Here is a 72,089-nt window from a genome sequence, read left to right as displayed (position 1 = left end):
TCTCGTACCGATCTTTTGAGTTAATTTGCTGATTTGTGCAGGTTGTTATTTTATTGTACTCTTACACCACTGTCCCAGCTTCGGGAAGGGTTGCTCACAAACGTGGTGTTGTACTGTTACACCGTTGTCCCAGATTAGGGGGAGGATTAGGATCCCGCTAACATGTTTAACCCCGCCACATTCTGTATGTATGTGCTTGTCCCAAGTCAGGAGCCTGTAATTCAGTAGTTGCCGTTTGTTGCTTTGTTATACATATTTGTGTTTCGTTCAATTTTTTGTACATTAATTCGGCCGTTAGTTTTCTCGACTAAATTGTTTTACATTTTTGATTTCTGGGCCTTTTATAGCTGACTATGCCTGTAGTTTAGAGGTTGTCGTTGGTTCCTGTCTCGACTCATATTTGATATTTTGTAAATTGTTTTGTTATGTATAATTAGGCTGTTAGTTTTTTCGTTTGAATTGTTCACACTTTTTATGTCGGTTTTATAGACGACTTTACAGTATCAGGTTTTTGTCATTGTTGAAGGCATTACGATTGTCTACAAAAAGCATTTGTCTACATGACGGTAAAAAGCTCTACAGAGCTTATGTTTGTAGTATTTCATGTAACCCGACTTAATATAATTTTTCTTATCTTATCTTATCTATAATTGCTTACATCCACTTCATATTTGAACTCCGGTGGATAGTTGCCTTATTAGCAATCATATTCCATCTGTTCATTTTTATATTATATACTAGTACGTGTCTTCTAAACTCGTGTTTAAACTGGGCGTTAAAATTAGCAACAGACAATCAATCAATTTAAACTTGTGTTAAATAAGAGGAAAACCATTTGATATTTATCCATTTGTTGGGGTGGGGGACAGAAGGATTTCATATATGAATATGATTGCCTGGTAAGAGCTGAAAAATAGGCATGATTAGCGACAGATTGAAATGAATAATAATGCTCCAATCTAATTAAAATATAGAACTCGGATTTCGTTATACTGCATATGCAGTATAACGAAATCCGAGTTCTATATTTTAATTAGATTGGAGCATTATCGTTTTGCATATGCAGTATAACGAAACCCGAGTTCTATATTTTAATTAGATTGAATAATGCTCTCTCTTCCCTTCCCCGTCCTTCATCTATAAATTTAAACTGACCACCACGGAATAGCCAAATAGTGTTGAAAGTAGAGTTAAATACCAATCAATCAAAATCCCTTCCCTAGAATATCAAATAATCGTCCCTTAACTGTTATTGTCCGTGTAGTTATATTTATCCAGCTTATCGTCCTACAGTGATGTTCTACTAAGGCTGTCATACCATAAAAACGTTTATAAAACAGCTCACATTCTAATATATCTGCATTCATAAATTTATTAATTTCATTTAGACTAAACAACGCCATGTTTGTTATGTGCCTCTGCCGTCAACCTATCAATAAAGAAGAGTTGGAAGAGAGCCAGAAGATCTTCCCAATGCAAAAAATAAACCAGAAATGGACTTCTTCTGGCTCACTTCCGAAGAACAAAAAAAAAAAACGCGCCCCATTGATATGTTTTAAAAACGCCTTGCCCCTACCCTTTTTTCCCAAAAAATGGCATTATTGAATATGTAAACATATATATAATCATCAAAATTAAAATGCTATTGTATTTTTATAAGACCTACTTTATTACATTGATTGATTGATTGTTGGTTGCTTAACGTCCATACTTTCTAACATGACCTGGGACTAATGACATCTATCTATAAGTCCTAGCATACATTAATTATTATAATATAAATATGTTTCTTGTTTTAATAACCACATATGATGCTATGCATGAGTCACCATTTATCAGCACATGAATTGGGTTTACATAGAGAGGATAAGGGACGACACCAGAAAATCAATGAAGGATAAAAAACTTAATTTAAATAGTTTTTTTTTTTTGGGAGAGGGGGGGGGGTCAAAATTGCTGCAAGTTTTGTTTAATTAACATCGATTTTATATGTATCCTTATTGGTCAATCAATTTTTTCCAAATTAAGTTAAGAGGGGGGGGGTAGGTGTCAGTGAATCTGAAACCCCTACCCTCACACACACACACCATAACCATTACTGCCAATACTCGCATATATACATCTCTATACAAATATCTAAATTTGAACCTACTCCCCCCCCCCCTCCCCTCCTCTAGACACCGAGGTTTTGGATCCGCCCCTGTTAAATGTGTCTAATTATATACATTTTGTACGGGTCTAGATAATAGCTAAACTTACAATCATATAATTTGTTGGATACCTAATTATATTATATAATGTGTCACAAAATAAACTTGTATACCCCCCTTCCCAATGCAGTATTGAAAAGTAAATCATTTAAAAGTCCTGAAGATAAAATATGTTTTGAAATATGCCCTGCATACTTATTTATGCAAAGACATATAGTAATTATTGAACTACTGTGGGGCTTGAAAAAAAAGTCTATTTAAGAGATTCGGAGACGAGAACAGAAAAAAAAAGCTCAGCAATGAATCCTAAATGTAAAATGATTTGCAGCATAAGACATGAGAGCACATATTATAGATAGTATTAAATATGAAGTTCACGCCTCATATAGTGAAGTCATATGTCATAGGACTATTGTTGTAACATGGGTTAGTAACTGGTTCCAATTTATCCTGAATTGTCTTTATTAAAGAATTAGTTCCGGAGTATAACAGCTTATGTCTATACTTGTGGGTTTCTGGTTCTGCTGTCGTAATTAGGTGATTTTTTTTCTACATGTAGTAAAAAAAAGGGGGCTTAGTCCAAATAATTGTAACGTCCTGCATGCTTTTTATTCTTTTTTCATGTGTGCCTTCCTGCAACGTCTCTGAGGATCAAGAAAAGTAAAAAATGATATAGCACTAAAGAACGTCATGATTACATGTATCTGGACTTAGAAGGGGGAGGGGGGCTAGCTATGTATTTTTTTTTATTTCAATGTGTAGACTGTAGGAGAGTTTCTTCAGAAAAGGTTTTCATTGGAGGTGTTTTTGCCATGCACCCATGAACAAGTTGTGCCGGTCAAATTAATTATTATTACTTGTCACTTGCATTTTTTGCTCGTCCTGGCCATTATTGGCATTAGCAGCCAGTGCACGAACGCCAAATTTAGTTAGAGGGGCGATATTCTGACGCGTTTTTTAATTCTTGGTCACTCAAGTTTAGAAAGAAAGGGGAGAAATCCAAACAATTACCGACCAATCACAAACGTTGTTGCAAATTTGACCTTATGACGTCAAAGAATTTCCCATAATGCAATTATTGCATATAAATAAAAAAAACTACTATACCAATTGAATAAAAAATATTGCATTCAAATGACATTTTATACCAATTGAATAAAAAATATTGCATTTGAACGAAAATTATACCATTTGAATGAAAAATTATACCATTTGAATGAAAAATTATACCATCCGAATAAAAAATATTGCATTTAAATGAAAAAATATACCATTCAAATAAAAAAATATTGCATTTAAATGAAGAAATATACCAATTAAATAAGAAATATTGCATTTTAATGAAAAATATCAAATTTTTGCAACCAATACCATGCCATATTGAAATATGAAGTCAAATGATGATTATCGACACAACTAAATCAAGAAAACTCACAACAGACAAAATTTAAACAAAACATGGACGAGACAACTATGAAAGAGTCAAATAACAACTGACAATTCAAACAGACAAATTCATACAATACAGCAACAAGACAATTTCCAACAGACAAAATTCAGACAATACAGCAACAAGACAATTTCCAACAGACAAAATTCAGACAATACAGCAACAAGACAATAAACAACAGTCAAAATTCAGACAATACAGCAACAAGACAATTTCCAACAGACAAAATTCAGACAATACAGCAACTAGACAATTTCCAACAGACAAAATTCAGACAATACAGCAACAAGACAATTTCCAACAGACAAAATTCAGACAATACAGCAACAAGACAATTTCCAACAGACAAAATTCAGACAATACAGCAACAAAACAATAAACAACAGTCAAAATTCAGACAATACAGCAACAAGACAATATACAATAGTCAAAATTCAGACAATACAGCAACAAGACAATTTTCAACAGACAAAATTCAGACAAAACAGCAACAAGACAATAAACAACAGTCAAAATTCAGACAATACAGCAACAAGACAATTTCCAACAAGACAAAATTCAGACAATACATCAACAAGACAATTTCTAACAGACAAAATTCAGACAATACAGCAACAAGACAATAAACAATAGTCAATAGAACACAGACACAATTCAAAACAGACAATACAACTATGCGACAATTTACAAAAGACAAAATTCAGACAATACAACAACCAGATAATTAAAAACAGATGAAAAGGACAACAAATTTATGTCTTGCGTGAATTATTTCGATTCGGGACAAGTACGGTTAAAAAAACCTCAGGGAAGATACTTTAGTTCTGAGGTCGTCCGTTTTTTTTTCTTGTTCGATTTCATTTGACACACACAAATCACGCCATAACGTCAGAAATCTACGTAGTGCTAGATTCAATACAACATCGTGTGCTGGAAACATCTACTTATTAGTGTACGTTATGGTAGGTTTTCATCAGGGCTAAGAAGCCAAATTGAAGAGTGTGGTCGAAGTTTTAAAGCGGGAATCTATTTAAATCATTATATAACTCCATTCACTTGTGTGAAACACTAGACATGTGCATAGAAAAATGTCACATGATAGGACTTTTTCAACCTCCAAATTGAAAAAAGAACTACTCTCCAAGTCCATTTGCAGAATTTTATTTTATTGTATTTAAAACATTGTTTCAAGCTTTAATGCATTTTGTTTTAATTTCAATCTTTTTGGAACCCATAGGATCCCATACATGTGTATCGCGCATGAATAGATCACAGTGTAATGTTTTCATAGGTAACGATACATCGTAATTTATAATTTATAACAGCGGCAAATAAGATATATTGAGAATTTTTGCATTTTTTTTCAAAGCGAAAGCAACACGTCATATGAGTATGTACGAATTTGTTTCGTATAAAACTATCTAAAACAAATTTATCAACAGTACTGATACTTTTAAAACTTATTGTATTTGCAGGAAGACTAAAGGTAAAAATAAGTGAACAGGGACAACATCTTTTGCCAGAATTAAATGATACAGAATGTCCTATGAGAAACGGAAGCGGATATTGTCAAAAAACAGGTATAAAGAAAGAACAAACCTTACTATTAATGTTAACTACCGACCGTTGTTATTTCTACAACCAGGATAATCTCAGGTGCTCCAGAAATGTAAGCAGATCCTACTCCACATGTGGTACCCGTCGTATTGGTCTGGCTTTTCCTTTATTCGATAATGGTACGATCAAAGCCGAATGAAAAATAAATCATCCGTCAAAAAATATTATAACGGTAGATAAATGATTTATTTAATTTTTATTGTGATGAAAACTAAAATTATTATTTTCAGGTGACAGTAGGGTTGACATTATTAACTATCTAAGGGCAACTCATTTGTTAATGGTTAGAGCACACAACTGGATTGCAGACAGTCTAGGTGAAATCAATCCTCATTGGGACGACGAAAAACTATATCAAGAGGCCAGAAAAATTCTTATTGCATTGTTTCAAAACTCTGTTTATAAAAAGTACCTGCCAGAAGTTTTAGGCCCTTACCTTTACAGCAATAACAAGCTAAGTATAAATGATACTGGTTATCAAGATGATAATTACGCCGTATCAATCTGATGAGCTAAGACTTTTTCAACTGATTTTTATAGTTTGTTCTTATGTTGTGATGTCACACCATTGTCCCATTTTACGGGGAGGATTGAGCGCTCACAAAATGTTAAACCGCGCCACATTCTTTATGTGCCTGTCCCAAGTCAGGAGCATGTAGTTCAGTGGTTGTCGTTGGTTCATGTCTGTCTTATTTTTTTTTTCGTTAATTGTTTTGTTATAAATTAGTCCGTTAGTTTTCTCAATTAAATTGTTTTATATTTTTCATGTCCGGGCCTTTTCTAGCCGACTATACGGTATGGGTTTTTCTCATTGTTGAAGGCCATACGGTTGCCTTTAATTGCTTACATCCACTTTATTTGAACCTTGGTGGATAGATGTCTAATTGGCAATCATGCATACCTCATCTCTTTAAATTTATATAAAAAAATCATTAACAAAAATACCGAAATCCTAGGTAAATTCAAAAAGGGGAATGCCATAAAAACTGACGAAACCGAACGATCGACTATATCAACCAACGGAACGACTCGAATAAAACTCGGTTAAACCTCCAACTTTTATATATTAAGGCACCAAACAGTAAATTCATTATTTGTTACACAAGTTAAGCTTTTACTTATCATAGACATGGTAATCAGTTATAACTATTAATATTTATAAACACGATGTAATTACAGAAAGAATTAGTCAGCTGTTTCATATGATTTATTATTGCTTGGTTGGTTCAAAATATATACTCTTAAATTCATATGTAGCAACACGTGTATATTGTTGTTTGTTGCCCTATCTGCTTCATTGACGCATTCTTCACATCCTTGAATTCATAGAAAATTATGATTAAAATATATACCATCGATTTTTTATTTAATTTATTTGCTTTTTTTAAAATTTTTAATTTTTATTTTTCCGTTGTCATTTGTACAAAACGAAAAAAAATTTAACGATATAATTCAATATTATTTAAATAAATGACTTTGATTGAAACATCATCCCATGAAATGAAGGAATGATAAAAAAATTCTTGCTCATAAGAAATAAATGCAAATAATCAAGAACCCTTTTTATGGTAATGTTTTTATTTTGAAGTTTCTACTCAAAACAAGCATCATTTTATCATCCTGAAATCGTTTTATCATGAGACAATTCATTGGTAAAAACATTGAAAATATTGTATCTAAGTATCTTCATTTACATATTTATTGAAGACGAATACCGTAATTGGCTCTTTGGGGGTGAAGACCTGGCTGCCCGTAACATACAGAGAGGACGAGACCATGGTCTATCTACTTACAATAATTTCCGAACGTTTTGTGGTTTAAAACCGGTGTCCTTTGATGATTATATCATGGAGGATCATGACTTGGAATCTTCAGAAAGACTCAGCGCTCTTTACAGGTTACAACAGTAGAAACATGTTGCAAATTGCCTCTTTTATTTTATTTTATCTTATATGTATTTTTCCTAAAGAACTACTGATTCATTGTTTGTTGCATAGAAATAGACGAAAATACAGTTACAATCATTTCGAAAAGAAAATTAGCTAGAAGATAGTTAAGTAGGTTCCGATAAACGCTTTATATTTTTTACCAATTCCCCTTTTTAAAGCATACAGAACAATTAAGGCCAACCGAAAATCGTGAAAGATGTTGACTTTTAATTTCTTACAAGACAGCATCTTAACCTTTAAAAGCTAAGGGGTAGAACATCAAATTACCTAGCGTTATATAGTTGTATCTTTATTGTAATACTTGCAAACCAAATATCATAATTTACATGACTTTTATTTCAAATCTAACAAAAGAAAAAGCATAAATATTTCAGATTTTCCCATTTCAAGAGAAAATGCCCCCATAACAGTTCAGCCTAAATAGTGAACAACGAAAGTAAAATGTATTTTATGAACTTTTGCAAAGAAGAATTACAGTAAATATGTCAAACAGGGTTAATCCATTGCAAATACCTTACAAATAACTTAAAATATTTGCAATAAACATTGGTTTTTATATTAGTTTAATGTTTTAATCTATCTTTTACCTAAACTTTTCACTGAATATTCTGCTTTTGAAGGGACAAAGATAAAGGTGACAAAACAAATTATTGCGTGGTTTATTTGTATGGCGGATAATCTAATTTACCATATATATATGCAATATGATTTATTGCAGCCGTTGTGTACATGTTTTTAAGAAAATTCTAAACTAAATAATGCATTTGATATATTTATGTAACCATACTAGTAAATTAGATAAAAGAAACATAATTTGAATATCTAAACAGCTGGTTTGTTCTATTTGTGCAATCTGTTGTCAGTAATAAACGTTTTGAAATTTTTCCAAGCACCAATGACATCAACATTAATATATCACACTCTAGAGGAGGTTTACTTAAGGGGGTAAACAACACATAGGGGAGTTAACTCTTTACAAAATCACCTAAACGTTTTAATATATGTTGTAAGTAAAGAGAAATCAAGCTTCTCAATGATTAAAGTTAGTGTTTGTCAAACTGCTATATATCCAATGAAATTATTACAAAGTGAACATTTTGTCAAAATATTATGAAAATTAAACAAGCCATATCTAATTTAGTTTAAGTGTTGGATACCCCCTTAAATTTTCCATTCCAATTATAGTAAAGATTTGCTTTTCATCAAAAACACTTTCAAATGAGCATGTGTACCTGTCCTTAGTCAGGAGCCTGTTGTCCAGTGGTTGTTGTTTGTTGGTGTGGTTCATAAGTGTTTCTCGTTTGTCGTTTTTTATATAGATTAGACCGTTAGTTTTCCTGTTTGGATTGTTTTACACTAGTCTTTTTGGGGCCCTTTATAGCTTGCTGTTCGGTGTGATCCAAGGCTCCGTGTTGAAGGCCGTACTATGACCTATAATTGTTTACTTTTTACACATTGTGACTTGGATGGATAGTTGTCTCATTAGCACTCATACCACTTCTTATTATTTATATGTAGGAGATTTAACAGCTATAGATGAAATTTCGTTACATGGCCCTTTACGTTTGTACCTTAAGTAGTATTGTCCGGTTTGTCCTTACTATTAAAATATAGCTGCGGCATGTAACAGATATCCCTACTGATGACAAACGCCCTCCTCATGTACTTACGTTTCACGAACATAATGATGACATTCGAAACATTCTCTAGCACAACTTCAAAGGAGTTAGGCCAATTTCCCCTGATTTATTTCACTCCAGAGTTATTTTCAAAACGTTTTCTAACCTTCACTTAAATTCAAAATATTCTGACTGACAAATGTGTGTACTTAAAGGTTCTAACAATAATTATTAACTCCGGAAGAATGCCCAAAACCGCAATTTTGAGAGGTTTTGGCAAATGTTCAGTAGTTATCCCTAAAATGTATGAGAAGGACATTACAGAACTAACCTTATGTTTGAAGTAAAGCTATATATTGTCTTTCGGATACAAATTAATTACATGATGTTGAGTCATGTACTTCGATTCAGAATTAAACAAAAAAATATAAAATAGAAAATTTTGTATCAAATGAATATGCCTTCAACAGCAACATATTATATGTAAAATTGTGATACAGTATTTTTAAGTATATGATATAGATATCAACTTTTCAGTAGGATTTGACAACATTTTGACATTGAACCTGCAAGTGAAACAAGTACAGGGAAAATGACCCTACTCCTTGATTGTTTTGGAAAATATTAAAATCACTCATGTGTTCAATGCACTTCCAGCATGTTAAATAGACTATATACACAAAAGGACGTTTTGAAATTTTTCATAATACATCACTTCCCTCTAAGTGCCAATTTAGTATGATTTGCTATTTTTAGACATCCTGAAGACATTGACCTGTTTGTAGGGAGTATGACAGAGCTGTCAGCTGGAGGAAGTATCCTTGGACCTACATTTACATGCCTTTTCATCAAACAATTCTGGTTAATAAGAATAAGTGATAGATATTGGTATGAATGACCAAACATGTTTACACTGGATTAGAAGTTCAAATTAGTGATCAATATTGGTATGAAAGACCAAACATGTTAACACTGGGTTAGAAGTTCAAATTAGTGATCAATATTGGTATGAAAGACCAAACATGTTAACACTGGGTTAGAAGTTCAAATTAGTGATCAATATTGGTATGAAAGACCAAACATGTTAACACTGGGTTAGAAGTTCAAATTAGTGATCAATATTGGTATGAAAGACCAAACATGTTAACACGGGGTAAGAAGTTCAAATGAGTGATCAATATTGGTATGAAAGACCAAACATGTTAACACTGGGTTAGAAGTTCAAATTAGTGATCAATATTGGTATGAAAGACCAAACATGTTAACACGGGGTAAGAAGTTCAAATGAGTGATCAATATTGGAATGAAAGACCAAACATGTTAACACTGGGTTAGAAGTTCAAATTAGTGATCAATATTGGTATGAAAGACCAAACATGTTAACACTGGGTTAGAAGTTCAAATTAGTGATCAATATTGGTATGAAAGACCAAACATGTTAACACTTGGTTAGAAGTTCAAATTAGTGATCAATATTGGTATGAAAGACCAAACATGTTAACACTGGGTTAGAAGTTCAAATTAGTGATCAATATTGGTATGAAAGACCAAACATGTTTACACTGGGTTAGAAGTTCAAATTAGTAATCGATATTGGCATGAAAGACCAAACATGTTTACACTGGGTAAGAAGTTCAAATGAGTGATCAATATTGGTATGAAAGACCAAACATGTTTACACTGGGTTAGAAGTTCAAATTAGTAATCGATATTGGCATGAAAGACCAAACATGTTTACACGGGGTAAGAAGTTCAAATTAGTGATCGATATTGGTATGAAAGACCAAGCATGTTTACACTGGGTAAGAAGTTCAAATTAGTGATCAATATTGGTATGAAAGACTAAACATGTTTACACTGGGTATCAAAGAAGTTTAAAGTATTGATCGATATTCGTATGAAGGACCAAACATAAAATTGAGAATGGAAATGGGGAATGTGTCAAAGAGACAACAACCCGACCGAAGAGCAGAAAAACAGCAAAAGGCCACTGGGTTAGAAGTTCAAATTAGTGACGGATTTTGGTATGATAGACCAAAAATGTTTACAATGGGTAAGAAGGTCCAAACAACAAATGGGAGAGTCACGCATTCCGCGGCTGTATATGCTTTTAGTTTTGATATATATAAAAAAGAGTAACACGCTATTTTTAACATTTAGGTAAATCACTTATTTAGTCTAGGCATTACCTCTTTTCATGTCAGCATGACATTTCTGTATGCTTATACATATCGTTCACTTTTTTTATAAATTTTCTGCAGTTTTTAAATTGAGTTCATGAAATTGATTAGTCTCTACAAAATGTTTATTACTTAAAAATATAAATATATAACAAACTCGTTTTGATATGGAGTTTTTGGGAGTTGCAAATGTATTCATATTATTTGCTGAGAAATTTCATATGATTTTCTTGTTAAATTCGTCTTTGCGACACTTGTCTGTTATCTTAGGGTTTTTTTCCAGACCAACTGAACTCTATTAAACAGATGAAACTATCAAAGTTGACATGTCACGTATACAACATGCCAACGATACAAGAAAATGTGTTTCAGCTTGGTAATTATAAAAAGTAAGTAGAACAGAAATTCCACTATTTAGGTTGTGTAATTGATAAAAAACTAAAATTAAATTAAAGGAAATACTAGATGAAAAAAAAAGGTAATTCCGACAGCTAGTGAACAATACAAGTTCCCTTAAATAAACATCTGGTCTTCGTGATCACTAAACGATCTTGAAAGGTATTAGTACTGATTTGTTATGAGGAATTAGATACAGACAAGCAAAGATCTGATACCGCGTCAAACTATCACAATTAGACCCACATTAGATAAGGCAAACATTTGGTGCGGCCACTCAGCAGTTAAACTGTAATTAATCAGCAGTCAAACTGTAATTACTGAGCGGTTAAACTGTAATCACTCAGCAGTTAAACTGTATTTACTCAGAGGTTAAAATGTAATCACTCAGCAGTTAAACTGTATTTACTCAGCGGTTAAACTGTAATCACTCAGCAGTTAAACTGTATTTACTCAGCGGTTAAACTGTAATTACTCGGCGGTAAAAAAATGTAGTTTTCACTGTAACTTTGATTCTGGTATTGAGACGACAACATAAAAACACACCGTAACTAAATAATATCCTGTAGAATATCATTTTCAATGAGGCCATTATTGAAAATGATGAAAAATATAACTTTTAAAGTTTTAATCTCAATATTTTCCACTTATTTCTTAAATCATTTTGTAGTGCCAATCCTTTGGTTAACTGTTCGACCTTGCCTGACCTGGATTTCAGTTTATGGCAGGAAATAATGTAAACGGAAATTATATCTGTAGTGTATGCAGGTGTGTTTCTTACGTAATAAAGAATATAGAGACTAAAGTCTATTTTGTTATAATATGATTTAATTAAGTATTAGATATTCTGCTGGAACTTTTTTTCATAATATGGTCAAAGATACCTGGCTGATAATTTTGTACGCCAGATGTGCGTTTCGTCTACAAAAGAATCATCAGTGACGCTTGAGTCAAAAAGTTAATTAAAGGCCGCATAATGTCCGAAGTTGAAGAGAATTGAGGAGACAAAATTCCAAAGGTTTTGTCTAATACAGCTATGGTTATCTTTTCCTGGGATAGAGAAATACATAGTTATTCTAACTTGCAGTATCCAAAGTTGTTTTCTAAACAGTCAATTTATAAATATGACCATATCAATGATGAATCATGTCAAAACAGAATTGCTGACTACTAGCCCGGTAATATCCTCCGGAAGGTAACCTCCACCAGCAATGGCAAAAACTGATCAAAGATACCAGGCTAATAATTTTGTAAGCCAGAACCGCGTCTTGTCCACAAAAGACTTAGCAGTGACACTCGAGTCAAAAAGGTTAAAATTTAAAGAACATACTGGAATGGTATATTCCATTAAAATCAAGTATTAGTGTGAACGAAGAAAAAATAAGATAAATACCAAAAATTGTCACCGAAGTCACATGATATCTAATTTGCTATCTTACCAATGGAGTGGTATTTACCATTGACCTTGAGCGCAAGATTGTCTTTTAAAGAAGGTTGAACAATGGAAAACGTGTATTCAAAATAATACTATTATGGTTAAATAAAAACAACAGTAGTATACCGCTGTTCAATAGTCATAAATCGATTTAACTGAAACAAATCCGGGTCACAAACCAAAACCGACGGAAAAACACAAACACAAACGTCAACACACATAGAAACAGTCTATTTGATAACAACTGTCATATTCCTGACTTGGTACAGGTTAAAATATTGGTCGAAAAAAGATAGAGATAATATTGTTTAAATAATACTTCAAAGGTGAAACTGTTGGTCTAAACAAGAGTGCACACGCTGAAATGTCTCGCCTTCTTTACTAATCATTGATATTATGTTGATAGTCCTAAATATAAAGCTTTATTACAACTGTTACATAAACTTAACATTAACCAAGTAAACTAAACATTGACCAATGAACCATGAAAATGTGGTCAAGGTCAGATGAACCATGCTAGGCAGGCATGTACAGCTAACAATTCTTCCATACAACAAATATAGTTGGCCTATTGCTTATAGTTTAAGAAAAATAGACCAAAACACAAAAACTTAACACTGAGCAATGAACCTTGAAAATGAGGTCAAGGTAAAAAAAAACCTGCGTGAGTGACAAATAGATCATAAAATATTTCCATACACCAAATATAGTTGAACTATTGCATATAGTATTACAAAAATGACCAAAACTCAAAAACTTAACTTTGACCACTGAACCATGAAAATGAGGTCAAGGTCAGATGACACCTGCCAGCTAGACATGTACACCTTACAATCATTCCATACACCAAATATAGTAGACCTATTGCATACAGTATAAGAAAAACAGACCAAAACACAAAAACTAAACTATAACCACTGAACCATGAAAATGACGTCAAGGTCAGAAGACACCTGCCAGTTGGACATGTACACCTTACATTCCTTCCATACACCGAATATACTAGACCTATTGCTTATAGTATCTGAGATATGGACTTGACCACCAAAACCTAACCTTGTTCACTGATCCATGAAATGAGGTCGAGGTCAAGTGAAAACTGTCTGACGGGCATGAGGACCTTGCAAGGAACGCACATACCAAATATAGTTATCCTTTTACTTATAATAAGAGAGAATTTAACATTACAAAACATCTTAACTTTTTTTCAAGTAGTCACTGAACCATGAAAATGAGGTCAAGGACATTAGACATGTAACTGACGGAAACTTCGTAACATGATGCATCCATATACAAAGTATGAAGCATCCAGACCTTCCACCTTCTAAAATATAAAGCTTTTAAGAAAATAGCTAACGCCGCCGCCGCCGCCGCCGGATCACAATCCCTATGTCGAGCTTTCTGCGACAAAAGTCGCAGGCTCGACAAAAACATAGACATAATGTTGTCATAATAATACTTCAAAAGTGAAACTGTTGGTCTAATAACTCTGAGAACTACTTCTGAAAAGACAAGTTGCTAAATGACCTTGTTCTATGGTTAAGGCAGAATTTGCCAAACATAGAAGTTACAACATTAAAGTTGTAAACCCCTCATGAGAAAGGTGACTATATAACATTTTGAAAAATATGCAAATTCTGAATGGATGAAAAGAAAAAGCGTAAATAATGTCCGAAAAGCTTTATTCAGAAAATTTGCTATTATGATATAAACAGAGATCTCATTACATAAACTGTCATACCGAATCTTAAAATTTAGCCTTCAAAATTGCCCTATAGCAGCATGTCCTTTAGAAATAAGAACACATAACCAATTAAATGCCTAATCAAGAGCAACCCAACAGGACCTGCAAAACGAAAATTTACATCTGAAGCTCAGAAAAGGAAACAATACGTATACTGAACTCCACATGAGTACCGTAAAATCTATAAAATACTGACAAAAAAGCTACGTGTAACTAAATATGTAAAAGGCAAATATGCTTTTCTCTTGTGTGAATTGTTGGCTTGTTGAAAAGCTGATCTGTAAGTACAATGCGTATAAGCAGTAGGTTACTGTTTAAAGGGAAACTATAGTTATTCAGCTTTGAAATCATACAATTCGTAATTCGAATATGTGCTAAATTATATAGTCTATGAAAAGGTTTATATTATGAAATGAAGTGCTCTAGGCAAGCCACTCACTCTAAATTTCATAGTATATACCTTTCCATAGACTAACCTTTACTTGGTTATGAGATTTAGAGCGAGGGGCTTTGCCTCGAGCACTGATTTCATAGAATCCAATTTTATAGTATTTACCTTTCCATTGGCTATCCAATTTAGACATATTTACAATTCGAGTAATCTAATAATTGGTCTGTTGATAGTTTACTTTGATGACTATTTGTTTCAAATGTGTTTGTAAAACGGGGATCATTTACTAAGTCTTAAATTTACTCACTAGTATCATAGCTATCATATTTGTTAAATTTTTAACAATGATCTACCATATCATGAGTTTATACATGCAGCAAACAAGGACTGGCAAAAATAGTGGTTTATAAGTCAATCTCACATTAACAAATGTGATTTTAAAAGGCCCTTGACTCCAGAATGAAAAATGGTAGCTGGTGGTGTAAGTATTTTTGTTGGTATAAAGCGGTGTCTACTCCGTTACATGGTGAGATGACAAAATATATTTAACAAAATCAAGCATAGATAATTTAGTAGTAATGAGCGTTCTACATGTTTTAAAAACATTTTTCAATTCACAGTAAAACTAAAGCTATGTTAATTTAGAAAAAAATATAGATATATGTGGTTCGAAGATAGTTTTTGACTAGTGATAGGCATTACAAATGCAGCTAGCTATCATTTTTTTAGTAAAACTGAAGCTATGTCAGAACAGATATAGATGGCACATTGCCGTCAGACATTATCGGGCTTCATGTTCAAGGGGATTAAGTTTCTTAAGGCCGTTTAAACTGCCATCATAATAACTTCATGTGTCATTTTTATCCCCCCTCACAAATTTATATTACAAATCCTGAAGCAATTAAGCATAGTACATACTTTTTGGTGTACAAAATAACTGCGTGCATTTTAAGTGATTACATTTTAAGATTGCGTTATACTTTGATCAAGGTATTAAACACTATATTTCTATTCTTTTTTTTTAAATGATAATAACTTTTCTTTAAAAAAAAAGAAATTGTAGACCAATGATTTTAATAGCAAGATATATAAAAAAAATAATTAGAAAACTATTTACATATATTTCTTCAATGTGGGACTTTTTTAAAATAACCAGTGGCTTTTTTTCAAAATATCTTGATTACAATACAATGAAATCTTACCCTTGTGGTCATTCATGCATGGCTACTTAGTAAACGAAAAAAGTACGTACTATGAAACTTGAAAAAGGCAAATTAAAGCAATTTGATTGGCCGAGATGTAAACATGTGCTAATGACACCTAGAAGCCATTGTTTTTGACGATGACCTTGATTAAATACATTATATTCTTATAATTTCTAAGATGATAACTTGTCTCAATTTTTTTTAGATACAAAGGTTTAAACTCTTCTTGGTAAAGGTGACATTAGATTATCTATTCAAAGATAGAGGAGCAGCTCTCCTCTGCCCTATCTGTGTACCCCTCTGCCCTTATAGTTCTGTCACATCATTTGTTTGTTTTCTGATGGAAATTGTTTGTTTTGTTTAATCGCGGCAAAAATCAAAATAACAATAATACCGAACTCTAAGGAAAATTCAAAACGGAAAGTCCCTTATCAAATGGCAAAATCAAAAGCTCAAACACTTCAAACGAATGGAAAACAACTGTCATATTCCGGACTCAGTGGTCGTCTTTGCTTCATGTCTGTCATATTTGTTTTTCGTAAATTGTTTTGTTATAAATCAGGCCGTTAGTTTTCTCAATTGAATGGTTTCATATTTTTCATGTCGGGGCCTTTTACAACCGACTATACAGTATGGGTTTTTCTTATTGTAGATGGCCGTGCGGTTGCCTATAATTGCTTACATCCACTTCATTTGAATTTTGGTGGTTAGTTGTCTTATTGGCAATCATACCATATCTTCTTACTTTTACATTGGTACAGCATATCCTTATGTTGAAAATGGTGGATTAAACCTGGTTTTATAGCTAGCTAAGCATCTCACTTGTGTGAAAGTCGCATAGAATTCCATTATATTGACAACAATGTATGAGGAATACAAACAGACATAATAGGTAAAAATGTATAAAAAACTGGGGTAAAGCATTTAATTACACGAAAAAGACTGAAACACCGGCAAAACTTATTAATTTGTTTAACTATTGAAAATTCTAATTAAAAATAATGTCCTGTTCCAGACAAGAGTTACAATGTCCTTCGTCTAAAAACTGTGCTCCTCTGTTCTTACCGGATTTGTAATAACATGCGACATGTGGAGCAGGATCTGCTTACCCTTCCGGAGCACCTAAGATCACCCCCAGTTTTTGGTGGGGTTGGTGTTGCTTAGTCTTTAGTTTTCTATGTTGTGTCATCTGTACTATTATTTGTCTTTTTGTCTTTTTATTTTTGGCCATTGCGTTGTCAGTTTGTTTTCGATTTATGAGTTTGACTGTCCCTCTGGTATCTTTCGTCCCTCTCTTAAACTCTGTCTAAAACAATGATCATGCATTTAACTATCTTTGTTTGGATTATTTGTTTGAAGGTTATGAGCGTGTCATTCGAGAAGAGCGTGTCATTCGAGAAGAGCGTATCCACAAGCCTACCCTGAACCTTGAAAAAAATAAATCGTTTTGATTTGACATAATACTTAGTTAGAGACGTTTGGGCAAATGACCAAATGGTTGACGAAAATTGTAGTTTTAAACACATTTAAGGCTAAATAAAAGCGAATTAGACACGTCTGGAGTAAGGACACATTGGTTACACATAAACTTTTTTACTGAATACTTCTAATTTTCTTAACTTTGTTATTGTATATTCTAACACACAACATGCCTATATATCCCTATACATGTTGTCTATAAATAGATACTGATATTGTAATATTCGTGTAGCTGTACGCAATGATAGAACAACATGAAAATCTTAGGTTCGTGATTGCAGTGATATAAATCTTCCATAAAGGAATCATATGAAAATTTAAACCCCCACAGAAAGACTTATAAACATTTCAGTTATGTCAGTTTTCTTCATTTAAACCTATTTAGTTTAAAAATTTGTATTGTATTCAGAAAAAAATCGGGTTTGTACAGTCATTTTTGACGAATCTTAATTCAAACACCTTCTGTCTTCTGGAATATTGTTCTCTTAATAAAAAAAAACCCAAATGGATAAGATGTGAACGATAACAGGTACGGCCTTCCAAAATGAGCAAAAGCAATGTTATGTTTAATTTTACTTAACATACCATTGATGTTTGATATCAAAGTCTTAAATAGAGTGGAAGATGAACAGAAAAAAGTTATTATTGCATAGCACTAAATACATTATACAGAATATTGTCCTATTTCACTAATTTTCGCGCCATAGCTGTAGGTTGATATCGGGTAAATCTGTACAAAGTTCTAGTCCGTTCCTAGAATTAAAAAAAATAATAATAACATATATTTATTATATATACTATTGTAGATAATAGTTATAAGATATTCACTTGATAATATGTAAGGATGTATAAAAACCTTGGCAAAAAGCGAAAGTAATTATTTGTGATATTTATCATCAATAACAACCATGTAGTAATTTGCGATATCATAACTCGTTTATATAAATCTGGACTTAATTAGATCTTGGGTTTCTCTCTCTCTGTAAATACATATACAAACTTCCATGCGCATGCGAATTGTTTCTTGAATAAAAGGGCATCGTTAACAAGAAGGTAACCAAAAACCCAAAACAACAAAAGAATGTAGAGTGCAACAAGACAAGTGTAAAATTGAGAATGGAAATGGGGAATGTGACAAAGAGACAACAACCCGACCATAGAGCAGACAACAGCCGAAGGCCACCAATGGGTCTTCAATGCAGCGAGAAACTCCCGCACCCGGAGGCGTCCTTCAGCTGGCTCCTAAACAAATATGTATACTAGTTCAGTGATAATGGACGTCATACTAAACTCCAAATTATACACAGGAAACTAAAATTAAAAATGATACAAGACTAACAAAGGCCAGAGGCTCCTGACTTGGGACAGGCGCAAAAATGCGGCGGGGTTAAACATGTTTTTTGAGATCTCAACCCTCCCCCTATACCTCTAGCCAATGTAGAAAAAACAAACGTACAACAGTACGCACAGTAAAACTCAGTTTAAGAGAAGTCCGAGTCCGATGTCAGAATAGTAAACAAAAATGACAATAATACATAAATAACAACAGACTACTAGCAGTTACTGACATGCCAGCTCCAGACCTCAATTAAACTGATTGAAAGATTATGTCGTCATCATATGAATATCAGGCATAATCCCTCCTGTTAGGGGTTTAGTATTATACCATCATAAAATATATGAGAAGAACATAACCCGTGTCATGCCAACAACTGGTTTTAGAATAAATATGTTTAATTCCGATGCAAAGATCCTATAAGTGAATCAATATTAAAGCCAAAATATGCAATCTTTAATGACCTGACAACAGTACCGTAACTATATCCCTTCTTAATAAGTCTGTTTAAAGGTTTTGTTAGCTTTTGAGGTGAATACTGACATTTTTGTGCTTTGTAAAGAATATTACCATAAAAGATTGGATGTGAAATACCCGAACGCATAAGATGTCTGCATGTTGAGTTATATTTACGAATGATGTCCTTATACCGATGATAAAATTTAGTAAATGTTTTGTTGTTGATAGTTTATGATATCGAAAACCCTGGTGTAATAATTTTTCAGTAATACATAAATTTCTTTCGCTAAAATCTAATACGTTGTTACATACACGAGCGAATCGTACAAGTTGAGATATATAAACACCATAAGATGGTGACAAGGGAACGTCACCATCTAAAAATGGATAATTAAAGATAGGAAATGAAAAATCATCTCTTTTATCATAAATTTTTGTATTAAGCTTCCCGTTAATGATAAAGATATCAAGATCGAGGAAAGGACAGTGGTCATTGTTAGTATTAGCTTTATTTAAAGTAAGTTCAACAGGATAAATTTCTTTAGTATACATACTGAAGTCGTCATTATTGAGAGCCAATATATCATCCAAATATCTAAAAGTATTGTTAATTTTTTTGTATCAGATGTTGTTTCGATGGGTCTTTGCTGATTTTAGTCATAAATTGTAACTCATAACAATACAAAAACAGGTCCGCAATTAGTGGTGCACAGTTTGTCCCCATTGGATTTCCAATAACTTGACGATATACGGAATCTCCAAAGCGAACAAAAATGTTATCAAGTAAAAATTAAAGGGCAGATATAGTATCAAAGCATGTCCAATTGACATAGATCTTTTGTTTGTTGCTACTAAAAAATGACCTAAAAGAGTTTGAACATATGTATTCGCATTCCGACTTTATAAATGCCCATTTAATTAGGTGTGTGAATTTTTTCTTAATAAGAATATGAGGCAAAGTGGTATATAGGGTAGAAAAATCAAAAGTTTGAACAGATTCAAAATCACCAATATATGCATGCAATTTATCAAGTACTTCCAACGAGTTTTTGACACTCCAAAAATAGTTAATTCCACTATTTTCAAAGGCCTTATTTGAACAATTTATTATCAGGTTTTTGATTGTACCAAGTGTACTAGTAAGTAGAATAGACAATTTAGTAGTGGAACAATAACTTGAAGACGAAATAAATCTATATTTGTAAGGTGATTTGTGTAGCTTCGGAAGCCAGTACATAGTTAGGACTTTCATTGTATTTGGTTCTGCTTGTAAAGAAGTAGCTAATAGTTTATGTTTGTTACAGATATCGTTTTCTGAAAATGAAGTCAGTTGGAATGTTGGTGAATTCGTGATTTCCTTTTGCAGAACCTCAATGTAAAATTTACGTCAAACTATAATGATATTATTAGCAGCTTTATCAGCCGGGACAAAAACAAATTCCTTGGCTAGTTCTTTTAGTTTATGTTTGATACGAGAAATAGGATTTTTATGGTTGTTGTTAAGAGTAAAATGTTCTTCAAAATGTTGTATACGTATATCAACTATCTTCATTACTGAATTAAAAAAAGAGTCCAAAGATTTTTTGTCAGCTTTTTCCCGTTTTATCCATTTCAAACAGTAAGCACGAAGTGAGTCGTGGATGATATTACGACACTCATTCCAATCAATAATTGACGGGGGACGATGTTTAGGTCCTTTACTGAGGAATGAATTTAACTCTCGGTCGCGAACGATGTTAAGGTCTCCTGTTTTAACATGGGAAATGGGGCCATAAGTGTATTCGGAATTACTACAATTACATGACGGAGGTGTATTTTCACTGATATTTACATCTTTACAGACTTGGCTATAATTAAACACAAATTTTCGGGTAGATTTCTTGTAAATATAACAAATAAGATGGAGTTCAGTATTATCAAAATATCCCGGAATTTGTTCTTTAACAGAATGGTCGTTAAAAATACCGGCAATATTTACAAAATTAAAACCTTTATTGACATACTTTATTTTAATAAAATGTTTTTTATGATCTTCAGGGCGATCAATTTTGGGAAACAGTTTAGAATACCAATATGCCATTATAATTTGAACGATTTCATACTTAGGACTGCAATATGAAATTGTGTTGCAATCCTCTAAAATTTTATTTAATTTATCTATAGGTAAAGAACAGAACTTGGTTAATAGATAATGTCTGCCGTTGTTTTTTGAAATAGAAATTAGGTCCGAAATATTTGTATGGTTGGTCCGAAATTTTTCTTTGATTGCGATGTTTTCTATGCCCATGAGAACGGTTTTTACGAACAGTTTTAGAAATTATATCCAAAATGTTAACAGAATCCGTTCTTGATATATTACCAATTCCCATGATATTATCATTAAGACCGAGAGGGTAGACTGTCTGTAATTTTTTAATCCAATTTAATTCAATTATTTTCCGTGATCGTACAAACTTTGAATGAGATTCACCAGGCTGCTTATTTACTACTTCTAAAGGTTGAACTGTTAAATATTTAATAGGATGATTGTGCTTTTTAAGATGTTGATCAATGATACTTTTGATTTTATTGGGTCTTTTAAAACGATACAGGTGTTCTTGCGTGCGTTTAGATAAGTATCGTCCAGTTTCACCTACGTACTGAATACCGCATCCCGGTTTGTTTCATGTGAGTAAATAAATAATACTGTTTGTTTTTCAAGTTATATCAGTTTCAAAATTTAAAGAAAATGTGCGACCATTAAACGTAGACCTTACCGTATTGTTGGTGGAAAGACGGGGACATGTAAGTTATTTTTTGGCATGACACTTATCGATAGAAGGGTAACCACGATTTTTATTGTTAAAAATGTTAGCGATGGTTGTATTTAAGATAAGCGATTTTGAAGATTGAGACGTGTAGATACCCTTTGAACGAGTTTTGTATTTAATATTTTTCCATTTCTAAGCTTCATATTTGTTTTTTGTTATGTGGATTTTATTAGAAAGGAGCAAAGACTGGCGTCCAGAATATGAACCAGCACACAATAAATTGAATTATGTGGATATGATAAAACTGTTCAGCTAAAGACGTCAAACACTATCCGTCATAAATTACCCGAAAAATAAAACAAAAGATAGGGTATATCAGGGTAGCGACTGACGTCTGACTGAATAGAAGAATGGAGCTGAATGTGAAATACTACTTTTTGATAAATATTCCTAAAGTAATGAACATAGAGAAGTTCTCGCTCGGACACGCACTCCATAATCTAGTATATTATAAGAGCATAAAGCTGAAGCACGGTGTCAAGATCTATTTTACCCCGAGTCAAGTAAATTGTAAATAAATTAAACAGAGACTATAAAAGATATGCAGACAACATCCAATTCCCTTCAAAGAAAAAAAAACCGTTAAGATATAACCAATGACAACCACTGACGAGGTACCCGGACAGGCACACAAACAGGTGGCGGGTTAAATCAAGTTATTTGATTGGCCAATCCTCTGTCCTTTAATATTGACTTGGACTTAAAAAAAAACGGTTCAGAAAAACACATTTTATTTTATAATATTGCACTAATACTTACCAGTAAAAGTCTGAAATGGACACTTTTGGTACTTGACTGTATTGATTTTTACTCGACCATTCTGAATTGGTCTGAATTTTACTCGATAGTACTAGATTGTAGTCGAAACCATACTTAACAGTCTTAACTTTAACTCCACCCTTATCTTCACAATACTAGAAAGTCTAAACTCGACCCGACTTGATTCATACTCGACCAGGCTGAAACAGTCTTACTCATTCTCAGTACTTAACCACATCTTGGCCTGTTTTCTGAACCATACTCGGCAAAAGTCTGAACATTACTTGACCTCTTAATTCAACAGTAAACCACTTATTTTTTACATTTATTTCTTTTAATCTCACAAATTACTTTCTTTTATATAATACCTCTTCGTCCAATTTCTACCCAAGGGAAACAAATCTTGTAGAAATATACTCTAAATAGAGGATTGTTAAGACTTGGTCTAGTATGGTTCAAACTTGGTCTAGTATGGTTCATACTTGGTCGAGTATGGTTAAGACTTGGTCTAGTATGGTTCGGACGTTGTCGAGTATATTTCAGACTTGGGTCGAGTATGATTCAGACTTTCTAAAATGGTTAAGAACTGGTCGAGTACAGGTTGAGTACAAAATCAGACTGATTAGTATGATTCAGACTAGAGTCTAATAGTATCGAGTAAAATTCAGACCAATTCAGAATGATACTGCCCTTTTCAGAATTTTACTGATTTGTAGTGAATCAGGTATATTTCATATCAAAAATCGGATCACTTGTACGTCATTTGGTCTCTGGTAGAAAATTGTCTCACTGACAATCATACCACATTCTCTAATTTTTAAATTATAATTATGTATATAATCGACAGTGAAATCTGAATGATTGTCTTTATAATGAACTATATACAAAAATACAGGATATATAGATACACAGCCACGTCAGATTGGACGTGTTAACACCAAATTTCAAACTTGCATCCAATAGGAGCCTGAGTGACTGTCATACAAGGTGGAGACTTATTCCACTGTGAAAGCCTCCATGCAATTTCGTTTGAAAGTGGTTGCATCAGGTCAGGACTTTGACTTGCAGTTGTTCTCATGAGGATGATATTTTTAGTTGATTTCCCCAAATCTAGCCATAATATATGGACATTGATTTCTTACAATATGCTGTAGTGTGGTATATTTGGTATTACCTATTCATTGACTTTTTATTTGTCTACTTGACCCAATTCCTATTTTTAACTTCGTTTTTGGTTTACTTGTTTACAAAATCATTGTCATCGATATTTTTGTCTCTCTGATTTTCTTACATCATATATACCTACCATTCTGATACCACATTGAAAATTCGTCTTTGAATTTGGTGCAATCCAAAGTTCTCACAGAATAGCTTTGATAGCTTCATTCTCTTTATTGAATGCAACTGATCTGAAATATAAAATATCAAACTTAGAAATTGTAATTTTGTTTTCTATTTTCCATAAGAATTATTGAATAGAAAATAATGCGTAGTACATAAAGTTTTGCATTTGTTTACCGGAAAGAAACCTTGCACATAATTTTCTGATTTATTCAAATAGCTAATTTTCCGACTCGTCATAACATGTATACAAATATCCATAGAGTTCACCATTACTTTTAGTTATATCATTCAAAACTGCGTTGAGGTCACCATTACTTTTACTTGTATCATTCGTTCGCTTATCTTTACTGGAAAATAAACTTTCTACGTTCATCAAATCTCATTTATTAAAATCAATAGTTTAAACATAACTATTAAAACAACTTTAACTGAAAAGTAAAACGTACTTAGAAACATGTAAAGTAACATTGAAAGACAGCAAATGTATAAATCAACACCCCAGCCTGTAAAAACAAAGTAACATTGAAAGACAGCCAATGTATAAATCAACACCCCAGCCTGTAAAAACAAAGTAACATTGAAAGACAGCAAATGTATAAATCAACACCCCAGTCTGTAAAAACAAAGTAACATTGAAAGACAGCAAATGTATAAATCAACACCCCAGCCTGTAAAAACAAAGTAACATTGAAAGACAGCAAATGTATAAATCAACACCCCAGCCTGTAAAAACAAAGTAACATTGAAAGACAGCAAATGTATAAATCAACACCCCAGCCTGGAAAAACAAAGTAACATTGAAAGACAGCCAATGTATAAATCAACACCCCAGCCTGTAAAAACAAAGTAACATTGAAAGACAGCAAATGTATAAATCAACACCCCAGCCTGTAAAAACAAAGTAACATTGAAAGACAGCAAATGTATAAATCAACACCCCAGCCTGTAAAAACAAAGTAACATTGAAAGACAGCAAATGTATAAATCAACACCCCAACCTGTAAAAAAACAAAGTAACATAGAAAGACAGCAAATGTATAAATCAATACCCCAGCCTGTAAAAACAAAGTAACATTGAAAGACAGCCAATGTATAAATCAACACCCAAACCTGTAAAAACAAAGTAACATTGAAAGACAGCAAATGTATAAATCAATACCCCAGTCTGTAAAAACAAAGTAACATTGAAAGACAGCAAATGTATAAATCAACACCCCAGCCTGTAAAAACAAAGTAACATTGAAAGACAGCAAATGTATAAATCAACACCCCAGCCTGTAAAAACAAAGTAACATTGAAAGACAGCAAATGTATAAATCAACACCCCAACCTGTAAAAAAACAAAGTAACATAGAAAGACAGCAAATGTATAAATCAATACCCCAGCCTGTAAAAACAAAGTAACATTGAAAGACAGCCAATGTATAAATCAACACCCAAACCTGTAAAAACAAAGTAACATTGAAAGACAGCAAATGTATAAATCAATACCCCAGTCTGTAAAAACAAAGTAACATTGAAAGACAGCCAATGTATAAATCAACACCCCAGCCTGTAAAAACAAAGTAACATTGAAAGACAGCCAATGTATAAATCAACACCCCAGTCTGTAAAAACAAAGTAACATTGAAAGACAGCCAATGTATAAATCAACACCCCAGCCTGTAAAAACAAAGTAACATTGAAAGACAGCCAATGTATAAATCAACACCCCAGCCTGTAAAAACAAAGTAACATTGAAAGACAGCAAATGTATAAATCAACACCCCAGCCTGTAAAAACAAAGTAACATTGAAAGACAGCAAATGTATAAATCAACACCCCAGTCTGTAAAAACAAAGTAACATTGAAAGACAGCAAATGTATAAATCAACACCCCAGCCTGTAAAAACAAAGTAACATTGAAAGACAGCAAATGTATAAATCAACACCCCAGCCTGTAAAAACAAAGTAACATTGAAAGACAGCCAATGTATAAATCAATACCCAAGTCTGTAAAAACAAAGTAACATTGAAAGACAGCCAATGTAATCAACACCCCAGCCTGTAAAAACAAAGTAACATTGAAAGACAGCAAATGTATAAATCAACACCCCAGCCTGTAAAAACAAAGTAACATTGAAAGACAGCAAATGTATAAATCAACACCCCAGCCTGTAAAAACAAAGTAACATTGAAAGACAGCAAATGTATAAATCAATACCCCAGCCTGTAAAAACAAAGTAACATTGAAAGACAGCAAATGTATAAATCAACACCCCAGCCTGTAAAAACAAATACTTCAGTAACATGAGATATGGGTGATACACCACCACATGTTCTTAAATAATGGACAATGCAAATCTATGCATACAGTATATGTAATGATTGCACTGGACACTAGAATAGTCCTGAACAATAAAGAATATGGAAAAGGAGATGTGGTATGATTGCCAACGAGACAAATATCCAACAGAGACAAAACTTACCTGCATAGGTCATAGTACGGCTTTCAAAGATGAGGAAACCTATACCGTTTAAAAGAGGGACGAAAGATACCAGAGGGACAGTCAAACTCATAGATCGAAAACAAATGACAACGCCATGGTCAACAATAAAAAGACAAACAGACAAATAATAGTACAGATGCATGCTATAAAAGGCCACAACATGATAAAGTTTGAAGAAATCAAAAATTAAAAGAGAAAACTAACTGTATGATTCTGCCAAAACAATAAACGAAAAAAACAAACATGACAGACAGCAACCAACGACATTTGTCTTCACCTAATGAATTTGAATATTCCTTTAGTATCTACCATCTCTCGTTAAGTATACGGAAATTCGATAGTTCACAATAGTTCTATGATATAATATTCTGACAGTTTTGATGAGCGATGAGAATTGATCACAACAGCAGTTATAACAAACATTTCCAACAAACCTTCAGTGAATCCAATTTCTGAATCTGATGTCTCGTACCAGAATCGATCACCCTTTTTCAATGTTTCAAATTGCTCTCCAATTAGACAAGCAAATGTAGGTCCCACAAGTCCACCTGGAACTTTATTTTCTGTGATCGCTCCTGCAAACAAATCAATGTCCGCCACATTCCTGTAAAACATCGAAATAATGTATAAACAATATGAAAACAACGGGAAATATACGTGAATACTGAAAACATCGGGAAATACACGTGAATACTAAAAACAGCGGGAAATATACGGGAATACTGATACAAAAGAAACAAGGTAAACGCTAGTGAGATAAAAACAACATTAAAGTTATAAAGTACATTGTAACCATAATATATAACCAAATTTCTTCAATGAGACGTCAGTGATGGACATTACTGTTCCTATAAATAACTAAATGTTATTACTGGAAATCAATTAAAAAGGTCGAATACCGATGTCCAAAGTGTAAACAGACAAACATGAGTGTAAATAACAAGATACACTCTATTACCTTACATTGGCTATATCATGATTCATTGATGTTTATGAATACATATTACCGCAGTCTAGATACAAACAACTTCTGCTTAAATACTTAACACAGGGATTAAACTATCAACTTGGGATACTCTTGATATTTTTTTATCAAAACAACTATACATTTATATTTGGTTTGGAGAAAAAATATATGCTCTACGTCCCTTAATTAAACACTATCCCAAGTTAGGGGAAGGGTGGTTGAGCGCTCACAAACATGTTTAACCCCGTCACATTCTTTATGTGCTTGTCCCAAGTCAGGAGCCTGTAGAACAGTGGTTGTTATTGGTTCATGTCAGTCATATTTGATTTTCGTAAATTGTTTTGTTATAAATTAGGCCGTTACTTTTCTCAATTGAATTGTTTCATATTTTTTTTATTTCGAGACCTTTTATAGTCTGTATGGGTTTTTCTTATTGTTGAATGCCGTACGGTGGCCTATAATTGCGTACTATCACTTCGTTTTTAATCGAGTGGGTAGTTGTCTCATTGGCAATCATACCACATCTCCTCATTTGTATATAATCAGTATACTCACTGGTAGAGATCTTTCAATATCCGGGTAACACTCCATCTATGATCCGCCAAACCCTCGTCCGCATTCGGATTCCATCGTGTAACAGTTGATAGACCACAATGTTCTCTAAAAGCATTATATGCTGGAAGGCCATGATCTCTTCCTCTCTGAATATTTATCGCTGGAAGATCGGAACTCTTGCCATTTTTCAGAAACAGAAGATCTCTTATTTCTTTTACGAAAAATCTTAAAACGAAAGATGTTTTTGTTTATAAGTTTGGCAACAATATAAAAACTTTTAAAACGTTTAAATATATCTGAATAATAACACTACAATAACGAAAAATGCTTGTACGTTTTTCGATTTTTCTATCAGACTTTGTCCAATACTGTGATTACGTTGTCCAAACATTCATTTCTATCAACAGTTAAGGTAGATTCATGGTATACCGCCATCTTGGATTGTACAATCTCATTACAAAATTGGTCTAGTTATTTGCCCAAATCTGCAAATTTGGAGACAGATTTGCAATTTTATGGTTAGATTGTTTATTTATATAAAGAAAACTTGGTGATTTATTGTATTATTCAAAATATTTAAACAATGATCAAATTTTGTGTTTTTAGAATCATTTTTTTTTAAAATAAGCCATTCAAGGGGAGATAACTCTTTTAGTAAAAATATACACTGGACTGATAGAGAAATTTTAAATTCTTACTTGTAGCAAGAAAACAAGCTCGGTGACACGATTTTTTTTTTTTTATCTTTTCAAAACATATTATAAAACCTATCTTCTTACAATTTATTTCAAAATTCTATCTCATAGAATATTTTTATTCACACAAATGTGTTTTTTCATGAACAATCTAAATTTAGGCAATTTTCAACGACTCGTAGCTTGGAGAATAGCACGGTGACCCATACTTTTTATTATATTTTTGAAAAAAGCATAGTAAAATCTTCCTTCTGGCAAAGTATAAGAAAATTCTATCTCAAAAAGTATATACTTATGATCAACCTTAATCTGAACCTGTGTTAACTATCATAGCTATTTTTTCAAACCAAAAGTTAAAACTTGTCAAAAGTGCAAAAAGATGTGGTTGTTTCAAATATTCCTTTAAAGGTGTATTTGTTATCAACATTCTTTTTTTTAAATTTTAATTAATTTTGGGTTCATGAACGTAAACTGGAAGCTTATTTAGGCTTTCGAAACGTTAACCTTACGTGCTGGGTTGGTCTCATTGTAATATTTCATATGATAAGTTGTTTACCAATTCGTAAACCATCAGTATATAACATTCTACAGTACCAAAGTAAGAAACTTAAAGACGATTTTTGTCGAGCCTTCGACTTTAGTCGAAAAAGCGAGACATAGCGATCCTACATTCCGTCGGGGTCGGCGTCGTCGTCGTCGTCGTCGGCGGCGTCCACAAATATTCACTCTGTGGTTAAAGTTTTTGAAATTTTAATAACTTTCTTAAACTATCCTGGATTTCTACCAAACTTGGACAGAAGCTTGTTTATGATCATAAGATAGTATCCAGAAGTAAATTTTGTTAAAATAAAATTCCTGTTTTTCCGTATTTTACTTGTAAATGGACTTAGTTTTTCTGCCAGGATACATAACATTCACTCTGTGGTTAAAGTTTTTAAAATTTTAATAACTTTCTTAAATTATCCTGGATTTCTTCCAAACTTGGACAGAAGCTTGTTTATGATCATAAGATAGTATCCAGAAGTAAATTTGTTAAAAAAAAAATTTCATTTTTTCCGTATTTTACTTATAAATGGACTTAGTTTTTCTGCCAGGAAACAATACATTCACTCTGTGGTTAAAGTTTTTTAAAATTTTAATAACTTTCTTAAACTATCCTGTACCAAATTTGGACAGAAGCTTGTTTATGATCAAAAGCTAGTATCTAGAAGGAAATTTTGTTAAAAGGAGTAGGTCCGGTAAGGGCCGATTTTGGCCTCAAAATTCAAGTTCATCTGATGAAAGATTTTGGACACATTTTAAACACTTAAGTGTCTACTCCAGTCGATTCAATCAGTTAATGTGAAAGGTTTGAACCGATTTAGTCATTAAAGACGCTCAAATTCAAGCTTAAATATGAAAAATCTATCAAATATGCCATAATATGTCACTTTTCAGATGGTTTTTGTCAAAAATGAAAGTGGCCGCATCCGTGTTCATTCTCAACCTTTATATATGTTATGTATTATCATCAAATACAACTTACATTTAAATATTAAGAATGAACACAAATGCGGCCACTTCCATTTCAGACGGAAACCGTCTAAAAATTAACCAAAATGCTAAAATTTCGAAGATTTCAGTTATTTAGCATGACTTCATGATGCTAGTACCCGATACATGTGCATTGTATTATCAAAAACAGCCCATATGTATGTAACAGAAGTGTTCTTCTTTCCAATGAATAGTTAAAAGTTTACATTTTAACAATTTTGTAAAACTGCTATATTTTGGGGCCAAAAAGGGGTCTTACTGAACCTACTCCTTTGTACCTGTTTATCTGTATTTTACTTATAAATGGACTTAGTTTTTCTTCCAGTTATCATTAAATACAGTCTGCAGTTAAAGTTTTTAAAACATTTATTAGATTCATAAACTATCCTGGATTTATACCAAACTTTGACAGAAGCTTCTTACAATCAAAAGATAGTATCTAAAGGAATATTTTTATTGATTTGTTTTCCTCTTTTTTGTTGAGCCTGCGATTACCAGCAAAAGTAGGCGAGACACTGGGTTCCGCGGAACCCTTACGATTTTTTTCTCAATACAGAGGATAACCAAGACCGAAGGAAAGAACACAGACAACAGTTAAAATATCTGTAAATGCAGACAATATATTTAGTACATGAAGTGACTGTTAAAGAAACGTAAAATGTAATCATAAAGCAAAACCAGGAGAGCAAAACGAAATGTAAAGATCAATGAAACCAAAGGTTCGCTAAACTATATATTGTAAAAGTACCAATTTACTGGTCATTCTAGCATTTATTGTAAGGAACATATATACCTATCAGTATCCATGGCTTTATCGTATGACAACCATCTCATCAAGGCTGGTACTTGTTTTCCTTTATTTTTTTGTATCATGTGTGTATTCATAAACTCTTTTTCCAGTGGATAGTGTTCAAACGAGACATAATCATGGAACAGGTAAGCTTGTTCTGGCATGACTTGAGAATGTCCAAACCGGAACGCAGCAGCTGCAAATGCATTTCGAACTGATGGATTTAGATCTGGATCGTAAGGGTCGTCATATCCCCATGGTGATAACTCAAGGTCGTAATAAGTCATAGCATCAGGACCAATTACACCAGGTAAATATTCATTATAAGATATGTGTTGTATCATTGCACCTACAATTTTTCGTGTTTCTTGAAAAACTCTTTCATCATCCCAATGGGGATTTACTACTACAAGTTCATCTGCTATCCTGTTATGTTCTCGCATCAATAAAATATGGTTTCCTCCAAGATTTGGCACGACATCTACTCTGCTATCGCCTGTAAATAATAGTGTTTAAATGTAGCATATTTTATATGAAAACGATTGGTTTAAAATATCATAAAAATGTGTAATAGTGAAAATAAAATAATTGAAAATAAAAGACTCTTTCGTTTTTATTTTTACATATTTTCTATTTGTTAAGTTTCCTAAACGATTATCTTTTTCGCTTGACTTTTGCTTAAAATATATATTTTTAGTAACATCTGAATGATTACTAACGAAGGATGAAATGGGTGTCAACACAGACACATCGTATCCGTCAATCGATATGTAATTGTCGGTTATAAAGTTCCAAAACCAAGTAATATTACAAAGGAGTAGGCCCGGTAAGACCCCTTTTTGGCCCCAAAATATAGCATTTCAAAAATTTGTTAAAAATGTATTCTTTTAGCTATATATTGGAAAGTAGAATACTTTTGTTACATTAATATGGGCTGTTTTGACATTACACCGCACATTCATCAGGTACTATTTTCACAATTTTAGCATTTGTGCTAATTTTAAGACGGTTTTTGTCTAAAATGGATGTGGCCGCACTTGTGTTCAGTCTTAATATTTAAACATATGTTGTATTTGATGATGATACATAACATATATAAAGGTTGAGACTGAACACGAATGCGGCCACTTCCAGTTTAGACAAAAACTATCTGATACGTGATGTTTAGTGGCATATTTGATAGTATTTCATGTTTAAGCTTGAATTTAGGCGTCTTTAATGACCAAATCAGTTCAAATCTTTTACATAAACTAATTGAATCGACTGAAGAAGACACTTTATGGTTTAAAAAATGTCAAAAATCTTTCATCAGATGTACTTTAAATTTTAGGCCAAAATAAGCCCTTACTTGACCTTCTCCTTTCAAACATTCTCTTTGCTGACTCTGCCAAATGATCCACCAAAAACTCAAACCGGGCTTCAGAATAACTAAATCTACCTCTTTGGATATGGAATCGTTTTTTTACCTTAAGGATATGATACAGTATACACATAAAGCAAAGCCCCGATCCTTGTGCAATGTATTAAACATTTGACTACATCGTTCTCATAACTTTAGAAACAACTAAAAACTCATGGTCAACATAAACACAATTATATAGTTTTATTGAGGTTCAAATCATTCTTTGACAAAAAGTCACTCTCATTCTAACAACAACCGAAATATCTGTAATGCTTGATTTATTTTACTAAACGTATGTATGGTAGACGTGCTTTGCTCCGTGTTATCTTCTTTTCCAAAGGGACCAGTACACCCAAGAATGTTTGAAAGAGACATGGGCACTCTTCATATGAGGTGTGTCGGAACAAAACGGACACGTTTATTATGGTCAACGCCTTACCTTGCAGACAAAACTAAGTTATCAACAACCAAAGAAACACCGGAACGTTGAGATGTGTTGCCTTAATATCCAATTAACAACAGCATTTTGATCACCGAAACTTCAAACGGATTAATATCCATTTGGCAACAGCGTGTTGGCCACCGAAACTTCAAAAGGATTAATATCCAATTAGCAACCGCGTGTTGACCACCGAAACTTCAAAAGGATTATTATCCAATTAGCAATAGCGTCTTGGCCAGCGAAACTTCAAAATGATTAACATCCAATTAGCAACAGCGTGTTGACCACCGAAACTTTAAAGGGATTAATATCCAATTAGCAACAGCGTGTTTACCACCGATAACTCAAAAGGATTTATATCCAATTACCAACAGCGTGTTGACCACCGAAACTTCAAAAGGATTATTATCCAATTAGCAACAGCGTGTTGATCACCAAAACTTCAAAAGGATTATTATCCAATTACCAACAGCGTGTTGAAGACCGAAACTTCAAAAGGATTATTATCCAATTACCAACAGCGTGTTGAAGACCGAAACTTCAAAAGGATTATTATCCAATTACCAACAGCGTGTATACCACCGAAAACTCAAAATAAAATATTATCCAACTAGCAACAGCATGTTGATCACTGAAACTTCAAAAGAATTATTATTTAATAAGCAAAAGCGTGTTGACCACCGAAACTTCAAAAGGATTATTATCCAATGAGCAAAAGCGTGTTAACCACCGAAACTTCAAAAGGATTATTATCCAATTAGCAACAGCGTGTTGATCACCGAAACTTCAAAAGGATTATTATCCAATTACCAACAGCGTGTTGAAGACCGAAACTTCAAAAGGATTATTATCCAATTAGCAACAGCGTCTTGGCCACCGAAACTTCAAAAGGATTATTATCCAATTACCAACAGCGTGTTGAAGACCGAAACTTCAAAAGGATTATTATCCAATTACCAACAGCGTGTTGAAGACCGAAACTTCAAAAGGATTATTATCCAATTACCAACAGCGTGTTTTCCTTCGATAACTCAAAAGGAATATTATCCAATTAACAACAGAATGTTGATCACTGAAACTTCAAAAGAATTATTATTTAATTAGCAAAAGCGTGTTGACCACCGAAACTTCAAAAGGATTATTATCCAATCAGCAAAAGCGTGTTGACCACCGAAACTTCAAAAGGATTATTATCCAATTAGCAACAGCGTGTTGATCACCGAAACCTGAAAAGGATTATTATCCAATTACCAACAGCGTGTTGAAGACCGAAACTTCAAAAGGATTATCATCCAATTAGCAACAGCGTCTTGGCCACCGAAACTTCAAATTGATAAACATCCAATTACCAACAGCGTGTTGAAGACCGAAACTTCAAAAGGATTATTATACAATTACCAACAGCATACACCGATAACTCAAAAGGATTATTATCCAATTAGCAACAGCATGTTGATCACTGAAACTTCAAAAGGATTATTATCCAATTAGCAAAAGCGTGTTGATCACCGAAACTTTAAAAGGATTATTATCCAATCAGCAAAAGCGTGTTGACCACCAAAACTTCAAGAGGGTTATTAATAAATTAGCAACAGCGTGTTGATCACCGAAACTCCAAAAGGATTATTATCCAATTACCAACAGCGTGTTGAAGACCGAAACTTCAAAAGGATTATTATCCAATTACCAACAGCGTCTTGGCCACCGAAACTTCAAAATGATTAACATCCAATTAGCAACAGCGTGTTGATCACCGAAACTTCAAAAGGATTATTATCCAATTACCAACAGCGTGTTGAACACCGAAACTTCAAAATAATTAGCATCCAATTAGCAACAGCGTGTTGACCACCGAAACTTTAAAGGGATTAATATCCAATTAGCAACAGCGTGTTTACCACCGAAAACTCAAAAGGAATAATATCCAATTAGCAACAGCATGTTGGCCACCGAAACTTCAAAATGATTAACATCCAATTAGTAACATCGTGTTGACTACCGCAACTTCAATGGGAGTTTTGCACGATTATCACAAAGGTTTGACGAATAATACGGATCGACATCAACAGTGGAAACTATAAAGTTTTGTTTCGGAATATTTTTTTTAAGCAGACCGACTATTCTGTAGAACTATATTTACCAGCAGCTTGACAGATATCATTCTTATTCAACTTCAGACACATTCCAGCAGAATTTTCAGGTAACAGATTCGTATCTGTACACCTCATTCGACCTTCAAAACAAAAATAATACTTGAAACATTGAGTCAACTGGTGATTTTTTTTTCACACACGGGTGTTTCTGTATTGATAGAAAACAATGTATTTTACAAAACAGACAAAATAAGTTAAATGGTAAACAAATTAATATATTACATTAACCGTAGGCTTTGAAGAAATACCTTTACATATGAAGAGCTTATAATCTAATCACAATCAAAAGGAAAGTAACTATCTACCAGTCTACAAATCAGCTTAACTTCCCGCTCCAAGGCTAAAAACAAACATATAAAAATGCTACACAAAAGCCTTAAGCGAAAATGCTAGAAATTCAAAATACTCATTGAGACCTAATATATAGATAAATAAAGAATATATAGAAATTATTTTAAAGATATCGACAAACCCTGGCTAAATTATTATTACATTTAAATATAAATAGATGTCCTTTTTGTGAAATATAAACACCATTAATTTAAATAAAACCAAACCTCCAGAAAACTCTCGTAGACTATCCATCTCTTTCTTGGTTGATCCGTACAGCATAGAACCATCAATATACGAGGTTAATTCATTTACTTGTTCCCTATGTGCTTCAAAAGAAACAAGTTATTTCATATGAGCTTATGTTAAATTTATGGCGAAAAAAAGATCTGATGAGTGTGTTTAACGACCTTGACTGGCTATAAAGCCCTCGAACGGTCGGTTTGAAATGAAGTTACGGAGTCAAGTTGTCTTCTGCCATCTTGGATTTTTAATAGCAGAATACAATCGGTCTAGATGAGAGAGGAATGCAACTCATTTTATAAGACTTTTCATTTAGATGAAGAAAATCTTATCATTACGACTGGTTTTTGTTAAAATACAGAATATCTTTTGTTCGATTCAATTTTTATCCAAATTATTCATATAAAGGTAAATAACTCAGATAAACTTATTCTATGAAGGAATGTACAATAAATATACCTTTATTTTGTTTTGCAGCATAAAAAAGAGTTCTGTGATCTCAATTTTTATTTTTATTTTTGAAAACGCGATGAGAGCTTTCTTTTTTTTTTTTAAAAAAGCATAATGTAAACTACATTTTTGCAAAGTTTAAAACAATTCTAACGTTTTTTTTATACCCCTAATTTATCTTAATGTTTTGTAATCCATTCTTCCTGTTATCTCTATATGTTCCGTTGTCGACGTCTGTATAAAGACTTTGATTCGTTTCTGTATAACTTCGACCATTTCTATTGCCTTTCAAATTATACCAAAACCAGAATCATATACGACCTGTCTTGTATGTGATCTACCTGATGGATACGAGCCGGGAAAATGTTCACACCGTTTAGTTCTGAACAAACGGATAAAACGGTCAATCTGTATTATAATAATTTGATTCACAGTAATCAACCCGTTTGATTAATCGCAAATAATTTGAATGATTTGTCTACACCAATAACCATTTTTTTTCTGGTCACATTTCTGTAATGCTTGAAAACTGTTTAATGGGTATGTTTTACATGAGTGGGATTGTCTGTTTCAGTCTTAAAGTATGGATTTACCTGGAACACATCCTATCGTAGCTGGAGACGACCGTACAAAGTTCATACAGGTAGACGAGAAATGTGCATCATCCTCTGGTACCTCAATGGGGAAACAAGCAGGACTATAAATTATAATAACGCACAAATTAGATAAAAGTGTAACAATAATATTAGAGATTGACAAACTACATCAAAACAAGATTGACCATTTGTGTGGGAAAACTGGTGACAAAAAACATCTCCCTTCCAAATATAACTTCACTTTGTTTTACAAGTTCTGCGCAACCGGCTCATATAAACCCTTAGCAGAGAAGGTCAAGGGAATATAAACCCTCAGCCGGGAATGTCACATTTTAAACCCTGTCTGAGACCTGAATAACATAAAATATATGCGTATACAATATTTCAAATAAACACAAATTGATAGATTTATATACTTCATATGTCTTATCTTTTGATTATAGGGTGGTACGGAAACTATATCATCTTACTTATTGTTGAAGATTACCATGCATTTCGTCCTTTCTTTTTTCTTGTATTATATTTCGCTTTGTTCTTCTATAGCCCATAACGGCGCTCTTTTAGTCTTTGTCTTGAAGTACTCAATTCGTTTATGTAAAGTACATACTGAACCACATAAAAAAACAATATTGAATTGAAGAACTAACTCATCACACACTTTTTGCCATATTTATGAAATGGACTTAATGATAAAGATTCATATCGTACACGTCTGTTTATCTAACTTACTTGTCTTCATTTGCTTCATCACAACAGTCCACTTTTGCTACAAATAAATGTATTTCAATTGTTTGAAAATTCCATAACAAATACATAGCATATGCATTTCAAAGAAGGATTTAGGTAACACTGATAACTTATAATACTGCCTCGTAATATTCAATTATCTTAACTTATATTTTTTGTCTATCGACATCTATCGACAATCTCAACTGTACATTTTCAGTTTATATATTGAAAAATTGTACCAAAACTAAGGTTCACAATTAGGAAAGACTACCTTTACAGTTATGAAATTGTTGCTGTTCTATTAGGCCCTTTTGTTGATGAGGAATGTTCCGAACATATGTGTTGTACGTAATCTACTATGATTATTATCATTTGCTAACTCGATGCCCAGCCACACCTAGTTTATATATAAGTTTAAAATCTATAGCACTTTTTTCAAAGAAAATACATGTCCATACATTTATTTCACTTTATCATACTGATACTACTGAGGATTAACAAATCTAAACATAACCTTAATGTTTGAAGGTTAAAAATACAGAAAATTCGTATCAATTTGGTTTGTTAATGCACAGATCGCTGAAAATTACTCCAGGTGGCATATTAGGGCTAAACACAGAATCAACAAGAAATGATTGTAACAGGATGCTGTTACGAAGTCTCCCAAACAAAGCTCCCATAATTATGGACCCCCTAGGACTCCCCCTATTATTCATTTTATTCAACTTACAGAAAGTATATGGTATAGGTATGGGATCTGAACCACTTTCACTTGCTTTTAAAGGATTGTATGGCAATGCAAGGATTGTGGTTTCTAATAAAGTCTTTTTTTTTTATTTTGCTGAATCTTGTTGTAAATTGAGATAAATGTCATTGCTGAAAACCATAATATGAAAATCATTGGTATGATTAAATCTTTTCACTTTTATATTTGGAACTGTCTCATTTGCACTTTTATAAATATAAGTTTAAATAAATGTTGAAAATAAATGTTACCATTTTATGTCAAAAATTTCACTTTAATGAAAGTAAATCTGTACAACATCATGAAAACTGTAATATATAGGAATGACTCTACATGTTGGAAATTTGCTAAAATTCTTCACAAAGCTTAAGTCAAGACAGCTGCCAGACTCTGTAGTCATCTGTTGCACTATCTGTATGTATCCATAGTTTGTCAAGAGTTCAAGAATTTGTGAATTTAACTGAAATGCATTGTCATTGAAATCTCCAATAATTGCAACTGGCAAATGTTCTTTACTATCTACTTCATCTAGTAGACGAATAAGGTTACGACAGAACAGTTGTAATGGATAGACTGGAGGTCTATAAATATTAATGAGAACAAGTTTGGTTGGCTTTTCAATCTGGATAGCAACATATTCTATGTTTACAGCTGAGTAATTTTTTTTGGAAAATTGAACATCCTTGTGAATAAGCGTAGCAACTCCTCCTCTTTCAGCTGCAGCTAGCGTGCTGTATGGTGATGTTGCTGAGGTATATGCTTCTGATCTTGATTTAGAACATGGTATAAAGTTTGGTAATAATGATGGTGGTAAATACATATTCTTCTTTAACCATGTTTCATTAAAGCAAATAATATCAGAATTTTTAATACATGTTGCTTGTGGTATGTCTTCTTTGTGTGGTAGAAGTCCCTCTGTATTGTGGAAGGTAACAGTCAATGAGTGTTTAACTGAAGGTTCTGTTGAAGGTTTAGATAGATGGAATGATTCCATTGAATCAAGAGCTTTTGTTATATCATTTGAAGCGTATATTACTTTGGGATCAAAGTCTATTATGTGCATACCTTTTAGTGATGATACCCTGCTAAGGGCTACGTATGCCATTCCTGGTGCAAAAGTTTTTTTAAGAGATACAACGATTTCTTTAACTGTCATTCCCTGCACCTTGTGGATAGTTGCTGCCCATCCCAGTCTGAGTGGCAGTTGTCTTCTTGTAACATTCCTACCATGTAAAACTTCTTCAACTGGAGTTATTCTTACAGAATCTTGGTAAAGACTTTGTTAGTGCCAACTTCGAAATATGTTTCTTACCACTTTGAGGATGGTCAAACTTAACATAAACTGATCTTATTTCATCATTTTGACTTTTCTCTATGCCGTTTATGCTTCCAAATGCACCGTTTACTAAACCATCGTCAGTGTCTATGTTACGAATCAACATGATTCTAGCACCAAGTCCAAGTTCAATGACATCCTGTAAGTCTTCTGATGTACATGTAGAATATGGTTCATCTTTTTGTGATAATTGTCCTGTTACAGAGTTTTTGAAAAAATCTTTAGCTTTTGACTTTACAGTTTGCTGACAGACATCTTTGATCATGTGTTCATTATGTAAATTTACTTCTTTGTTTGTTGGGAAGATATGTAAAACATTTGCTGAACTTTCTGGAATTTTTGAAACAGATATAGATGATAAAACAGTCAAATCATCTTCAGAAAAAGGTTGGCCCTTAATGTGTGTTCTAATTCTGTTAAGTAATAGTGCAAATTGCTGATCATCTTTTTGTCGCATGATTTCCGTCAGGTTAACGATTTTGAAGACAGGATTCCAAAGATCAAGGAAAATAGAACTGATGTTTCTATACAATGGCGAAGATCGGACAGGAGGTAGCTGGTAAAAGTCTCCAACAGCAAGTATAGCTATGTTTCCAAAGTGTTTTTTTGTCTGCTTGATTTGGGATAATCTGCCATGAATGTATGACAGGAGTTTATGGTCAACCATTGAAATTTCATCAATAACAAGTATTCGAACACTTTCATATTTAGTGCGGAGACTATTCACGAGACTCTCTCCTAAAGGTTTGTAAGGTAGTTTGATAGCTTTGTTTATTGCAAAGGCAGAGTGGATTGTAAATCCTTCTATGTTGAATGCAGCCGTCCCTGTGGGTGCAGTAAGTAGGACTGATGTTGCATCTGGAGTACAAGCTGTTTTTGAAAGTATTCTGTTAGCCTCGTGGTATATACAACGAACCAAATGTGTCTTTCCAGTACCTGCTCCTCCAGTAAGAAAAAGATGGAATGGTTCAGGATTAATGTTAAGGGTAACATCAATACACCACTTCCTGATTTCATAATAAATTTCTTGCTGTTTTTCATTTAGTTGTCTAACAGAACTTCTTATTTGATTTGCAGTTGTTTTAGGTTTTTGGAGCTCAATTAGTTGGCTGAAATTAGTAGTATTTGACTTTTCGCTTACAAATATGTCAAACTCTGGAAGATCTTCATCTTCCTCAGGGATTTTAACACGTTTTTCCATTTCTATCTCTAATCTTTCTGCTTCTGCTTCTGGTGCTATTTGTGCCCAAGCATCTTGATGAATGTTTCCCTGCTGCAAATCTTCCCAAGCCTTTTCTAATTCTTCGGGATCAGTTTCATACCTTTTTCTGTTTGAATTTATTATATCTAGCACTTTAGACCCATCCTGTAAAACTCCAATTTTTACGAAGTCCTCATATTTCAAAAATTGTTGTGGTTTAATGTCTGCACTTCTATGAGGTAAATATAACTGAAGTAAAGAGAAATAAAACTCTTCTGGTGCTTTTTTCCTGTTGAATCTTGGATATCTGTTTATATTTTCTTTTCCCTTACATTTTGGTTTTACAAATCCTAAATGTTTTTGCATTTCATAGACTGGATTGGTTTTTGAAGATTTAGGCTTTTGTGAAATTGGATAAATATTGTACAATGAACAAAAATCTGCTAAACAAAGGTTGTCAAATTCTGACAAACAAGGACGTTCATAGCATTTTTCAAATATTGTCGTCATCCAAATATTTTCATCCTCATCCTTTCTAGATCTAATAATGTTAATAGGTAGACTCATTTTCAAAGGGTTACTACCTGTAGGTATAAATATGACATTTCTAGAACAATCCTTCAATTTGAAGCTGCATACTCTATACACTGCTTCTTGAGCGGAAACTTCTCTATTGTTCATGTAAACTTGTCCAATTTTCTTCATTGTGCCTGCTGAATCCTGGTTACCTTCAACAGCCTCTTTCTTAGCATTAAGAAGAAGTTCACTCATCTCCCCTTCTGACTTGCTGATGTAAGACAAGATGTAGGCGACACATGAGTATACATCAGTAACATATTGGATATCAATATTCGCATTCCATGCTGTTAAAAGATAATGATTGTAATTGTTCACCCATAGATCAGAAAGGTTTCTCTTATGGTGTATCACATTTTTGGTTGTCACTGTTTGTAGACATTGTTTGTATTCTAAATATGTTGTTTTTGCCTTTGTGAAAATAGCATTTAATGTGATATCAGATAGAGAATCATATGCAGTGATTACAGCCCATACATCTTTAAGTATCTGCTTGGCAGATCTTGTTGGCTTACAAATTTTGTCTAGTTGTTCAAGTGTTGTAGGTGTTTTCAGTCTAGTGCTATCTTCCTTTTTAAGTTCGTCTGTTTCAATTCTTGCAATGAATGTATTACATATGGGAGGTCTAGGGAAGTTAAACCTGCATGTTGTTGAATGTTTCTTGCAAGATTTTGTATGACTTTGACTATGCATTTGTACTGATGTAACAATTTCATAAAGTTTAGGATTTTTGTCTTTATCAGGTAACTGACAGGTTATGTGTTGATCAACAAATCTGCAAATATCTTTATCACTATCCTGATTAAGTCTAGGTGCATTGTCAATCCATACTAAACAATGGATATGGGTAGACCCTCGTTGTTGGAACTCTGTTCTAAAGAAGAAATCCACAATCTTTCCTATTGGCTGTGCTGGTGACATCAAAATATTAGTAAACAATGCTTTCACTCTGTGGTCAAATAATCTGGCACACATAACTGGGTTATCTTTAATAAGTTTGCATTTATCTGTCCATTGCAGATCACAAATATTTCTCCTGTCATGACTTACTTGGAGTAAAGTATTTAAAACATCATCCCACCGTGTTTCACCAGCAGAAAATGTTAGAAAAAATGTAGGTATTCCTATTTGCCGAATCATTGCATATAGATCCTTCATTGTTCTTTCCCAGTATGGGGGAGTGCCACGAACTGGCTGCAGGAATCGGAAGCCAATATCTGATTTCAATATCATTTTTAAATTGTCCGGTTTTGTAAACATGGAAGCATTAAGTTTCTGTCCATCTTCAGTTTTTTGCTTACCTTTACGAAGAGCTATGGATATGTTCGATGTAACATTCATTATTTCGGTCACATACTGGGCAAAAAATATATACTGACTGTCTGTGGCAAATCTAGTGTCTGCTGACAAAAGCCGTGCATTAAAGTATTTTGAAGGTGTTAATCTAACGTGTCTATCCATAGAATATCCAAATTCCCCACCAGGATGTAAATGTGGAAATGCCATTGCATCTATACCTTCCTCTTTGAATATGCTTTTTGGTATCTGGTTTTCTCCTGGAGCTAGGCAAAATACCTTCCCGTCAGTATCAAGGATATCTTGTCCAAGGTCTATAGGCTGTAAGCATGTCTCTACAGGATAAGCAGCATTATCATTATCTCCATGGTCTTTGGATTTCTCATTTTCAACTGCATCATCACTAACCTTTCCAGAATAATTATTCTTGTTTTCTTTGTTAATATCTTTATTGCTACTTTCCCCATCATCAACGTCCATCTTTTCTGAATTATTACAAAGAACAAGATCGGAATCATCTTCAGTGTACCACAAATTCTTAAGTTTCACATCTGTGTACCATTTATTTTTTTTTTATAAGGAACTGAACTGCTTCCTGCACATTAGATGGATTAATCCATTCGAACTTGTGGTAGCCTTTATATTCAATTTTACGTTTTAGTTTTACTTTTATCAACTGTGCATCATTTATTGGTCTAGGCAACGTTGCCGTTACACTGTTTAAGTCACATGGTACATTGATACAAGGTCCTTTCACTCCACTTTGACCGCCTTTTGGTAAACAAAGAACCTTCATGAATGGAATACGTAATGCAACAAGTTGCTTTTCAAGATCATTTAATTTCTTCAGTTTAGGGGGAATAGGTTCTAGATTAAGGCCATTTGCTTGTGCCTGTGGTGGCATATTGTTTGAAGATAAATGTCGGTCGCATGTAAAGCATATCCATTCCTTTGCCTTTTCACATTTTGCTTTACAATGTTCATCACAAGTATGAACAAATTTTCCAGTTAAACATTCGTTTGCTTTTTCATTTAAATACTTCGATCTGTTACATTTCTTTACCTGACTTTTGTACAAAGATCTTATGCACACTGTGCAGACATATACTGGAAGGTCTTGTATGCTTTTTTTAAATTGCTCAATTGCTTTCTGAATAGACTTTCTATTTGATATCTTTTTTTCTCTCAAAGATATGTCACTGTGATATTTGATTTTTAAAAATGTTTTTAGTTTACTTCTAAACAGTGGGTCTGATGAATATCTCTTTATAGATGAAGCCTTCAACTTGTTTCTTAAAGATTCATACCGCTGATAATTGGTCTTTGAAGCAGATTTGACTTTCTGTCTGAATACTGCATTGTTCTTGTACTTCTTGGAAGATTGTGATTTAAGTCTGATTTGAAAATCAGTATTAGTTCTGTACTTTGTCTTAGAAAATACTTTCACCTTGCTTCTAAACACCGAGTTGTTTGCATATTTCATTATGGAAGACACCTGTTTAAATTGTTTGTAATTCAAATTTGTCTTGTATCTTATTCTGTGACACTTCTTTTTGTTTTCTCTGTACACTTTGTCTGTGTTATATCTTAAATTATCACTCTTCTTTTTTTGTTCTCTATACACTTTGTTTGTTTTGTAACTTATTCTGTGACACTCTTTTTTGTTTTCCATGTAGGCTTTGTCAGTGTTATATCTTAAATTATCACTCTTCTTTTTTCGTTCTCTATACACTTTGTTTGTTTTGTAACTTATTCTGTGACACTCTTTTTAGTTTTCCATGTAGGCTTTGTCTGTGTCATATCTTAAATTATCACTCTTCTATTTTTGTTCTCTATACACTTTGTTTGTTTTGTAACTTATTCTGTGACACTCTTTTTTGTTTTCCATGTAGGCTTTGTCTGTGTTATATCTTAAATTATCACTCTTCTTTTTTTGTTCTCTATACACTTTGTTTGTTTTGTAACTTATTCTGTGACACTCTTTTTTGTTTTCCATGTAGGCTTTGTCTGTGTTATATCTTAAATTATCACTCTTCTTTTTTTGTTCTCTATACACTTTGTTTGTTTTGTAACTTATTCTGTGACACTCTTTTTTGTTTTCCATGTAGGCTTTGTCTGTGTTATATCTTAAATTATCACTCTTCTTTTTATTTTCCATATACACTTTGTCTATGCTATATCTTAATCTCTCATTCCTGTTTTTCTTTTCCTTGTGTAGTTTGTTCTTAATTGCTTTGATTTTCTTATTTTCCATATTCTGTTGGTTTGTGGTGCATTTTTTTCTAGCTTTCTCCTTGTCTTCAACATCTCTCATCTTTTGAGTTCCTTTCTTCAGCTGATCACACAAATATGTTTGTAAACTTGATGAAAAATTCTGCAAAACAGGTTGAGTAGTGGTGGTAAGAACAACATCATAATGATTTTGATTTTTGTGATAAAGATATATTCCTCTATTGTCAGATAAAGTTATTGTTTTGTGCTTGAGCCAAACCCAATGTACTCCAGACTTTGTATAGGTGTAAATATCCGTTTGAAGTAAATGGCTGGCTGTAAAAATTTCAACCTCTGTTGCCCAGGTTCCATTTTCTCTCATTCCAGTTTTTAGTAAATAGGTATTAGCATTTCCTTTATACTCTGGAGGTAAATAACATTTTAAGTCGTTTTGATTTTGTATAAAATGATTACAAATTTTATGTCTAATTATATCATGAAATGTCTGATGACCACAAATTATATATGACAATGCTGCAAAGAAGCAGTTGCCATCACCAGTAATGGTTTGATATGTAGCTGGTCTAGATAGTTGTAAAGATAAAACATCTGTTGTTTGATTATTATTCTGTGTTTTTGTAGGTTTTAGGTTTAATAGTAGCTGTACACGTTCCTTCCATACTGTATTTACAGGAAAGTAGACATAAGATGAAGAAATCTGTAAAGTATAAAATAGTGAATTATATATTAATAAACATAATATTCTTCTGAAAATATCAAGAATACAAAGTTTCAGAACTTATCATGTTATTGTGCATTAATACTCTGTTTAAACACATTTCTGGCATAACATTTATCAGGTATGCTTGTGGGAAAAATGTTGAAATAAATTAAATACTTGAAAGCAAACTCAAAGGTCTTTGTAAACAGATATTGAGTAGCTACAGCACTATAATCATTTTGAGGTGAGTATGTTTGTAAATTTTGTAAAACAAAACCCCTTTCTTTTAATAAGGCTTCTTTACCTTTTAATATCAAAACAACTAGGAACAACCCAGTTGTAGTCTTCCAGTTAATTTCGTTTTACTTTTGTGTATATTTCATTGAAGTTTTAAATAGTTAATTTTGATCTTTTTACTTTTTTGTTTTTGTTTCTTTTCAATCAATAGATGAGAATCAAACATTGGTAAACTACTGTTGCTTATATTTTAAACTTACATACCTTCTCTCTAAATTGCTGCTTCCGTTTTTTGTCTTGTGTTCTTTTTGCTCTATTTTTCCTTGCCATGTTGATATATTTCTGAAATATATACAATAAATTCTACACAGATGTCTATAATTATAATTATGACATTGGTTGCAACGAATCCCAATGATTTTTGATTGAAATTAAAACGGATAATTTTACTCCTCTGACATTATACAACAGTGCCTGTGCATCAAAACAATTGAGAATGTGTAGAAAAGATATAACTCCTTTCATTTTCGACTCAATTTCCAATAAAAAGTGATAATAATAAAAAGAATAACTAATCCAAGAATTGAAATATTGAAAAATATTCAACGAGTGACCGAACAACACTGATAATTAACTGATGTGCTATGCATAGGTTGTGCTTTACCTGCTGTTTATATCATTTGTTGTTTCTGTAATATTGAAAATACATACATTTGATTAAATAAAAAAGAATATCATACTTTCATACCTGACTACAATATCTTTTTTTAATAAATGTCTAATATTCTTCACTTGAGCAACTGTTCTTATATTGGTAATAATGGTGTTGACAATTCCTAAAAAAAAAAAAAAAACTTTATTTCAACAATACATCATTTTGAAATACACAAAATACTGATAACAGAATAAAAGTTAACTATCCAGGAAAACAACAGAATCTCTGCTCTGAAAAATATATATATTAAACAATAAGAACATCACAAAATTAATATCATAAAAAGTGTCTTAAATTGTTTAGATAACACTGTTTATTTTATAATTTCTTCTGTTCGGATTCTTTTAAGTACAAGTCATTTGCTTCAGAAGAGTGTGATGCTGATGTCCCAGGATCATTGGGATCAGATACTTCTGCTGTTTTTTTTTCATCCTTTGGTTTATCATCCTGGGATGCATCCTGGGATGACATTAATGAGTCATCAAACTCATCTGTTTCATACTCCTCTAGTTTTCTTTTGAGAGTGTAGTTTTGCTTCAATGTCTCAGACATCTTTTTTCTACGTTCGCTTTCGGTGTTTTCATTTTTTTTAATTACTGTCTGCAGTACATCTGCATCACAAGAAAGCTTATTCCCCATTTGTAGAAAATCATCAATGGTTTTAGTGAAAAAAACACTATGTTCAGCAGGAACTTTACTAGAAAATTTTGAAAAGCATCCTTGTAATTGATATGCCTTGGCCTTCATTTCTTCTGACATTCTCTTCATGTTTACATATGTCTGTTGCATGTTTTCCTGCAAATTTAATCAAAATTCAACAGCTGTAAGTATTACCTAACAGGTACATAAATGTGGCCAATTAAAATCAATTTAATGAATTTCCTCTGCCTGCTCCTAGAAATAAATCTTTTCCGCCATAACAATTTCAGTGTCCAGAAAACAGTAACATGCAAAAACAGGAAGAAGGTGTCCAACAGATAAAAAAGTGCTCATATGTTGCAACTGATTTCTGACAACTTGCTTACCAATATAAAGTCATTCTGTTCAGTAGTTTCTGAGAAAAGTATTCCAAAAATATTTGTTTTATATTTCCAAGGGGCACAACGCTTTTTAAAATAATTGATCAGCACTGATTTTCAAACTTGACCGAGACAGCTGATATAAACCTATGATATAAGTTCTATAAAAATCTTGCAAGAATTTTACATGTGAGAGCACTAATGCTAATATTAACATATGATATAAGTTTTATTAAAATCTGGCAAGAAATGTACACGTGAGAGGGCTAACAAGACCTGTTGGACAGACGCACGAACGGAATGACGCACAAATTGATGGAAGGACAGAGGCACAGACGGACAGAGACATATGCCAGGTATTTCTATGTCCTCCTGCAATGCATTGTGCAGGGGATGATAACTTGAGTGAAAACTGGCAATATACAAGGATATCAAGTAATGAACACCAAACTTATACTATAATACTAGCATATATATGTATATATAAATATTTTAAACGAATTGAAATTAAATCCAACAGCATTTAAATATGATAATGAAATCTTGCATAATTGCTTTACAAAAAACTTTCATTCATAAAGATATGAACAGGCAGTTATAAGCAACTTTTAATTATGAATGAAATGTCAGAAAGGCATTTTTTATGGAGGATTATAGATGTTTCTTGTTTGTCAGAAAGAATCTTTTTCAAATAATTTGGAAATAAATAGAAACCTATCTTATATATTACTTCAACAGGAGCAGATGCAAGCAATTTGGATCATGTGGCCTACCTTGCACTTGATATAAAGGACAGTTCATAAATAGAAGTAAAAAAATCCATCAATTATAGTAGCAACTGAATTTAACTTATAGAAAATTATGCAAAACAAAATTTCAATATATATTTTACATCTTTATCTCTGGATAAGATGATGCTGTCAACCATGTGTGAACAGTTTTATATTATAAATATGGCTAATATCTAATTAAAAATTGCATGGTTAATTTGGCCAATCAAACCCATCCTTAATTTAGCTATTGACTTGTGCATATATTTACGAGTTTCTGGAAGATTTATAGCAATGAATTGTTAAATAATGGAAATGAGTAAATCATATTGATTTCTGTTAATTTGTAGAAAAACATGCAAATGTGAAAATGGACATAACTGTAATGATAACTTCTGTGTTACATTATTTTATTTGAATTTCAAAATATACAAAATATAGGTTATCTGTTTATCTGAAATATTCTACTTTATATGAAATTCTATAGTGTACGTCACACAGAAGACAAAATAATGTGGCAGCGTGCAAAAAATAAGGATGTGAATGAGTGTTATCCGGCACCACCACGAGGAGGGTCTACAGATAAAGCATTTTAAGAAGCACTAGCTCACACAATTCTTTACATGCAGACTTAACCATGCACTGTGAAACCTGGCCTTGGTAAAAGCAAACTTCCAAGAAAAAGTTTTTTAGATAATAAAATGAAAATGTTTCAATTTTATAAGAAAATCAACATATTTAATGTGAAATGTATCATTAAATTCTTTTAAGCCAAGTTTCTCATGAAGCAAAAGTTGAGGTTACTTGTTTCCTAATTTAAATTGTATGTGAACTTAATAAAAAATTAGACTTGTGTTAAAAAAAGGACAGCAGAAAAAATTTCATGAACCTCAAATTTTACTTGGTGCCATCTGATATAATAAAACAGTGACATTTATACATACAGCATTTATAAATAATAAAATTTCTTACCTTTTAGTTCAGTCATGATGCTTCCTTCATAGTTAGACTCAAACCGAATTCAGCACGTTGTCAACAAATAAAACAAAATTCTCAGAGAGCAAGGAAAAGGGATCATTGTTAACACTTCACACTATATATCATTCAAATAATTTTGACATGACAAAAAGGTATATGTCTGTTTTACCATTTACAAGATTTTTTACATTTGGGTTGGGTGAAGCCCTGGCCTATAAATCATTCAAGCCATGTTGACATGACGAACAGCAATATATATGGTTTAGGGGTGGGGATCTCAAACATTAAGAAGATATAAGAACATTGGGGGTGGGGAAAACCCCTGGGGACTGACCCAATATATTATTCAAACCTTTTTGACATGACAAACAGGAAAATATATGGTTTAGGGGTGGGGATCTCGAGCATTTACAAGATATTAGAACATTGGGGGTGGGGGGAACCCCTTGGGACAGACCCTATATGTCATTCAAATGTTTGAGACATGACCAACAGGAATATATATATGGTTTAGGGGTAGGGATCTCGACCATTTACAAGATATTAGAACATTCCCAAATGGCAGGGGGTCGGGATGACCCATGGGGACTAACCCTGTATATCAATCAAACCATCTTTAATTGACAAACCAGAATATATATGGTTTAGGGGTGGGGCTCTTGACCGCTTACAAAGATATTAGAACTTTCTTAAATGGCAGGGGGTGGGGGTGGCCCCTGGGGACTAACCCCGTATTTCATTTGATGTGCTTTATAATGACAAACCAGAATATATATGGTTTAGGGGTGGGGATCTCGACCACTTACAAGATATTAGAACTTTTTTAAATGGCAGGGGGTGGGGGTGACCCCTGGGGACTAACCCCGTATTTCATTTGATGTGCTTTATAATGACAAACCAGAATATATATGGTTTAGGGGTGGGGATCTCGACCATTTACAAGATATTAGAACTTTTTTAAATGGCAGGGGGTGGGGGTGACCCCTGGGGACTCACCCTGTATTTCATTTGATGTGCTTTATAATGACAAACCAGAATATATATGGTTTAGGGGTGGGGATCTTGACCGGTTACAAGATATTAGATCTTTTTTAAATGGCAGGGGGTGGGGGTGGCCCCTGGGGACTAACCCTGTATTTCATTTGATGTGCTTTATAATGAAAAACCAGAATATATATGGTTTAGGGGTGGGGATCTCGACCGCTTACAAGATATTAGAACTTTTTTAAATGGCAGGGGGTGGGGGTGGCCCCTGGGGATTATCCTTGTATTTCATTTGATGTGCTTTATAATGACAAACCAGAATATATATGGTTTAGGGGTGGGGATCTCGATCGCTTACAAGATATTAGACTTTTTTTAAATGGCAGGGGGTGGGGGTGACCCCTGGGGACTCACCCTGTATTTCATTTGATGTGCTTTATAATGACAAACCAGAATATATATGGTTTAGGGGTGGGGATCTCGACCACTGACAAGATATTAGAACTTTCTTAAATGGCAGGGGGTGGGGGTGACCCCTTGGGACTAACCCTGTATTTCATTTGATGTGCTTTATAATGACAAACCAGAATATATATGGTTTAGGGGTGGGGATCTCGACCGCTTACAAGATATTAGACTTTTTTTAAATGGCAGGGGGTGGGGGTGACCCCTGGGGACTAACCCTGTATTTCATTTGATGTGCTTTATAATGACAAACCAGAATGTATATGGTTTAGGGGTGGGGATCTCGACCACTGACAAGATATTAGAACTTTCTTAAATGGCAGGGGGTGGGGGTGACCCCTGGGGACTAACCCTCTATTTCATTTGATGTGCTTTATAATGGCAAACCAGAATATATATGGTTTAGGGGTGGGGATCTCGACCGCTTACAAGATATTAGACTTTTTTTAAATGGCAGGGGGTGGGGGTGACCCCTGGGGACTCACCCTGTATTTCATTTGATGTGCTTTATAATGACAAACCAGAATATATATGGTTTAGGGGTGGGGATCTCGACCACTGACAAGATATTAGAACTTTCTTAAATGGCAGGGGGTGGGGTGACCCCTGGGGACTAACCCTGTATTTCATTTGATGTGCTTTATAATGACAAACCAGAATATATATGGTTTAGGGGTGGGGATCTCGACCACTGACAAGATATTAGAACTTTCTTAAATGGCAGGGGGTGGTGGTGACCCCTGGGGACTAACCCTGTATTTCATTTAATGTGCTTTATCATTTAGAAGATTTTCAATTAAAAAGATTGTGTGTATTACAAACGGTTTCCAATTTATAATCATTTGAAAATTTTAAAAAATAAAATCCCATAGGGTTCTATAGTAAAACCCTCCTTTCTTTTTGCCCCTCAAAGTACCCCTTTATAAACCCCATTGCACAAACAAAACCCTGATTGCACCACTAGACATGTTAGTCTTACATATTGTAAAACCCTAAGTTAATCTGACAAGCGGTTTTGGAGAACGGGTGCGGACAAGTTCAAATTTAAAAGTGGCGGAAGAAGAAGAAGAAGAAGAAGAAGAAGAAGAAGAAGAAGAAGAAGAAGAAGAATAATAATAATAATAATAAGAACTGAGCAAAAACAATAAGTCTCCAAACTTTGTTTGGGAGACTTAATAAATATGTGGTAACTAGGTCTTGACTTAAATGAAGAATTGAATGCTTCTTTCTGTAATTTTATTACATGTAGGATGTAAAAGCTTCATGATACAAATTTCGGCACGTTCAACGCTTTTGCATTCCTATACAACTAAAAAAGAAGCATTCAATTCTTAGCTACAACCATGACATTACGATTTAAATCATGTTTTTCGTTTGTTTTTCTATGCATTGTTTGAATATTGTCACGGGGAGCACATGCAGTTGAAACAATGTTTTTATTAAACACCACGTGCTTGAATACGTGTATGAGCATCGACGCAGCCAGTCACATTGGGGAAGCCTGCTTTTTCAAAGAAACCATTTTTCGTTGCATAAACTTTTTCTGCCTACAGGGCCATTTTATGAACTGGTCCCTCTTTGCAATCAATGCGTCTGTAAACTAAGTTAAAACCTTTGACATAGTAGATTTGCCGTGGCCCATTGTGTCACCTATTACGTGGGGATTTGAACCACTGGCAAAAAAAAAACGAAGAGAAAACATCACCTGCTCCTCAACATTCACTGCTGTACACCTTGGAGTGATCTGTGAGCAAGTCTGAACTATACTCAATGCTCTCCCTTCGAAACCTAAATCTTTGGCACAACTGCTCATCTGAATAGTTCATTTAAAGGGGGTCTTGACCCCTAAAAACTCTTTCTTTTCGACTGTCAAGTCATGCTTTCTAGCTTTCAATTCAAAATTTAAAAGACGATTGTTACCCCTCAAAAACAATATTGTCAACATTTGGCTTTGCTGCGGTTGAAAAAGTTTTCTGTTCTAACACCATTTCAGTTATGTGTTATTAATGTAATGTCCCCTATGAAATACTGTCCTCTGCTAATCATGCCGGTTAACAAATCACTTAAATTCATTTTTAAAATGGAAGGAAGAAAAGAAAAAAAAAACCAGTATAAGAAAGCGCACTTTACTTATAATCAACTATAATATAGCGATTAGGATATACCTATTGTTGGTGTTAGTACAAAGTCGTGAGCCAAGAGTTGTCCCCATGCCATCATTTCTGCAGTCTTTCTCCTGTCGTAACTAGCTTCACCAGTATCATTGAACAGTTTATTACTGATCAATCGAGGGCTAGGTAGGTCATAATCACGTGGATAATCTATACCTGTGATTAAAATAAGACAGTGGTTACAAACAACCTTTTCCTCTAAGTCATGTTTTCATAAATCAAAACGCTATACATTAAATAAAGTGTGTGTGCTTATTGTTTAATGGAATTAAACGAAGTAATCTCGTGATAGGAACACAATATCATTAGCTTTTTCATTTGTTATGTATACAAAGAGTTTAAGTTGTAAAATTCTGAGAAAAAATATAGAAAAAATGATAGAAAAAAAAATTTTGCCACGTCTGTTTTCATGAAGCAGTTGTTTTTCACTTGTTCCGTTGATTGAAAGCGTTTGATTTTTTCAGTTTTTTTGGACTTCCCCCTTTTGAATTTGCCTTGGAGTTCAGTATGTTTGTTATACGTTTTTTCACGATCTATTCGTGAAATGCTGAATGTGAACAGCGATCATTTTACATATCTATCATACGCCCCCCCCCCCCCCAATCAACAAGATATTTTTAGACAGGTATAAATATTGGCTGATGTGTGTATGACTTGCTCCACTCAAGGTACTGGGTATACCTCCCATCAACATATTGGTCAGGTATAAATCTTGCCTGAGGTGTAAAGGACTTGTCCCACGCAGGGTACTGGGTATACCTATCATCCAGATATTGGACAGTTATAAATCTTGGCTGATGTGTAAATGACTTGCCCCACTCAGGGTACTGGGTATACGTACCATCTACATATTAGGCAGGTATGAATGTTGTCTGATGTGTATATGACTTGCCCCACTCCGGGTATTGGATATACGTACCATCTACATGATGATCAGGTATACATCTTGCCTGAGGTGTAAAGGATTTGTCCCACTCAGGTTACTGGGTATAAGTACCTTACACATAATGAGCAAGTATAGTTCTTGCTTCAGGTGAATTTGACTTGTCCCACTCAGGGTAATTTATATACGTACTATCCATATATTCAGCAGGTATAAATCTTGCCTGAGGTATATATGACTTGCCCCACTCATGGCACTGGGTATACGTACCATCCACATATCGAGCAGGTATACATCTTGTCTGAGATGTAAATGACTTGCCCCACTCAGGGTACTGGGTATACGTACCATACACATATTGCGCAGGTATACATCTTGACTGAGGTGTAAATGACTTGCCCCACTCAGAGTACTGGGTATACGTACTATACACATATTGAGCAGGTATAAATCTTAATTCAGGTGAATTTGACTTGTCCAACTCAGGGTAATTTGTATACGTATTATCCACGTATTTGGCAGGTATAAATCGTTCCTGGTGTGTAAATAACTTGTCCCAATCAGGGTACTGGGTATACGTACCATCCACATATTGATCAGATATAAATCTTGATTCAGGTGTAAATGACCTACCTCACTCAGGGTACTTCGTATACGTACCATCTTCATATTGAGCAAGTATACTTATGTCTAGTATATCGTGCTTGAGATGTAAATGATCTGCCCCACTCAGGGTACTTCGTATACGTACCATCTTCATATTGAGCAAGTATATTTATGTCTAGTATATCGTGCTTGAGATGAAATGACTTGCCACTCAGAGGACTGGGTTTACGTACCATCTTCATAATGAGCAGGTATAAATCGTTCCTGGGGTGTAAATGACTTGCCCCACTCAGGATAATTGATATTGTTACAAGATCCATCGGCAGATCGGTATGGGTAGTCTACGTCACAGGTGCCCGTGAAATTTCTACAGTCGACAAGACTGTGCCAGATCTCTAACAACTCCGGGTCATTCTGAAGTTCAGATAAACACATCCCAGTGCTACAAAGTAAAGACGTTAATATTTTTAGGAGAATGTATATTAACAAGGTTTGGATCGAAATCTGCGAAAAAATATCCTTGTTTCCGTATGGCATCATTGTAATGCATATCTCTATTTCTTCCACTTTTAACTATAAAATGTAATTAAATGTTCATACTTACACGTAAACATTATGAAATTTTGTACACAATAACTAGATAAACTGCTTAAATTGTATACTCAATAGAAATCAATTCAGATGCGTCAGAATGGTGCAAATACGATTTGTGAATATAAATTATTAACATATCGCATTAGTGGTAAACATGAAGAATAATTTATAACAAAAAATATATTTTATAACGAGTATATGTAAATATCAAAATATCTTCATCACTTATAAATTCCGATATTGCAACGCTTCCAATTTTTCATGTTCTGTTTACGCTATCACAGAACAATTGCAAGAGAACCCTGAAGTCTCCAAAGAGTGATCGATCTACATAAGGTCAATTGATTCCATTCTGTACAACAAAAAAAAACAATGTGAGCGAAACATCATCGAGATAGGAAAACATACACACCAAACTAGGTTTGATCAGATTTTTTTAATATTAGTTCATATACCTATCTGAAACAGTTCTTTTGTAATTCAAGGTACATTTTATCGCTAGATTCCCCTGACTTTTCCACAGCCAATTATGATTGAGAATCAGTATCTGTATGTTTCGTCATTTTTCTTATATTATTAAACAGGTTAAGTAATGATAACAATTTATATAGAAAATGCCTTTATCGGGTTGATCGACGATTCATTTTACTTCAATTAATTAACGTTTATATAGTCACATGCTCTGACGATGTTCTCCCGTTTTTTTACTGAAATAGAGATAATTTTGACTAACTTAGGATTAAGCAAGTTTATTTTTTCTAGTTTCTCACATTTCTTGTTTTTAATAGAAACGAAGTGTTATTCGGAATATGCTTTTTTCCATGTTTATTTCTTGTATTTGTTTGTAAAGAAAATTTCAAAGAAAACTAAGTTCATAAAGTTACATAATAACATTACTAACTATTGAAATTCTACATATGAGAAAAGGAAGACATTAAAGATATATAATTCTTTGGACGAAGTAGTTATTTTTGGAAGCTGTCGAATATATCAATTATCCCCTGGCCATTTTAGATGTGCCTCCATTTCTACTTTATCAGGACGTTTAGCAACCAACAATACATTCATCATTTCTACTTACTCTGTTTTAAGTTTCTTTGTGGCCTCTAAAGTGAGTATAGCTGCATACTCTAGTTCACTGGACTCTTTCTTTCTCCATCTCAGTAAATCAAACGAATGTTCCTCTATATCTAGGAGAAAATACAATACTAGTTATAGTAACAACTATCACTGGGCAAATCATTCTAAGCATGTATACCAAATATCAAAATATCAGAAGGCCGAGCAACTAAACAAACACATGTGTAAATACATGTAGTTTTAACGTTTGAAAGTATAGATCTTCCTATAAATCCATCTATCTATCTACTATCACATTTTGTACCAGTGCTAACTCGATCTCCAACAGACATATTTTCTGTTCATTAACTGTTTTAGTCATAAATGTCAGACTTATTTTTCCTCCCTGGCATAATCTTTGTGTTCTGGTGAGATGAAATATTGGATTTGTCTGGGATGTTTATAACAATAGTTAATGCATTAAATGTCCTGTGTGAATTTCATAAAAGTTGTATTTCACATCTAGCTTTTAACGATATTATTTTATCATACATATATGAAGGGATCAAGATGTTGATGGTATTATTTATTAAACTGAGTATTTTAGTTAAATATTTGAAATTGATCAACGCGTAATTCTTCGCAATATGTTATATGAATTTCGAATGTACTTAATGTACTTCTATAAAACTTGGTTAGTAGGCAGAGAGCTATATATACATACAATAGATTTTATCACTCCTAGAATTACATCAAATAAAATACGTGTAAATCTGATTAGTATCGGGTTGACGATCGTTTTGTAAATCATTTTGACATTTATGTACACAATGCTAATTATCTGATTTCAAATAAAAATAGCATTATACTTTTAATAAAATGGTAAAACTGCAAGATTGACAAAATTAAAAGCATGGCGTATATGGGGTCTTAAAAATCACGAATTGTCATAGGTTATAAGGGAATGTTTTGTATAATACTGGCCGTTCAATACTACGCAACAAGAATCATATAAATGATCAATATTGAAATTCCTCGTATTCAAGTTGCCGACTATGGGTAGAAAATTTAGCGGCTATGTGTTTTGTTTTATTAGATCAGCAAGTTTGATTTGTTTTAAATTGTTTATATCTTAATAGAACAAGGCGATGTGATTCGGTGAGATTATTTTACGTGAAAAGAAAGTCAGTTTTTCCTTACTAAGTTTTATTTATTTTCCTAACAAATAAAATACTAGAGACTGATTCCTATACAGGTTATATACGATTTGAAAACTGATTGATTGATTGAGTTTTGTTGTTTGGTTAATGTCCATTGGCAAATATTTTATGCATACAGGAAGAGGAAATAAATCCAATAAGCAGGTTCTGTAAAATTGGTCGACTGTGATGAAGGTCGGGATGTTTATGAAAATAAGAAGATGTGGTGTGATTACCAATGAGAAGTAACTAACAAAAAAGACACGAACACAGATTCGAACAACTTCAGTTTACCATACGGGTTTACACTTAAACAATAAACGAAAAAAAGAAAACATTTATGGCAGACAGCACCATCGACCAAGAATGTGAAGGGATTAAACAGGTTGTGAGCGCTAAACTCTCCTCGTAACCTAGGACAGTGGTGTAACTACATAACAGACGTCTTTACACGAAATCCATTGGATGTTGGATGTGTACTGCTTGATATTTTAGTCTTAGATACAGGATTTTCTTATTAGTTGTTGTTGGCTTTGAACTAGCTGTCAGTAACTTTGTGTAGTTTTGTGTTTAAAGGGCTGTATAAATATACTACCACGTATGGTCTGTGCTTTTGTTAGATGTTTTTCTGCTTTGTATCGATCTGAAGAGTTAAGCCATTTTCAACTGATTTTTATAGTTTGTTCTTATGTTGTACTGTTACACCACTATCCTAGGTAAGGGGGAGTGTTGGCGCCTTCAAACATGTTTAACCCCGCCACATGCTTTATGTGTCTGTCCCAAGTCAGGAGCCTGTAGTTCAGTGGTTGTCGTTGATTCATGCCTGTCAGATTTGTTTTTCGTAAATAGTTTTGTTATAAATCAGGCCGTTAGTTTTTCTCAATTAAATTGTTTTGTATTTTTCATGTCGGGCCTTTTATAGCCGACTATACGGTATGGGTTTTTCTCATTGTTGAAGGCCATACGGTTGCCTATAATTGCTTACATCCACTTCATTTGAACTTCGGTGGATAGTTGTCTCATTGGTAATCATACCGCATATCCTTATTTCTATATAAAATATCAATTGGGAAAAGTGCTTTCACCCCACGAACGTTTTACGGACGCCATTATAATTTGGTTGACAGGTATGGAATATCGTAGTCAGAGATGACAACGGAGATGTTCAAGCTGTAGCCGCTACAATCTTGTCCTTGTTTCTTCGATTTTGACATTACCAATAGGAAAAAACCCTAATATGTACTTGAAATGAGAAACACGATGGGTGCCAATAGTGAGACAGCAACTGCCTAACATTAGTTCCCCTCCATTTGTTTGTAGGGTTTGTGTTCATAAATCTTTATTTTTTTATCCTTTCGTCATTTTCATCTGTGTCGCCAACGTTTAATAACTGCTCGACTCCGTCCATCCGTCCTTACGAAAGACCTTGGATAGAAAACTTTCGTCAAACTTGTCTTGACTTCTATGGAAGCGAATTATTTTATGCAGCCACTTCCTGTTTGCCGATAGATTGAAAGTTTACAACCCTTATTGTAAACGGAAAATTTGAAGATTTTTATCCTAAAACATGACACCAATCTAGTCCTATAGAACATAATTTTGGTAATCATCTTCCTCAGTTATGATTTAGAACACACGTCACCTCAATCAATTGCATGCAGGTGACGCAGGTACAGACCCCGTATTGGTCTTGTCCTTTTTGTTCATGGTATTGTCTGTTTTTCGTCGACTCATGGTTTCTGATTGCCCTCTTGTTATCTTCTTTCTATTTGTTTTCTTCAGAACTGTGCTGGACATATCTATTTACGGTTTGCTTCACTGGTCTATGTGAGGTATTTTACTACAGAGATTTTTTGCTGCACAATGTACCGTGGCTTGCATTTACTATAAATATGTATGTGTATGTTTTTGCTGTAGTAACTAGGTAATCTAGTTTGATTTAAATATCAAGGGTTATTTGATAGTGTTTTCTATACTGTGGTATATGGCTAGTTTTGCTACGGTGGATTATGTGATAGTGTTTTCTTACAGTGGTATGTGGCGTTGTTTGCTGATTATGAATGAAATTTTAATATTATCTTATGAGGATAAAAAGAAAACCCGAGGTTATGTACCAAATCGTGCAATATACATAGTTGTTATTCTAAATATACTATAAATGTTGTAAACAATCCTTAAATGTCAATGATATTTCGGATGAAAGCACATATTATAATTCAACAATTAACGAATTTAACAAGAATTTAATTTTAGCTATACGGATAAAAAAAAATTCAAGAACTTGTCAAATAACCTCTAGCTATTTACAGTGTATAAATCATGTATATTTGTGTTTATCAAACCACCCGAACTGAGATTGAAATACAACTAAAATCATATGTAATTGTTCAGCAAGTGATACGCGTAAACTATTGTTGCATCTGATTCTCGGCCTCTAGTAAGTGTTCTACAACTAATATTTCAGTGCTTTTAAATAGTTCCTTAATACTATCAACGACCTTATCTTTAACTTCGTAATAAAGCATATGCAAATGGTAGTATTAACTTTTTTCGGAGTATAAAATATTCTTTGGGTGTTTTAAATAAATCACGTGCTTTTGATGGTCCTTTTAATTCGGTTAACAGTTTTGACTTTTCAACTCTTATTTGCTGCAACTCAACTTATATAAAGCCTTCTTCTCTAATGAGAAAGGTTAATATGGTAGATATACTTACTGGAGGTGCCATGAAATGATCAAAGCTGCACATTTACTCCTTAACAACATTAATGTACGTTTCGGGAATAAAGTTTAATAGCAGACTTGTTCCTGTTCTGTTATGAATCACAGTTTATGGCCCGTCTAAATTCCATTTAGTTGACAAATTCAACAACACTTACCGTTATCGTGATAATATTTTTTCGTTAAATAATCCAGAATTCTCTAAACACTGTGTCTAAACTACCCCGGCAAAAAATGTTTGGACTCGATAGTATCTAATGTCCGGTACGGTGACGAACAATCAACAGACAGAGAAAAGGTAGAATTTCTGTTTATTTATTTGTTATTTAATGACATTGAAGAATAAACATACACATATAACTATTTTCGATTGTGTGATGTAATATTTTCTACAACCGTTCTAGATTAATGGAGAAATAAGTAAAAAGGCACACGAAAATGGTGAATTGAGTGAACATTGCTACGAATTTGTTTAATTTCTCTTTAAATTGTGCACATTGCACGGAAAGAAAAGTACGGAAAGAAAGATATTAACACAGAGATTGCATGGCTAGTCACTATGAGCACCTCAATATTTGCATTTCTATGCATGGAACGAAATAAATGGGTCATGTCAAAATGGAAGGACCCTGTTTCGTCAATGTTGTTTATTACACAAGGACCCTGTTTTGTCTCAGTATAGGACCCGGTTTTGTTTTGTTTTGAAACCACAAATTTATGAAAAGCTACGTTAGCACGGATCTGGACATTGCCCATCGGAAGAAATTAAATATTTGAGTCAAAAAGATGTTATAAAGATGTTATTGCAATACAAACATGTGTTAAAATATATTTCAAACGGGAACTTTTCGTAATAGGGAGTAGACATTTTTGAATGCTATACGTATACCTTATTGATCTTATCTTCGAACTTAGTTTAAATGGAAATAATTACTTTATATCATGTACTTACATTAATTTTTTATGATAGAAAAAAAGAAGATGTGGTGTGATTGCCAATGAGACAGCTCGTCACAAGAGATCAAATGACACAGAAATTAACAACTATAGGTCGCCGTACGGCCTTCAACAATGAACAAAGCTCATACAACATAGTCAGCAATAAAGGCCCCCAAATGACAAGTGTAAAACAATTCAAACGAGGAAACTAACGGCCTAATTTATGTACAAAATAATGAACGAAAAACAAATATGTAACACAGCAACAAACGACAACCACTGAAATACAGGCTCCTGGCTTGGGACAGGTAAATATATACAGAATGGGGCGGGGTTAAACATCTTAGCGGGATCCCAACCCTCCCCCTAACCTAGGAAATTGGTGTAACAGTACAACATAAGAACGAACTAATAAAATCAGTTGAAAAAGGCTTAAGTCATCAGATGGATACAAATAGAAATACATCTCAAAAATGTTTGTTAGTTTTCTATACTACTGTAATGATGTAAAAATAAGAAGATGTGGAATGATTGTGTTACCATATCAATTTATCAAAAGAGTAAGGATAGTATGCTTTACTACACTATACGCTATGTTTACAAAATATTTACTCATTCGTTCATCCATTGACGGACAGTGAGAGAAAAAGCTCCGTTTTGAAGGCCGTACTTTGACCTATAATGGTTTACTTTTACAAATTGTGACTTGGATGGAGAGTTGTCTCATTGGCACTCATACCACATCTTCTTATATCTATTAGAACGTTTTGGATATCTCAATCAAAATGGTTGCCTTTCGAACGTGTATTTTATGTCCGCTTCGAAATACACAAGTTCTAAACTTCCCCATTAGAAACAAAATAATTCTATCATGCCATGCTCTACGCTCATTTTAACATAGGTAGACATTATATTTGTCAATATTTTATACCTGGCTAACGCTTGGTTTAAAAATTTTAACAAATATAATGCCTTCCTATGTTTAAATGAGCATTGAGCATGGCATGAAAGGATTATTTCTTTTTATAAATAAAAGTTGGTTTGCAACATTATAACGTCCAATATCTTCGTCTTCGTCTTCGTAGAACAACCTAATAGGCAATTTAGCCCGTGAAAAATGACATTGAGACAACTTTCCATCAGAGACCAAATGACGTATAAGTTAACAAATATAGAACACCGTATGGCATCCAACAATGAGAAAGGTCCATACGGCATAGTAAGCTAAAAAAGGCCCCGAAATGAAAACTGTAAAAAAAAACTAATGTGGAAACTAACGACCTAGATTTATGTACAAAATAAAAAACGAAAAACAAATACATGTATGATATATAGCAACAAAAGACAACAACCGATTTACAGGCTCCTTCGGTACTGGTACATACAGAATGGCGAGGTTGAACGTGTAAGCCCCCCCCCCCCCCCCACGCTCCCCCTCAAGAAAAAAAAAGTGGTATAACAGCACAACATATGAACAAACTATAAAATTCATTGAGTTGAAAAAGGCTTAACTCATTTGATTACAGAGCCCCTATAGTAAATATGGGATTGGCGGCTGTCTCTGTTTTTTTCGTCTTTTTTTAAATTTTATGATGGTATACGATATAGTTACATTATATCAGTGGCGGATCCAGGGGAGTAGAGGGAGTACGCCGACCCCCCCCTTTTTGGTGGCTAGAAATAATTATTTTATCATGTTTTTTAGGATTTAAATATGATTTTTTATTTAGCATTAAATCGTTAAAAAAAGTTCCCCTTGCTACGCTCGGCGGTATAAAATCCGTTTATGAATACGTCCCTTTCAAAAATCATGGCCTCGGTCCGCCCTTGCATATTGACAATTTTAAACTTGACCAAATTGCTTAAATTGTAGAACATTTGTAAATGTACGATAATCATTATACAATGAAGAGATAAACCTATATATAATAGTTGTATTATATAGGGCAGTTGTTAACAACTTGATACTAGTGCATTAAAGAATTTGTTAATGCTAAAAAAAAGAAAAAAAGAAAAAAAAAGAGAGATGAAACATCGTTTATTTATATAAATTACTAATCAAATAATCATTATTGCAATTTCCGGATGGCCTAAGACTTTTATACTAATTTATACTTAGTATTATTATAACAAGGGGTAAACAGATTTTTAACGCACTATTATTGTGATCCTTTGCGCCGCATGGAAATTCCTTTTCTTGGGCGATTCTGCATGCACATACATTTGTCTTATTCTCTTGCATTATAATGGACGTTTAGTTTCAGAATATTTATTTTCAAACGATTATACTGTCTTCCCTTTAAGTAGAGCGGAACACTAAGATAACCATCTTGTTGTCCCAAAAAATCACATATCAAATGTGTCCTTAAATTTTCAAGGCCGTACCCTAATTAAGTTTGAACACTTAAATTTACATAGATGATATAAAAAAAAATCTAATTCCGTTTCAAAACCTTCATTTCTTTTTAATTTTTCCTTTTTTTTTTTATACAAAACAAAATTGAAATTTGCTTTGTTCTAATATAGCAGGAGTTCAAGTGTTTACGGATTCAAAAAGGTTATAAGTTATCCTCTGAAAGAAAATGTTTTTCAACGATCCCTCAAACTGCTGTTGAACGCCATATTTTAATTTTCGTCATGCGATTATGCATTATTTTCTATGACAAAACCGGGTCTGCTTTGTGAAATATAAGGACAAAACCGGGTCGTACACATTGACAAAACCGGGTTCTTCAATTTTGACATGACCCACTTCTTTCATTCCATGCACAGACATGCAAATATTGAGGCGATCATAGTGAAAAGTCTTGAAATCTCCGTGTTAATATCTTTCTTTCCGTACCTTTCTTTCCGTACAATGTGCTCAATTTAAAGAGAAATTAAACAAATTCGAGGCAGGGTTCACTCAATTCACCATTTTGATGTGCATTTTTACTTATTTCTCCATAAATCTAGAACGGTGGTAGAAAATATTACATCACACTATCGAAAATAGTTATATGTGTATGTATATTCTTCAATATCATTAAAACAACAAATAAATAAACAGAATTTCTACATTTCTCTGTCTGTTGATTGTTCGTCACCGTACCGGACATTAGATACTATTGAGTCCAAACATTTTTCGCCGGGGTAGTTTAGATACAGTGCTAAATATACTGCCGAAATTTATCCAAAGGAACTTACTTTAAATAAATCAAATATAAACAGCAATGACTGTCCTTTCCTAGATTTACTTATTTTAGTTTTACAAGGAAAAAAAGGATGATTTTTGTTCCCTATTGTTAATTGATAAAAGTCCCCGTTGGAATCGCATGTACTCCAAAAGAAGCGAGACCTAATGCCTCGACAGCGGAAGAGTATCTTTATTATGAATGGATCTCTCGTGGATAATACTAGTAACATGATTCTGGATAAATCTTCATCAGGTACGCAAGAGACCAAACTTCTAGTATATGGAAGCCAAAACAGAGATACCAAGATTTAGTTTTCTTTTAAGCAATGTTATAACAAAAATATATATGTCACCCGAGCTTGGTTTCAATATACAGCTTGTGCATTTAGCGATGCTTTAAAAAAAATTGTGTGCAATGAAAGAAAACAACCCCAAAATATCGGTTTTCAAAAATGAAATGCATGACTGTGTATTGCACAACTAAAGTTTGCTTATGTTAGTAAAATGCTTTTCCGAGATTCAAAATGGCTGACTTGCGCAAGTTTTATCAAGTTCAAGCTTCTCCGAGTAGAATTTTTTATTTAGGTGTTTTGAAATTCTAGAAAGAAATGTTTGTCGTTACAGAATGCCAGGAAGGTTTATCCTTTAAGTAACATTAAACATTATTTTCCGTTAGCAATCTACGTGTCATGTGATTAACATTGCACATAATAATAATTTCTTTTTTTTTAATTAAAAACGAACCTTCTCCTTCCTGATTTTTCTTTTTAAAGTTTGTTAATTGTTCTTTGCCATATTCGGTACAATCTTTTACCAGTTGTTTATGTGTCTTCCGTTTTGTAAACCTTGCTGTTGACAAGACAAGCAAGGCAACCAGTATCCACAATACATTCAGTTGCATCTTCAAATGCCTAAAATAATTATTTCACATTAGTTTATGTCTGAAGATTTTTTTTAAATATAACAAGTTTATTTAAATATATTTTGTAAAGTAATTAAACAGTCTTTGTTATATCGAATTGACATATATCTGTTAAAGCATCCTGCTGCAAGCACGCTGAAGGTACAAAGCTAATCATGATACATATCTATAGATTGTTGAATTTGATTTATTTGTCAAGATGATTTTAACATGATTATTATCATTACTACCCTAAAAAAGAAAAAAATGAACAGAGAAAGACAAATGTATCAATCAACGTACCTTTTCACTGAAACCAAATGGATAAATATATTAGATATTTAATTAAAAATACTTAAATATCAATTGTAATTGCTTCGGGGAAAATGGTCGTCAAACCATATCTGAATGGTACGATATATATATAAAATTGAATGAATTGTCTTTTAAATATTTTTAATCCATTAGACTTGATCCAAAGCAAATCAAATTATGGAGACAATCCTACGTCATAACAAGAACAATTATTTTAAAATTCTTATACATCTTACTCACTTTGTATTAAATTGATCAGTAGCTTTTAAAGAAATTTCGTCATTAGAATAACACTGTTTACGTATATCTATCGATTTTCTTAATGTGTTTTCTATCTATTAAACTTATATTTCGTGATTTTACCAAAAGTTCGAATGTGTTAAAGTAAATACATTCTTCAAAATCTAACTACATAACACATAAAATAAATGAAATAATAAAAATTTAAAAAATAGGTAAACAAAGAAAGAAAAACAAGTTGGTCCAAATTATATGCCATGCCTTCGTATATTTGTTCCTTTTATTAATGATCACACTTGATCGATCTTACAAGGGGTTACGATTCTCTCTTCATTTGCTATGGTCGTGTTGTTTGTCATAGCTTTTTGCTTTATTGATCATCACGTTTAGTTTATCCTACACTGTTTATTTGTAGTTGTCATGTTATTTGTTAAAGCTTTTTGCTTTATTGATCCCCACGTTTAGTTTATCTTACAGCGGTTATAGTTCTCTGTTTATTTGTAGTTGTCATGTTGTTTGTCATAGCTTTTTGCTTTATTGATCGTCACGTTTAGTTTATTTAACAGGGGTTATAGTTCTCTGTTTATTTGTAGTTGTCATGTTGTTTGTTAAAGCTTTATGCTTTATTGATCGTCACGTTTAGTTTATCCAACAGGGGTTATAGTTCTCTGTTTATTTGTAGATGTCATGTTATTTGTTAAAGCTTTTTGCTTTATTGGTCATCACGTTTAGATGATCGTACAGGGGTTATAGTTCTCTGTTTATTTGAAGATGTCATGTTATTTGTTAAAGCTTTTTGCTTTATTGATCATCACGTTTAGATGATCGTACAGGGGTTATAGTTCTCTGTTTATTTGTAGATGTCATGTTATTTGTTAAAGCTTTTTGCTTTATTGGTCATCACGTTTAGATGATCGTACAGGGGTTATAGTTCTCTGTTTATTTGAAGATGTTATGTTATTTGTTAAAGCTTTTTGCTTTATTGATCATCACGTTTAGATGATCGTACAGGGGTTATAGTTCTCTGTTTATTTGTAGATGTCATGTTATTTGTTAAAGCTTTTTGCTTTATTGATCATCACGTTTAGATGATCGTACAGGGGTTATAGTTCTCTGTTTATTTGTAGATGTCATGTTATTTGTTAAAGCTTTTTGCTTTATTGATCATCACGTTTAGATGATCGTACAGGGGTTATAGTTCTCTGTTTATTTGTAGATGTCATGTTATTTGTTAAAGCTTTTTGCGTTATTGATCATCACGTTTAGATGATCGTACAGGGGTTATAGTTCTCTGTTTATTTGTAGATGTCATGTTATTTGTTAAAGCTTTTTGCTTTATTGATCATCACGTTTAGATGATCGTATAGCGGTTATAGTTCTCTGTTTATTTGTAGATGTCATGTTATTTGCTTTATTGATCATCACGTTTAGATGATCGTACAGGGGTTATAGTTCTCTGTTTATTTGTAGATGTCATGTTATTTGTTAAAGCTTTTTGCTTTATTGATCATCACGTTTAGATGATCGTACAGGGGTTATAGTTCTCTGTTTATTTGTAGATATCATGTTATTTGTTAAAGCTTTTTGCTTTATTGGTCATCACGTTTAGATGATCGTACAGGGGTTATAGTTCTCTGTTTATTTGTAGATGTCATGTTATTTGTTAAAGCTTTTCGCTTTATTGATTATCACGTTTAGATGATCGTACAGGGGTTATAGTTCTCTGTTTATTTGTAGATGTCATGTTATTTGTTAAAGCTTTTTGCTTTATTGATCGTCACGTTTAGATGATCGTACAGGGCTTATAGTTCTCTGTTTATTTGTAGATGTCATGTTATTTGTTAAAGCTTTTTGCTTTATTGATCATCACGTTTAGATGATCGTACAGGGGTTATAGTTCTCTGTTTATTTGTAGATGTCATGTTTTTTGTTAAAGCTTTTTGCTTTATTGATCATCACGTTTAGATGATCGTACAGGGATTATAGTTCTCTGTTTATTTGTAGATGTCATGTTTTTTGTTAAAGCTTTTTGCTTTATTGATCATCACGTTTAGATGATCGTACAGGGGTTATAGTTCTCTGTTTATTTGTAGATGTCATGTTATTTGTTAAAGCTTTTTGTTTTATTGATCATCACGTTTAGATGATCGTACAGGAGTTATAGTTCTCTGTTTATTTGTAGATGTCATATTATTTGTTAAAGCTTTTTGCTTTATTGATCATCACGTTTAGTTGGTCGTACAGGGGTTATAGTTCTCTGTTTATTTGTAGATGTCATGTTATTTGTTAAAGCTTTTTGCATTATTGATCACGTTTAGATGATCGTACAGGGATTATAGTTCTCTGTTTATTTGTAGATGTCATGTTTTTTGTTAAAGCTTTTTGTTTTATTGATCATCACGTTTAGATGATCGTACAGGGATTATAGTTCTCTGTTTATTTGTAGATGTCATGTTTTTTGTTAAAGCTTTTTGCTTTATTGATCATCACGTTTAGATGATCGTACAGGGGTTATAGTTCTCTGTTAGATGTCATGTTTTTTGTTAAAGCTTTTTGTTTTATTGATCATCACGTTTAGATGATCGTACAGGGATTATAGTTCTCTGTTTATTTGTAGATGTCATGTTATTTGTTAAAGCTTTTTGCTTTATTGATCATCACGTTTAGATGATCGTACAGGGGTTATAGTTCTCTGTTTATTTGTAGATGTCATGTTATTTGTTAAAGCTTTTTGCTTTATTGATCATCACGTTTAGATGATCGTATAGCGGTTATAGTTCTCTGTTTATTTGTAGATGTCATGTTATTTGCTTTATTGATCATCACGTTTAGATGATCGTACAGGGGTTATAGTTCTCTGTTTATTTGTAGATGTCATGTTATTTGTTAAAGCTTTTTGCTTTATTGATCATCACGTTTAGATGATCGTACAGGGGTTATAGTTCTCTGTTTATTTGTAGATATCATGTTATTTGTTAAAGCTTTTTGCTTTATTGGTCATCACGTTTAGATGATCGTACAGGGGTTATAGTTCTCTGTTTATTTGTAGATGTCATGTTATTTGTTAAAGCTTTTTGCTTTATTGATCATCACGTTTAGATGATCGTACAGGGGTTATAGTTCTCTGTTTATTTGTAGATATCATGTTATTTGTTAAAGCTTTTTGCTTTATTGATCATCACGTTTAGATGATCGTACAGGGGTTATAGTTCTCTGTTTATTTGTAGATGTCATGTTATTTGTTAAAGCTTTTTGCTTTATTGATCATCACGTTTAGATGATCGTACAGGGGTTATAGTTCTCTGTTTATTTGTAGATGTCATGTTATTTGTTAAAGCTTTTCGCTTTATTGATTATCACGTTTAGATGATCGTACAGGGGTTATAGTTCTCTGTTTATTTGTAGATGTCATGTTATTTGTTAAAGCTTTTTGCTTTATTGATCGTCACGTTTAGATGATCGTACAGGGCTTATAGTTCTCTGTTTATTTGTAGATGTCATGTTATTTGTTAAAGCTTTTTGCTTTATTGATCATCACGTTTAGATGATCGTACAGGGGTTATAGTTCTCTGTTTATTTGTAGATGTCATGTTTTTTGTTAAAGCTTTTTGCTTTATTGATCATCACGTTTAGATGATCGTACAGGGATTATAGTTCTCTGTTTATTTGTAGATGTCATGTTTTTTGTTAAAGCTTTTTGCTTTATTGATCATCACGTTTAGATGATCGTACAGGGGTTATAGTTCTCTGTTTATTTGTAGATGTCATGTTATTTGTTAAAGCTTTTTGTTTTATTGATCATCACGTTTAGATGATCGTACAGGAGTTATAGTTCTCTGTTTATTTGTAGATGTCATATTATTTGTTAAAGCTTTTTGCTTTATTGATCATCACGTTTAGTTGGTCGTACAGAGGTTATAGTTCTCTGTTTATTTGTAGATGTCATGTTATTTGTTAAAGCTTTTTGCATTATTGATCACGTTTAGATGATCGTACAGGGATTATAGTTCTCTGTTTATTTGTAGATGTCATGTTTTTTGTTAAAGCTTTTTGTTTTATTGATCATCACGTTTAGATGATCGTACAGGGATTATAGTTCTCTGTTTATTTGTAGATGTCATGTTTTTTGTTAAAGCTTTTTGCTTTATTGATCATCACGTTTAGATGATCGTACAGGGGTTATAGTTCTCTGTTAGATGTCATGTTTTTTGTTAAAGCTTTTTGTTTTATTGATCATCACGTTTAGATGATCGTACAGGGATTATAGTTCTCTGTTTATTTGTAGATGTCATGTTATTTGTTAAAGCTTTTTTGCTTTATTGATCATCACGTTTAGATGATCGTACAGGAGTTATAGTTCTCTGTTTATTTGTAGATGTCATATTATTTGTTAAAGCTTTTTGCTTTATTGATCATCACGTTTAGTTGGTCGTACAGGGGTTATAGTTCTCTGTTTATTTGTAGATGTCATGTTATTTGTTAAAGCTTTTTGCATTATTGATCACGTTTAGATGATCGTACAGGGATTATAGTTCTCTGTTTATTTGTAGATGTCATGTTTTTTGTTAAAGCTTTTTGTTTTATTGATCATCACGTTTAGATGATCGTACAGGGATTATAGTTCTCTGTTTATTTGTAGATGTCATGTTATTTGTTAAAGCTTTTTGCTTTATTGATCATCACGTTTAGATGATCGTACAGGGATTATAGTTCTCTGTTTATTTGTAGATGTCATGTTATTTGTTAAAGCTTTTTGCTTTATTGATCATCACGTTTAGATGATCGTACAGGGATTATAGTTCTCTGTTTATTTGTAGATGTCATGTTATTTGTTAAAGCTTTTTGCTTTATTGATCATCACGTTTAGATGATCGTACAGGGGTTATAGTTCTCTCTTTATTTCTTTCTGTCGTGGTTTTGTTACTTGTCCTTTCATTGATCACCTCGTCGTTTTGTTTATCATATGGGTCTTTATTTATTTGCCATGTTCGTGCTTTTTTTTTTTTACTTTTCCTGTCATTGATTACCACGTTTCGTTTCTAACTGACACACAACCCACAATCTACTTTGATTAAATCATTTATAAATCTGTTATTTTATTTTTGATTTGGATTTTTGTTTGTTGATTTTTAGAATTTAAAAATATCCGAACTGATTAACGAAGGGTCAGTATATAAAACAGATGATAAACCATTTAAATCTTTTAACATGATTTATATTGTTATCATAATGATTTTAGAAAGCTACGTATGTTATTTAATATTTTATTTCTAGAAGACAATTACTCGTGTAAACACCGGAATTTTATCAGAATACTTAAATAGATATTTATGTATGTATTTAGTACTCCGACGGTGTCGTTTATTTAGACGGGATGGACTACTGAAAATTGAAATAGTATTTGAATATTCTCAGTAAAATACAAGATGACGCTGTGTCCGTCATATTATATATAGACTAACTTTTTTAATTCTGGACTTCTTCATTTAAAATCTCCCAAGTAGGTAGCATGACCGACACACATCCTCAAGAACAAATCCACTCATCAAAATATATAACGTTGGAAAATCTATAACTTGATTAGTGTTGAATGACGTCAATTTATTTGTTATAATTTCCAAGAAACAAATTTACACAACACAATTATTGCTAACTTGTAAGTTACACAAAAACTTATCTATTCCAGAAAATATAACCTGACCGATAGAACTTAAAATTGGTTTCATGACCATATCATCAAGCATGGTAAGACAGACATACGATCCGTGTGCACGTGTTTATCCTTTAAATTAACTTATTTGGTTTTCGTTTATTTTTTGTACATTAATCAGGCCGTTGGTTTTCTCGTTTGAATTATTTTTCATGAGGTGTTTTATAGCTTGCTTTGTGGTATGGGTTTTGCTCATTGTTGAAGGTTGTAAGGCTGTCATGTCTCCGTCGGTACTAAAATAGATTTTGTTTTTAATATATCAAAATAGAACTAAATATGTACGGCTATACAATTATGTACACTTTTGGTCCTACATCCTATCGATACTTATATTTTGGCATTGCACAAGGCCATGCTTTTCTGAGAACTCAGAACGTTAATGAAGTCTTAATCGATTGGAAAAAAAAATTAGTGTGTGAAAATATGGTTTATTGGATAGTTGGAATTGGCTTTGAACTAGCATCCACTGACCCCGAATATTCTTAGATCAATTTCTAATAAGTTTTCTACAACTTATCTTTCTATCCTTTTAAATAGTTCCCGGAGTGGTTGCTGTGTACATATAT

General features: G+C 33.1%; 2 protein-coding genes across 2 annotated transcripts; both read right to left on the bottom strand.

The window, feature by feature from the left end:
• Window positions 1-18,228: 18,228 nt before the first annotated feature.
• Window positions 18,229-65,264, bottom strand: LOC127731098 (peroxinectin A-like). The gene is made up of 13 exons (XM_052239955.1): window positions 65,102-65,264; window positions 56,347-56,455; window positions 54,905-55,113; window positions 53,177-53,338; window positions 37,758-37,794; window positions 37,026-37,129; window positions 35,967-36,068; window positions 35,397-35,489; window positions 31,416-31,908; window positions 28,395-28,619; window positions 27,307-27,476; window positions 24,346-24,448; window positions 18,229-18,428 (listed from the first exon to the last, which is right to left on the bottom strand). The coding sequence occupies exons 1-13, from the start codon at window positions 65,256-65,258 to the stop codon at window positions 18,365-18,367; spliced, it is 2,028 nt and encodes a 675-aa protein (XP_052095915.1). The 5' UTR covers window positions 65,259-65,264; the 3' UTR covers window positions 18,229-18,364.
• LOC127731106 (uncharacterized) lies at window positions 43,485-46,466 on the bottom strand. Its single transcript, XM_052239974.1, has 2 exons — window positions 46,345-46,466; window positions 43,485-45,840 (listed from the first exon to the last, which is right to left on the bottom strand). The coding sequence occupies exons 1-2, from the start codon at window positions 46,408-46,410 to the stop codon at window positions 44,731-44,733; spliced, it is 1,176 nt and encodes a 391-aa protein (XP_052095934.1). The 5' UTR covers window positions 46,411-46,466; the 3' UTR covers window positions 43,485-44,730.
• Window positions 65,265-72,089: the final 6,825 nt, after the last annotated feature.

This window comes from Mytilus californianus, unplaced genomic scaffold (genome assembly GCF_021869535.1).
Source record: "Mytilus californianus isolate M0D057914Y unplaced genomic scaffold, xbMytCali1.0.p SCAF_2, whole genome shotgun sequence".
Taxonomy (NCBI): Eukaryota; Metazoa; Mollusca; class Bivalvia; order Mytilida; family Mytilidae; genus Mytilus; species Mytilus californianus.
This window is presented reverse-complemented; position numbering and strand designations above follow the sequence as displayed.

Coding starts and splice junctions, on each gene's coding strand:
- LOC127731106 (XM_052239974.1), bottom strand. CDS start 46,410: ATGGCAAGGAAAAATAGAGCAAAAAGAACACAAGACAAAAAACGGAAG. Junction 45,841..46,344: donor AGCAGCAATTTAGAGAGAAG/GTATGTAAGTTT, acceptor TATACTTTACAG/ATTTCTTCATCTTATGTCTA.
- LOC127731098 (XM_052239955.1), bottom strand. CDS start 65,258: ATGCAACTGAATGTATTGTGGATACTGGTTGCCTTGCTTGTCTTGTCA. Junction 31,909..35,396: donor TGATATCTGTCAAGCTGCTG/GTAAATATAGTT, acceptor TATTATTTACAG/GCGATAGCAGAGTAGATGTC. Junction 27,477..28,394: donor ATATTGAAAGATCTCTACCA/GTGAGTATACTG, acceptor GATGTTTTACAG/GAATGTGGCGGACATTGATT.